The 71,520-nt window shown below is 40.9% G+C and overlaps 3 protein-coding genes across 5 annotated transcripts; 2 read left to right on the top strand and 1 right to left on the bottom strand.

Annotated features, from left to right (window-relative positions):
- Nucleotides 1-10,148: 10,148 nt before the first annotated feature.
- On the bottom strand, nucleotides 10,149-14,523 carry MRPL32 (mitochondrial ribosomal protein L32). The gene is made up of 3 exons (XM_003982630.5): nucleotides 14,349-14,523; nucleotides 12,793-12,974; nucleotides 10,149-10,709 (listed from the first exon to the last, which is right to left on the bottom strand). The coding sequence occupies exons 1-3, from the start codon at nucleotides 14,476-14,478 to the stop codon at nucleotides 10,455-10,457; spliced, it is 567 nt and encodes a 188-aa protein (XP_003982679.2). The 5' UTR covers nucleotides 14,479-14,523; the 3' UTR covers nucleotides 10,149-10,454.
- A 96-nt stretch (nucleotides 14,524-14,619) lies between these two features.
- PSMA2 (proteasome 20S subunit alpha 2) lies at nucleotides 14,620-25,251 on the top strand. The gene is made up of 8 exons (XM_003982631.4): nucleotides 14,620-14,759; nucleotides 18,425-18,501; nucleotides 19,485-19,617; nucleotides 21,068-21,190; nucleotides 21,945-22,026; nucleotides 23,717-23,790; nucleotides 24,825-24,882; nucleotides 24,970-25,251. Exons 1-8 carry the CDS (start codon nucleotides 14,719-14,721, stop codon nucleotides 25,084-25,086), a joined length of 705 nt encoding a protein of 234 aa, XP_003982680.1. The 5' UTR covers nucleotides 14,620-14,718; the 3' UTR covers nucleotides 25,087-25,251.
- A 4,933-nt stretch (nucleotides 25,252-30,184) lies between these two features.
- Nucleotides 30,185-33,491, top strand: CA2H7orf25 (chromosome A2 C7orf25 homolog). Of its 3 annotated transcripts, XM_045052196.1 has the most exons (3): nucleotides 30,187-30,323; nucleotides 30,745-30,842; nucleotides 31,307-33,491. In XM_045052196.1, the coding sequence occupies exon 3, from the start codon at nucleotides 31,328-31,330 to the stop codon at nucleotides 32,591-32,593; it is 1,266 nt and encodes a 421-aa protein (XP_044908131.1). In that variant the 5' UTR covers nucleotides 30,187-30,323; nucleotides 30,745-30,842; nucleotides 31,307-31,327; the 3' UTR covers nucleotides 32,594-33,491. The 3 variants fall into 3 exon arrangements, with proteins under 3 accessions (XP_006929156.1, XP_044908131.1, XP_023105964.1); XM_006929094.5 differs by lacking the exon at nucleotides 30,745-30,842 and having other exon boundaries at nucleotides 30,185-30,323; XM_023250196.2 differs by lacking the exon at nucleotides 30,187-30,323 and having other exon boundaries at nucleotides 30,589-30,842.
- The last annotated feature ends 38,029 nt before the right edge of the window (nucleotides 33,492-71,520 follow it).

Consider the following 71,520-nt stretch of genomic DNA (forward strand, 5'->3'; position numbering starts at 1 on the left):
ATCCAGGCCTATCTCAAGAAATAAGAAAAATCCCTAATACAAACTCTAACAGCACACCTAAAGAAACTAGAAGCAGAACAACAAAGAAACCCCAAGGGCAGTAGAAGAAGAGAAATAATAAAGATCCGAGCAGAAATAAACAATATAGAATCCAAAAAAACAGAACAGATCAATGAAACTAAGAGTTCGTTTTTTGAAAAAATTAAACAAAATGATAAACCCCTATCCAGACTTCTCAGAAAGAAAACAGAGGACCCAAATAGATAAAATCACAAATGCAAATGGATTTATCAAAACCAATCCCTCAGAAATACAAGCAATTATCAGAGAATACTATGAAAAATTATATGCCAACAAACTGGACAAGCTGGAAGCAATGGACAAATTCCGAAACACCCATACAATACCAAAACTCAAATGGGAAGAAATAGGAAATATGAACAGATCCATAAGTAGTGAAGAAATTGAATCAGTTGTCAAAAATCTCCCAACAAATAAGAGTCCTGGGCCAGATGGCTTCCCAGGGAAATTCTATCAGACATTTAAAGCAGAGTTAATACCTATCCTTCTCAAGCTGTTCCAAAAAATAGAAATGGAAGGAAAACTTCTGGACTCATTCTATGAAGCCAGCATTACCTTGATTCCCAAGCCAGAAAGAGACCTCATTAGAAAGAAGAATTACAGGTCAATGTCCCTGATGAACATGCATGCAAAAATTCTCCACAAGATACTAGCAAATCAAATTCTACAGCATATAAAAAGAATTATCCACAATGATCAAGTGGGATTTATTCCTGGCCTGCAGAACTGGTTCAATATTTGCAAATCAATGTGATACATCACATTAATAAAAGAAAGGATAAGAACAATGTGATCCTGTCAATACATGCAGAAAAAAACATCTGACAAAATTCAGCATCCTTTTTTAATACAAACCCTCAAGAAAGTCAGGAAAGAAGGAACATATCTAAACATCATGAAAGCCATATATGAGAAGCCCACAGGTAATATCATCCTTAATGGGAAAAAAATGAGAGCTTTCCTCCTGAGATCAGGAACATGACAGGGATGTCCACTCTCACTGCTGTTGTTTAACATAGTGTTGGAAGTCCTGGCATCAGCAATCAGACAAGAAAATGAAATAAAAGGCATCAAAATTGGCAAAGAGGAAGTCAACCTTTCACTTTTCACAGATGACATGATACTCTACATGGAAAATCCAAAAGACCCCACCAAAAGTCTGCTAGAACTGATACATGAATTCAGCAAAGTCACAGGGTACAAAATCAGTGTACAGAAATTGGTTGCATTTCTATACACCAATAATGAAGCAACAGAAAAAGAAATCAAGAAATTGATCCCACTTATAATTGCACCAAGAACCATAAAACACCTAGGAACAAACCTAACAAAAGATATACAAGATCTGTATGTTGAAAACTACAGAAAACTTATGAGGGAAATTGAAGAAGACACAAAGAAATGGAAAAACATTCCATGCTCATGGATTAGAAGAATAAATATTGTTAAAATGTCAATAATACCCAAAGCAATGTACACATTCAATGCAATCCCAATCAAAATTGCACCAGCATTCTTCTCAAACTTAGAACAAACAATCCTAAAATCTGTATGGAACCCCAAATAGCCAAGTGAAAAAGAAAACGAAAGCAGGAGGCATCACAATCCCAGATTTTAGCCTCTATTACAAAGCTGTAATCATCAAGACAGTATGGTACTGGCATAAAAACAGACACATAGACCAATGGAATAGAATAGAGAACCCAGAATTGGACCCACAAATGTATGGCCAACTAATCTTTGACAAAGCAGGAGAGTATCCAATGGAATAAAATCAGTCTCTTTAGCAAATGGTGCTGGGAGAATTGGACAGCAACATGAAGAAGAATGAAATTAAACCACTTTCTTAGACCATACACAAAAAAAAACTCAAAATGGATGAAAGATCTAAATGTGAGACAGGAAACCATCAAAACCCTAGAGGAGAAAGCAGGCAACAATCTCTTTGACCTCAGATGCAGTAATTTCTGGCTCGACACATCTCCAAAGGCAGGGAATTAAAAGCAAAAATGAACTATTGGGACCTCATCAAGATGAAAAGCTTCTGCACTACAAAGGAAACAACAAAACTAAAAGGCAACCAATGGAATGGGAAAAGATATTTGCAAATGACATATCAGTTAAAGGATCAGTATCCAAAATCTATAAAGAACTTAACGAAACTCAACACCTGAAAAACAAATAATCCAGTGAAGAAATGGGCAGAAGACATGAATAGAAACTTTTCCAAAGAAGACATCCGGATGGCCGATAGAAACATGAAAAGATGCTCAATGTCACTCATCATCAGGGAAATACAAATCAAAACCACACTGAGATACCACTTCACACTGGTCAGATTGGCTAAAATTAACAGCTCAGTAAACAACAGATGCTCCACAACAGTGGAGAAAAGGGAACCCTCTTCCACTGTTGGTGGGAATGCAAACTGGTGCAGTTGCTCTGGAAAACAGTGTGGCGGTTCCTCAAAAAATTAAAAAGAAAACAACCTTACAACCCAGCAATAGCACTACTAGGAATTTATCCAAAGGATACAGGGCACATGTACCCCAATGTTTAAGCAGCACTTTCAACAATAGCCAAATTATGGAAAGAGCCTAAATGACCATCAACTGATGAATGGATAAAGAAGATGTGGTTTATATATACAATGGAATACTACTTGGCAATGAGAAAGAATGAAATCATGCCATTTGCAGCAACGTGGATGGAACTGGAAGGTATTATGCTGAGTGAAATGTCAGAGGACAGATATCACGTTTTCACTCATATGTGGATATTGAGAAACTTAACAGAAGACCATGGGGAAGGGAAGGGGGAAAAGAGTTACAAATAGAGAGGGAGGGAGGCAAACCATAAGAGACTCTTGAATACAGAGAACAATCTGAGGGTTGATGGCGGGGGGGTGGGGGAGAGGGGAAAATGGATGATGGGCATTGAGGAGGGCACTTGTTGGGATGAGCACTCGGTGTTGTATGTAAGCGATGAACCATGGGAATCTATCCCAAAAGCCAAGAGAACACTTTACATACTGTATGTTAGTCAATTTGATAATAAATTATATTTAAAAAAATAAACATTAAAAAGAAAAAAAAAACAATTTAGAACATTAGAAAAATTTGAAAAAAAAAAAAAAAAGAATATTTTAAAAGTCAAGTATGGCTGGGATTATGGTCCAAATAGATAGTCCTAGACCCATCCCTAACATTCACTAGCTTTGTGATCTTGGTTAAATCTAGGGTTAAATTTCCTGAGCTCCAAAATGAAGCCATTGGACTAAATCATTTTCTTTCAAGCTCTAACAACCTATTCTACTATAAATATCTATATACCATCTGGGAGGCTCGCCAACATCTGTTCTATAGAATTAAAAAGTACAGCTTTACGATTAGCATGTGCCAACACCAAAGATGCAATGAGGCACATGGGAGAGCCCAGGCTAGCTTCAGATACCAGCTCCCTTCCAGAAGCTCCGGGATGTGGGCAAGTTTCTGTCATGTTCACCATCTATAAACCCCAAGGCAGTCTACCATAGTAACAAAGTCACTAGGATTTGGGATTTAGAATCGGTTTAATCTCAATTCTTAGCCTCTTTGCTGGTTTGACAATGGCAAGGCTTTGCTGTGTGCCAAAGTCTACCTCACGGTGTTGCTTAGTTTCTGTTGTGAGGCTCCATTCTACCAGGTGACAGACACAACCGCCAATTCAAGGTCAACAGATCCTGCTTTGCCTCACCACACATATATCTGGAGAGTCATCCTTGGTTCCTGTCTATAAGACCCTGTCAGGACCAGACATTCCATGGTTCTTCACCTCTCAGTGATACTGCAAAAGGCACTGCCTGCCTAAAAACACCACACAGACACTTGTTCCCTGGAGTCTTTCTGCCTCCCCAAGGCTATACCCGCCCTCCCCCTCCCCCCAAGAAAAAACAAAAACAAAAACAAAAAACTCCAGGCCTCCTTCCAGAGTTAGAATTTGACTGGGGACTGGGTGTGGTGGGCAGGACACAGAAAACTTCCTCAGACTCCTGCCTTCTTGTTCTCTGGCCCAGGGCTTTTTCATCTGGTCCCTCGGGCAGGGAAGCTAACCTACTACATAAATGTGTGCCTTCCCCAATCATTTTCCTTAATTCTTTGCTTTTTCCCCTAACGGCCAAGATTTTGAAGTCTTTTTTTTTTTTCTTTCTCTCTCTTTCTGCCTTTCCTTCCTTGAGAAAGTAAATAAGGTGTTCTAGTTCCCTGATTCAGATAAAGGCCAAAAGATACAGGAAGTATCACAGAAAAAAAACATTAAATTTTTACAGCATATATTGCTTTATAGCATATATTTAAATAGTAGTGTATATAAAACACTCAGCACTGTGCCTCATGCATTATACACACTCAGCTGTAATTATTAACGACTCTACAATATTATTTTAAAGGTTATTTATAACATGCAAAATGCCTGACATGTTGAGTAAACATCACTCACATTGAAGAAAAATGATTTTGAGCTTATTATAAAGACTAGTATTGGTTTTTGAATGAGGACATTAACTGGAAATAATAATTTTTTAAAAGCTTTGAGAATTTGTCTTTCCTGTTGCTCATTTGTACCTCCTATAAACCATATCCTGTGCTAACTCCAAGTGTACAATTCGATGTCCCTGGCCTCCATGTTCTGGAAAATAGTATCAGCAGAAATAACCATTAAGCTTCCCAAATGATACATGACTTACAACACCAGCCATTAAATCATCAATAGAATAGAAGACTGAATAGAAGTATTTGCTTTACCTAAATCTAATGGCAGGAAAATGGGAAAAGCAAAATTATAGATTGGGCTGTGGTGAGCACAGATTCAGAGACCTAGGTGTCTTAGGCATATTCCAGAAAAGTATGAAGATGAATCAGCCTTCTCAGATTTCCTCCAGCTTCTGGGACCACTTTAGTAAATACTGATGTCTGATCACTATTTATTCCATGCCTGATGGAGGTGGAAGTTTCTCTGGCTAACTAGCAGGACACAGTCTCTCCACTGACAGTGGTTTGGGTCAAGGGCATCGAGGTGGCCCTTGCAATGAATGTGTGGGATCTTAATTAAGGCTGGAAAATAAGATTGGGATAAATATAGAAAAATACCATGTTGCCATGTGGAAAGACTATACCAAATCCATTAAAGTTTAGGGTTAACATCTCAAGCAAAATCTCAATGAATACAGAACTAGACTCTGTCTGTCCTTCATCATTTCATCAAGTCTCCTCTTTTACTGGATTAATTCCCATAAGCATAAACACATGTCTGAGCTGTAAGTTCATAGCGCACGTTGTGTGCTACACCGGCCTCTTCCTTCCCTGTCTTCCTCCAGCTTTCCCCTCATCTCTCTACTCCCTTGCAGAGGAAGACTTTTGGAAAGAACTCTCTAGGAACACTGCTTCCCTCCTCAGTCTGTCTACTCTTCAGCCCACTTCAATCTGGCTCCGGCCGCAAACATTCAAAGATAGCAGTTTTGCCAGGTCACAAATGAGATTTGTCCTGATCGCTGGGCCCCCTTCGATCCTCACCCCAGCCGCACTTGACAGAATAGGGAACTCCCTCTTCCTGACATGCTCTCCTCTCTTGGAATCCGTGGCTGAACAGGGATCCTGATTTCCTCCTCCGTTTAGGGTTCTTTCCTCTCTCTCTTGAGTACTTGTTCTGGATAATCTCATTCGTTTCCATGGCTTTAAATGTATGGCTTTGGTAGAATCAGAAAAAAATGTCCCCTGCATTGCAGGACCTGACAGGATATTATTTCTCTGGAGAAGAGACAGTGCAGTTCACCTGCTGCCCCCTAGTGAGGCAGCTCGGGATGCCTGGTACGTTGTGGCACTTCCAGGGTTTGGTTTCAAGGCTGAGAACTGTCAAGCTGTTTCAGAGCTTGAGAAACAGGGTCCAGGAGACCAGATTATGCTGATCGCCTAGCTTTCTTCCCGTCCTGGCTCCAACCTGCCTCCCTAACACTCTCTAGCCACTTACCAAACATTGAGAAGGGGTAAGGCAAAGGAGGTCAATGGGACAGGAGAGGTGCAGGGTGACACAAGAGCATGGCCATTACAGGAAGTGTTTCCAGTAAGGTAAAAAGAGCCTCTGGTGCCAGAATACGCTCTCTGTTGCCCTCTGCTGTAGACAGGAGTGAAGACAGCAGCTGGAAGAGACACCATTCCATTAGAAAGGCACAAGTTAAAACGCTATGCACCAATATAGGCCACAGGATGACACTGCTCCTTGTGAGCTGCACCCAAAGGCAGAGCATCTATTTTGGTGTGCGTGCCAGGAAAAGAAACACTAATCATAGATGGTAGAGTTCCTAAACACAGTTTTAGAAATTCTGAGGGACTAATCCTGTCCCTGAAACATAACAACTGCATATGGGAGGGTGGGGGCTCAGATAGAAGAGTTCTCCAGTTAGAAGAGTGTTAAAGTGACCCATTCCCCTACCAGGAATGGCTGAAATCCCTCTATTTTTCGTATATATAAAAAGAGATCTTGAATTTGAAAGTCATGCCTGACAAATTATGAAGAATGATTCACATTTTTAAAAGATTTATTACAATTTCTTTAAGTGAGGGTCATCCACAGTACACCTAAATCTCCTAACTCAGTTTATCCACAAAAGGAATATATTTACGTAATGCAAAAGTCCTCACGTATGTATCCTCACGTTTCATCCGAGTTAACATTTTGAATAAAGGAATTTGAAGAGAGGAGAGCCATGGCTTGCCCAGTTTTCAAAGGATTCTGGCTGCTGTGTTGGGGACAGACTATAGGAGACCAAGTGGTAACAGGGACACCAGTGAGAGGGATACTTTGGTATTCTAGACAAGATGATAGGGGCTTTGATTGGGATGGCAGGTGGTGGTGAGAGGTCAGATTCTAAGTATATTTTTAAATGTAGAACCAGTGGGATTTGTGGATTTGCTCCGATTGAATATGAGAGGAAGACACGGGTAGATGGCCAATTTAAGGATGACTGGGGTGGGTTGTGGGACTGAGCAACCAGAATGGAGTTGCCATCAGCTGGGATGAAAAAGGTCTAGGGAGTAGCAGAAAGTAGACTGGGAGAGAAGGGATTCTGAACTGGAGATAGGGAGTTGAAGACATCTTCTAGACATTCGACTGGAGATGTCATGTAGAAGAGTGTAGAAGACTCTTGCAGTTGAGCATGGGTCTGCAGTTCAAGGGCGAGGCCCATGCCAGAAACACCACACTGGAAGGTGTCAACATGTAGTTAAGGCCATTGACTGGATGAGATCACCAAGGAGGGAGGCTTGGGCACTAGAAGGTGAAAGGGCTAGGGACAAGAGGTGCAATCAGTAAGGGAGTCTGAAGGACGCTGAGGTCGGACAGGCAGTGAGGCCAAGTGAACGCAGTGGGAGAGGAGTGAAGCCTGCTGAGAAGGTGGTCAACTAGCGGCTGCAGATGGTTGACTTCAACAATCTGAGGGATGGGCGGCACACTACACTGCGGTAGGAGGCAGGCATGAAGACTTGGACGGACTGTGAAGATGAGGGAGGGTTTAACCAGGAGCCTGGTTCTGACCAGGGTAGTGATACAATCAGACATGGGTTTTAGAAAGCATCTAGTGGCAGTGTGACATTTAGAAGCATAGACACCAGGCGGTGTGGTAGAAGGCATAGTGGGAGAGAAATGGTTCTCAACTTTTGCTTACATACTTTGCATTGTTTCATTAGCCAGAATGACGTGTCACTTCTGTAATTTAAAAACTACTGAAGAAAATTAGAAATATGAGAAGACTAGAAACTAATAATTGGGAAGCACATGGTAACAACAGCTCAGGAAGGAGGACAGGGTCAGAATGAGGACACTGGCAGGGAGATGGAATGAAGTCAGACACCTGATTTTCAGAATCCACTAGGACTTGGTTAATCTGCTAGGACCAGGTTAAACACGAGTCAGGAAGGAGGAGGGGAGCGCCTCAAGCTCAGAGGGGGCATGCACCTCCGCCCCAGCCTCTCCCAACCACAACTTGAACCCTTGTGGAGTTCTTCTCCAAGAGTGCCTAGCAAAATGTCTCAGCGTCTTGAGGGCAGGGGACAAGTAGGGAAGGAGTTCATTTCTAATGTTCAGAACATTAACACATCAGGTACATGAATAATTTAATTCAAGCTCATGATGCCCTTTTTCTTCTAATACTAAAAACTGGAAGAATGAACTAATAAAATGTACTACAGATAACTTTGAGGGGGCTTCTTAAAAAAAATGGTAATCTTTTATGACACCATTTCCTAACATAAACATCTGGTTTTGACATCAAATCTGGGGATCTATTTTATAACATCCATGAATGTTTATCTATCCGTGAATAGCAAAGTGACCTGCCCACATATGCTCACCAGGTCTGTGTGTGGAGCTGCTAAATCAAGGACAGCACGTTACCTAGGGGCACACTACACAACCTGTTGTCCACGGGGAGGCTGAGTAGGCGGTGGGAAGATTCAGGCATGTACTTCACTGGCCTCAGCTTTCATGAATCACCTATTCCACCTTAAGTTTGACACACAGCACTTCTAAAGCTTATCAACATTAAGAAATAATGATCTGCAGATGACTGCCTTCATATGATTACCCACATAATTAATTCTTCCAGAATCTTAATTTCATGCTTGGATAGAGTCAAAAGTTACTTACTGGGATTCCAATACTTTGGAAGTTTTAAGGATTTGCTTTTACTAAATTGTACCACAACGCAGTACTGGTCTATACTGTACCTCATGACATTGGTTCATTTCCTTCTAGGAATACTAACATGGATTACTACATCACAGAATCCTCACTATGAAATCCCATGGGAGAAACAGCCCTCAGGTTTGAGTATGAAGAATGTGGTATATTTCTGGATCATGTGTCTTACCTTGTGAAGGTTTACCCTCGTAGGTTCTTTCCAGCAAAAAGTTCCTAGTTGAATTCCCTGCCTACTTCCAAAAAATATTCAGGCTACAGTGGCATGCATTTAAATGTATCTCTAGGTTTTATATTATTTTGCCTACTAATTTTCCATTTAATTGTAATTCCCTTATTTATCTGTGTGTTTTTGTGTTTTAATAAGTTTTCTCACTTTTTCTTTTTTTTGATGAGGCAGGAGACACATAAAATAGCCAACTTCAGGTTCAGGATAGACACAAGAATGGGGCACGAAGAGGGAAATTTGAAATGAATTATGTTAAAAATGCCATTGCTACAAAGAGATAAAGTGAAAAATAAAAGGACATTCTAGAAGAAAAACACAAAAGACAACATTCTTAGTACATTTTCTGCGGACTAGTGAATTTACTCACATCTGTTAAAAATCTCTTCCAGGGGTGCCTGGGTGGCTCAAGCCACGGTCCGTGAGTTTGAGCCCCGTGTCAGGCTCTGTGCTGACAGCTCAGAGCCTGGAGCTTGCTTCGGATTCTGTGTCTCCCTTTCTCTGCCCCTTGACTGCTTGTACTCTGTCTCTCTCTCTCTCAAAAATAAAATAAAAACATAAAAAATAAAAATAAAAAAAAATCTCTTTCAAAACTATAAAGTACAAATCTCATGAGCTATCCAATAAATTCTGAACGTCATTTTGATTTAATGTAAAATATGAAGAGCTTTCTATCTAAATTAACATAATATACCCATATAAAGTGAGTTCCACCAAAGGAAATTCTAATTTGCTAAAACAAAACCGAACAAACCTTCTCTTACTGCCACTACCACCATTTGAAGAAACAATATCCAGAATTCAAATTAACCTATTTTCAGGTGTTACTTAACTAAAAGTATCTGTGTATTTTTGTGTAAGACAAATCACTAGAAAACAAAACCAGAACCAGAACACATACTTTTTTTTTGTTTGTTTGTTTATTTTGAGAGAATGAGACTGAGCAGAGGAGGGGCCAAGAGCGAGGGAGACAGAATCCCAAGCAGGCCCCTTGATGTTACCACAGAGTCTGATGTGGGGCCCGCCCTCATGAACCCGAGATCATGACCTGAGCTGAAATCCAGAGTCAGACACTTAACCGACCGAGCCACCCAGGCACCTCCAAAACATGTGATCTTTGCTAAGAATTTTACATTGTTTATTTTTCTGTACTGGAAATGTTAGGTTTACTCAAAACCTTACAGTGTAACAGAAACGCACATATTAATCCATTGTGCCTCTGCATAAACAAGCATTTTCAGAGTTTACTCCTGGTATATTCTTCAAATTAACCCACATAAAAGTAACTGCTTTGAGAGAATGTTTTAAACTATACTGGTGATTTTAAAACAAGCGTAAAATCAACATGAAAACAAAGCATCTTCCTCTCTTCCAGGACAAGTGTTTTATATGAAGTTATCTTCCTCGAATACCTTTGGTCTTAATGCTGGGTGAACCAGGACGGTCGCTTCCTGTCTCGTTCAATGATTCTCTTACCCTGATCTTGTTCAGATGGTGCCTCTCCTGTGTACAGCACCACAGTCTCCACGGGAGGAGCCTTGAACGGTCCCCCTTCTTGTTTCCCTATCTGTCTTCTGATTTCTGCCGTCTCCTTGCACACCTTCTCATAGCAATAGCCACAAAGGACGTGCTTCAGTTTCAGGTGACCACATTCAGGACACACGTCAATATTGTTCTTTAAAAAATCAAACAAAAAAACAACAAAATCCTGTTTTAACAAGAAGCATAATAATGCACATCAATCACGGACAGGAATGACGCTCACACTTGAACTTTCTTGGACTGTTCACGTTGCATAAGGTCATGCACCATGTAGTTCAACCTCACTTTAATAAGGAAACAGAGGACAAATGAATTTCAATTAATAGAAAAAGCGGGACTAGAACTCAGGTTTACCAAGTATGAACTTGGTACCTTTTTCTTAACCATACAGGCATTATTATGTAAAATGAACTCTATTACCCCACCTTCAAATACTAAACATCTAATAAGGAGTCCTTCAACACAATGGGGAGATCCATATGGCCGGCATCTAATGTAGCCAAGGGATATGGAACTCATTTTTTCTTTCAATTTACTGTGGGGAAAACAAGGCGACAAACATTAAAATTGGCTTCCCCTATTTATCGGTGTACCCTAAATTCCTGTATGAAACATATGGTATAATAGTATATGTATCATATATGGTATAATAGTTGGCATATGGTATAATTTTTCTTTTTAAGAATGAAGACTGATTGTAATCCTTAACATAAAACTCTCTTGTTATGCTACAATTTGAAAGTAATTTAATGAGTTTTTATACATGTCTGCCCTACTTTCATAAGGCATTTATAACCTCTATAGAAATCTCTTCAACAATGTTCTAAAGGTAGATTTGAAATAGAAAAGAAAAATTGTAAATAGGAGCATCAAAGAAATTCCAACCACTTCATGAGATTAACATATAAATGTTTGTGAGGCAAGGACAAAAACAACTTCATTTTTTGAAAGGAGCAAAGAACCCTGCAAATGACTTGCCTCGCCAATTTCTCATTTTCCTCATGACACTGGACTGCATGTCTAACCAGAGGTACAGGAGCTATACGTGAAGTCAGTGCTCTCTTCCTGACCACAACAGCAGCATAATGTACCGTGTGTGGCAGAAAACAATTTAGTGAGGAAAATGAATACACAGGGTGATATCCTTTTCCCTCAAAATAAAATCATGTCGCAGACTGGTATAGGCTCTCATTCTGAAAATCTTTGGTTCTCTCAACCAAATTGTATAAATTATTGTTGCTTTAATTAAGGACATACTTTTCAGCTCTAGACTTTAAGTCCAGTTCCAAATGTGACTCAGTAATACTTTTTGGCTTCAGTTCTAAGGGTGTGGTTTAATACTGAATGTGGAAGTTTATGCAAGTCGATTCTCTGTTCTTGAGTTTCACCTGTACTGAGCTGCTGCAGAATGTTATGGAGAACCACTCAGATGATGGCTGGTAAAGCCTTAAGTGAACAAATCAAAGGTAGTAAACACTCTAATTTCTGTCTACTAGATTAATGAAGAGTGTATCTACGGGGGCAGGGAGCGGGTGTGGAGACCTGGAATTGTCTGAGGACAGGAACACACCAGAAAGTTTCAAGAGAAGAATGTGAGTTCAACAATCAGACTGCCTAGGCTCAAATCCTGGCTCTATCACTTGACAGTTTGTGACTACAGTCAAATTCTTTTTGCAGTAATGTCTTCATCCTAAAAATGAGCAAAGCTATATTTACTTTGGAGGGCTGTTGTGAGGATTCGATGAGATAATTCACATAAAGCACTTATATCCATCGTAGGTATTTAACAGATATTAGCCATTTTTATTACCTACCTAAGGATTTTCCTTCACAGCATTTTAATGATCACAGTGAAGAAGAGAATAAATACATAAGGGCTAGTAAAACACAGGACCCAATATATCTACTGCTTCTGACTTTAATTTTAGGTTCTGCCCTAATTAAGATGTTTACCCACATATAATTCCAAATCACCAGCTCCTAACAAAAGTCACACAGGTTCTTCACAACCCAGTCCTCTGCCCAGATTCCAAACTCTCAACTGTGGTCCTAATATTTAGGCTATAGGACAAATGACATACATACATACATAGCGAGAGGCCAGAGCAAAGTACACATAAGCTCTAAGGATGATTTACTGATAGGCCATATAAGTACCAGAAGACATGCAGTGGTGGATATGAGAGAAAGCAAACCCACAAAAATCAGTGTATTACCTTAACTTTAATAAGCTTCTGAGGGTTTCTTCTCCTACAGCGGTTAACTTCAATGCTGCGTCTGTTTTTAGGAGCTGCCATCCAAAAAATACTATCCAAAAGGCTGGAGATCTCCTTACTTCCATTGGTATCATTTGCTGGTTCTGTAAATACTGCTGGACCTTGGACCGCTAATGCTGGTCCTATAAAAACAAAACATGGAAATGCAGAATGGATTTCTAGCTTCAAAATGACTGTTTACAGGTATCATTCTCCTTAACAACCAACAGTGATGTCAACAGCCCTATATAAAGTTTAGAATATTACATTCAATAGGCATTTAACAGAAACCTTGGCTATTAAAATACACTAAAACTTATACACAATTTTAAAGAACACAAACACAATTTTTTTTAGAGGCACCTGCTGAAATGAATCTGTGAAATTCTACCCAGACTTCTCACCTTTTGAAATACAGAACCCACGGGTTTGGTAAACATGAATAAATCACTCAAACTCCACATGCTACTTGGTAGGCAGTTCCTATTTACTTTACAAGTCAATCTAAGCTTGAGATTCCCAAAATGTACTTCCAACCTTCACTCAGGTAACTGTCTATTGCCACCCTGCCCCCCACCCTTTTTTTATATTCCAATTGAGTTAGCTCCTTTGTCATATAACCTGGTAGGCCCTTTACATCACTTCTTCATAATATTTATTATCCGTTCTCTAAAGAACTCACCACTCTATATAATATTTACTTATATGACTATCAACTATCAGGTTTTGTTTTCCTAAATGGCTGATCAAGTCAAAAAGACTCCTTTATCCTTTTCCTGCTGTTCCTCAGACCTGGAATACTTCTTTTGGTTTTAGGAGCTCTTAAAAATATACAAAGCTAACATTTAACAACCGGTATTCCTTTTCAGTATATCTATAGAAGTATTGTTAGGCATAGCTCAGTGGTTAACAGCTCGGCCCGTGTGACCTTGAGGCCCTACGAGCCTACTTCTTCCGTTGAAAAGCAGTGGTACCTAAGGGGATGGTGTGGAGATTTCCTAGGAAGCACATGTAGGCTTTGGCATATCGGGGACTCTCGGTTCAGACTCCCGGGGTATTATAAGTTCGTAATACCTTAGAATTAAGGATAGATGTAAATGCCAAAGCAATGAAATTTTAACCTTCAAGATACTTCTAACTGAAATTAGTTCCCAGGGAACACACCGATATCAACAGTATTCAACTGCCGAGCTCAAGCACCACAAAGGAGGGCAAATCGCTTCAGGGGTTGAGAGGCTGATAAGGAAACAGGATCTAGATAGCAGCGCCCCTGATCTAAGATGGGCTTCGGTTACATTGCTTGTGCGAAAAGGACACAGAACGTTTTCTGTTTTTCAGGGCGAAGGGAAGCAAAACCAGCTGTTTTTAGTTTCTAAGTAAGGAATTAACCCGGACAACGTCCCCACCGGCGGCAGCGGATCAAAGCGCGGGACGAGGGCGAAATATGAGCAGCGTTCACCACGATGCTTGGGGTCCTCTCATCTAATCGCTCCTCCACGGCGGCATAGCTTACGTACCCCACGGGGAACTGGGAAAGCCTCGCCAGCTCTGCCAAAGTTTCCGTTGCAGTCGTTCCCAACAGTTCTGGAGGAGTCCCCGGGCTGCCGGCCACGGAGGAACCACTAGGACCAGCATGGCCGACGCCATCTTCCTCGCCTGAAGACCACTCCCACCTGGCTATTGGCTCCCGGCCCCATCTCGAGCATGCGCACAGATGCAGAGTCTGACAAACCTGGCTACTGGAACTACAACGCCCAGCAGGTCCCTGGAACGTCTCTGACTCTCCTCCAATCAGAGAGAGAGAAAGGAAGGAGCGGGGAGGGGAAATGAAAAGAAACCGGCGCCAGTGCGCATGTGTGCGGATGTGCTTTGGCACTCCAGGCAAAGATGGCGGAGCGCGGTTACAGCTTTTCGCTGACTACATTCAGGTATGGAAGGGGCACCGAAAGCCCTCCGCGTAGTCGAGGTTGCAGGAACTCCCCGGCTTCTAGTTTTTTTTCCGGCCTAGTCTTTGGCTTAATGCTTCCGGGGGGCACAGTAGGAAATAGGGATGGAAACGCGAGTTTGCAAAGTCATTTGCTTGGCTCGCCCGCGGCCTGAAAACCCCGATGCCGGGAAGCCGCGGGAACGCGGTTTTGGGGATCCAGGGCGACCTTGGGGCTGAGGGAGGGTAAGGCCTTCAGTCAGGGATTTGCTTTCTCTTTGGAAACTAGAGAATAAGGCAGTTTTGGATTAGCTGTCTCCGGGTGTCCCGTTCGGAACTCGGGATTTCCTTCCTGACCCACCACGTAGGCCTGATTGGGGAGCTTCTGGAGCTTAGAATCTTGGTCAAATCTCTGAGGTCCCCTTTTCTCTTCTGAAAACCTCACCGTTACAGTTTGGTCTGAGTCTTAGTCTCCCTTTGGTACTTAGAAACCTCTTCCCGCTTTCGGTTTCTTCCATGCCCCTGTTAGAAGTTTAAGGACTAAAAAGGAAAGCGCGAATCTCTCTGTGTCACTTAGTGTTTGTGGGCCCCAAACTACTAGACTACATTTACATTTGGGGGGGGGGGAGGGGAATGTCTTTACTTTGCAAAAGATTGTAGGCTTTTCTGTTTTAGAACAAAGGATTAAAATAATACGTATACTTTTCAATATTGCTCACAATGTAAGAAACCGTCAGCGCAGCGAAGGGTTTAATAAATCGACCGGGTAATGATTCAGTTTTACCATTTTTCTTACGGATCGGTAATCTCCCATTTAGTTGAAATGTAGTTGTATCTGGCAACTGAAGGCAAGCAGGATCCAACTTGTTGAGTACTTTATGTGTGGGTGCAACTTAACCTACTCCATTTCTTCCTCCTATCATGTGAGATAAACGTTATCTCAATATCTTACAGATGAACCAACCACAGGTTGGTCAAATTAAGTTACTTGTCCAAGGTCTTAGATGAGTAGCTGAGGTCACATTCAAACTGGGTTCTTTCTGATGACAAAATTAATACATTTCCTATTACTGTTAGATGTCTTTTTAAAATAGTAAAATAGTAATATACTAAAAAAGTAAAGTACTTCCCAAGTGTAAAGTTCACAGTTTTCAGTGATAAATGAGAGTGTTTTAACCTTTGAATGAAATGAAATTTTGTAAATCAAAGGTCTTATATACAATGATAGAGAACAATATTTGCTAAATAGTCACTGTTCATATTTGTGAACAAAGCAAACTTGGTTCTGTATCTTTAAGAGAGTGTAATCCTTTCTTTAGAATAACTGGAGCTGAAACAATCAAATATCATCAGGAGCTAAATCCTTCTGTAATAATGTCTTTAGTAAAATAAACTTTTTTTAACATAATGGTTCAACTCTGTTTTAGATTTTAAAAATGTGTTTCTCGTCTGTTGTAATTAGAATCAAACTCTTAATGATGGAAGTGATGAGGCTGTGTTAAAGGATGAAAAAGTGTTCATGTGAATTACATTCAGTTGAGGATATTGACAGTAAATGAATAAACAAATTGGTGTCTACTAATACATTCTGAAAAATGTTTTACTCAGGAATTTTATTAAAAGAGCCTAAAAGAAGCAGCATAACTGTAGATTGGATAGTCAGGAAAAGCCAGTGCTTCAGGGTGATTTTTGAGACAAGAAGGTGAAAAAGAGCAAACTATTTGAAGATTTAGGGGTAGAGAGGCTTATGGGCAGAGGAAAGAGGATAAATGAAAGTCCTGAAGTTGGAAAGAGCTTGAACTCTTACAGGAATTGATAATAAGTGTGCTAGAGTATAGTGAGCAAAGAGTTAGTGTGGGTAGGGCCAATCTTGAAGAGCCTGGCAGGCCAGAAGAAGTTTGTATTTTAAGTGAACCAGGAAGTTATATTTAAGTGACAGGTGACCTGGTACAAAGGTAACTGACTGGTGGGATAAAAGTAAGGGTGGGAAAGAGGAAAACTAGTTAGAAGGCTGTATCGGTTATCCCAGGTAGAGGTGCTGGGGCTTTGGAATGGGCTAGTTGTGTGACTGAATACACAGATGGTTGATTGCTCAGTGAGCTCACAGATGGGCGAGCTTTCATACAGGAAGATGTAACAGTAGATGTTCATGCAGGTGATTGTGGAGAACAGTGAAAAGGTAAGTTTAAGTTTATCTGAGCCTTTAAAATGTTTCCAAGTGTATTTGAGCTCGATGTTGAGCAATAATTGAAAGCCAGATGGACCTAGTGGGTCATATGATTATTGAAATAGTGACTAACAACTACAGCCTAATTTTAAAAATTGAAATACCTATTAATGTTATTCCACTCAAGTTAACTGCTTTTGTCACTTAAGAGTCTTTAAACTGTCACACTTAGGCTTATCCCTTAAATAGGTCTCCTTGTGTCTCTGTCAGCTAAATGATGCGGACTCCTGGTACTAGGTTGTACGTTAGGATACTGACCAAACAGAGCTTAGACTTTGTTGAGGAAGGCTAACATTGTATGAGTAATTTAAGCATGATGAATCTTAGCCAGAGAGGAAGTATGGGGCACCATAGGCATGAGTGTGTGGGATTCAGCCTAGTCCCTGTGGCCAGGACAGCTTCTTTAAGGACATGAATGACATTTCTACTGAAGACTGAAGGATGACCAGGAGGAAGGAGTTCACCAGACAAGGGTGAAATGCATTGCAGACAGAGGGGGTTAGCTTGTCGAAGGGGTTTTTGAATTCTAAGAGTAGTCTGTGTGTCTGGAACAAAGCTGAGGCTTGGGTGACATGAGAGTATCCATAATTTTATGAAGATAAATGACCTTCTGAAACTCAAGTTTTATTTTCACTAGTAGACTAGAGACACGGACCAAGCTATGTCATTCTGGACAAACTACTTTCACTCAAAAACTTTTTAACTGTGAAATCAGGTTAGTTTACGATGATTTTAACTCAACAACTGGTTTGAAATAAAGTATGATCTTAAAAGCCAGGTTAGAGCTAGAATCTGGCTACCAAACCCATGAAATCAGGTATGTTAGGTATCACCAGCTCACAGCTTCTAGAAATAGCTTATATAGAAGATACTTTGTTGTGGCTGATAACTAGGTCTTACATCTTAGGCCATGCCTACTTTCTAAAATGTGGAACTCCACCGATATGAAATCTATGCTGTTATTTGGTATTTAACAGACATATACATGTTCTTAATAACACTATTTGGTATTTACTTGCTGCTGATTTTGTGCCAGGAACAAAAGGCATCCCTTTATTTAATCTTCACAACAAACTTCTAAAATGGCTGTAGTACTATTATCCCCATTTTATGGATGTGAAAACTGAGACACAGCAGGATTAAGTAACTTGCCTGAAGTCACAAGGTTGGTGAGTGATAAAAGGCAACAGTAATAATGATGGTGCTTAAAGAGTCAGACAAGAAGGAGGGGGGGAAAAAGGAAAGTTAAGTGCTTTACTATGTATATGTACAAATTGCCCGGTATCCTCAATTTCTGTACAGCTTTATAATGTGAAAGCCCAGCTATTCCTTGGTATTTGGTTAATGGATTTGACTTCTATATCTGCCCTCTCCTAGAGATATTCCTATTATACATATTTGAAAATATGTGAATTTAGCAAATACCTTTGTTTCTTTTTAAGCCCATCTGGTAAACTTGTCCAGATTGAATATGCTTTGGCTGCTGTAGCTGGAGGAGCCCCTTCAGTGGGAATTAAAGGTAATTAAATGTTTCATTCATTTCACATGCCTGTTAATAGTTATCCTAAAATGCTTTTGGAATTAATTAGTGATTAATATAAATAAATAGGGCAGCATAATTTTTAATAGTTCTTTCTGTTGATTTACAGTATTTTGAAGTTTAAAGAAAAGTAATAAGCCAATGAGTACAAGAAGATGATTAATTTTTTTTTCAAAATAAATATAGCTCCTTTATCTTTTAGTTGTAATAACCCACAAGTAGTCCTTCCCATTGAGAAAAACTGAGCATTCTTTTGTTTTTCCACTGATAATAGTCACTATTCTGTGGCAGTTTTTATCCTTTCTATAATTTAGAAAAATTTAATTATAAAACTTCATCTAAAGATACCCTTTTTTAAAAAAAAAGCCTGTATCATTGATTTTAAATTTCAAATTACAAGAACAATAGCCAAGTAAGCAGAATTCTAAAAGGTACAGACTCTTTGGACTCTTTGGTGTTCTGGAATATTGGGTAATGCATTTACCTATAGGGATTCCTTAGCATAATAGAGATGACCAATGAGGGAAAAATGGATTTACCATTTTTAAAACATTTTTTTTGATTATTTATTTTTGAGAGAGAGAGAGAGAGAGAGAGAGAGAGAGAGAGAGAGAGAGAGAGAGAATGAATAAGCAGGGGAGGGGCAGAGAGAAAGGGAGACACAGAATCCAGAGCAGGCTCCAGGCTCTGAGCTGTCAGCACTGAGCCGGGCAGGGGGGTGAGTCCCATGAACCCTAAGATCATGACCTGAGCCGAAATCAAGAGTCAGATGTTTAATTGACTGAGCCACCCAGATGCCCTGAATTTATCATTTCTTAGGTGATTTTAATACAGAAAAAGTTTTATAAATAAGAAATAAAGGAATTTGGGTAAAATGCATCCATAATTAGAAAACTGTTGAAGCAGAATCTTTAAGTGACTAAACATTTAGCACTTTTTTTTTTTTGTTTTTTTTTTTTAAGCTGCAAATGGTGTGGTATTGGCAACCGAGAAGAAACAGAAATCCATTCTGTATGATGAGCGAAGTGTACACAAAGTGGAACCAATCACCAAGCATATAGGCTTGGTGTATAGTGGCATGGGCCCAGATTACAGGTACTTTGTACTATTTGTTTTTCCTCACTGTTTTATGAGCTGCTTATACACTTTGAGGAGAAAAATCAAGGGATGTTTTTCCTTTAATCTCCCAACTCTTCATTTTTGTGCTTTGCTTAGCAACAGCAGCATCACGGGCAGCTGAATTTAGTCTGTCTGCATGGAATAGACCAAGGGCTGCTTTAAGGATAACTCAATGCCACTGCATTCTAAAAGAGGAGATCCAGTAATTCTCTTATCTGTTTAGTGGTTTTTCCCCTCTGATCACACCCCTTTTTTTTCCATCCAAGGGCTGGGCTTCAGAGGATTTGCTGTTCTCTCATGTATTTTAAAAACCAAAGCAATACAAGTTATAGTAAACTATATTTAAAAAAAAAAGTTACAAGGCAGCAAAAGAAAACATTACCATCCCATTCAGAGTTATCCCCATTATATTTTTGTTCTTAGCAAAGGGACAAAATTCTCAAGGCCCCTGAAACATCAGGGTACCAGCAAGTTGAAAGAGATTGGCAACTTTGTATGTTTGCCACTTAACGAGTAAAGCAAAGGAAGTAAAGAAAGTAAAGAAAGAAAAAACAATTAACTTCATTCCTGATTTTGGGGGAACAAGACAGAGCCCAAGTTTCACTTTCATGAGTTGGAAAAAGCCACAGTTGCTGGAATGTGGTCAAGCCTCACTACAGTGGATCCCGTTGCCACTGTGTAGAAGGGATGCTGCAGTGCACTGATGGGGTAAAGTGTGAGGACAGGACAGCGGAAGACAGACTGAGTATTACACTGGGGGTGATGGTTCACATGAGTAGTTTAGGAGCAGGTAAAAGTACATCTATTTGTCTTGCTAATTTGATTATTATATAGAATATTCTTATTATTTAATACATTTGTTATTTTTTATGTTCTAAGTAGTTTCTTGCTGTTCCTTAATCTCTTAAGGGTACTCTTTGAAGTGCAGAGTAGCAAAAAGATTGAAGTAGAGTGAGAAAGATATGCCCCAAATTTTGTGTGTGTGTGTGTGTGTGTGTGTGTGTGCGCGCGCGAGTGAGTGATCGTGTGGGCATTTATGTGTGTTGGCTTGACTAAGATCCAAAGACAGGGTGACTGCCCTCAGGAAAGGGGGCACAATCTTGAAGAAGCCATGGAGGGAGATGAGGCTCCCATTGTGTATGCTAAATCTGTTAGTACCGAGCTGACTGGTACCCCTTGTCCCTAATTTTCTTCCTTTTGCCTTGTCCTTGTCTCGTCTCCTGTGGCTCAGCTCCTCTGTGTGGCTCTGTTTTCGTGTAAGATAACTGTAACCAGATGTAAGAGCAAGACTGGCTTTGAGCTGATCGTTACTATTCCATAGAAGCATGTAAGACTTGTGCTGTAGGTATATGCCTGTAGAAGAAGAGTCGTTAAGGAGCCGAGTGTCAAGATTTTCATGAAGTCTTATTTCTTCCTTGTTTGTTAGAGTGCTTGTGCACAGAGCTCGAAAACTAGCTCAGCAGTACTATCTCGTGTACCAAGAACCCATTCCCACAGCTCAGTTGGTACAGAGAGTAGCTTCTGTGATGCAAGAATATACTCAGTCAGGGTAAGTTGATTTTATTACTTGAAATGCATCAAGAATTAGAAAAAAGAAAACATTTTAGAAGAGTAGGTGTATTTAAAAAGAGGACTTACTATTCCTGTATTTATTGAACAAGTAGAGAAAATTACAATGATGAATATTTCTGATCTTAGTTGGAGCTGGAATATTTTTTAAGGAAGAGATTGGAGTGTTTTCTTGCTGTTGATGTACTAGCAAAATGCGGCTTCTCAATAAAGCCCTTTTGCCAGTGACTGAAACACTTCCCTATGGGCAGGCAGTTATTTCTGCTTCCAAATTTATCTTTCCAACTATAAATGATTATAAGCACATAATGAAAGCAATAGCTGTTGGACACATCCATATTCATTGTAATTCTCTTGAATCTGGGTATACACGTGGATGAGATAGTATAAAAGTACTTGCTAACGTGTAAAGCTAGTGGAAAAAAAACTGCATTTGTTGAAAGTTGTCCTTTGTTAAGACACAAAATGTTACTCCATACTTATTAACTCCAAAATTTGTGTCACTCCATTTACCAAAATGATTTGACTAGTGTTCCTTAGTACCATAAAGAGAATTCGTTTTTGAATTGATTTGTTCAGAAAGATACTAAATACTGTTTAAGGAACTTAAAAGTCTAATTCATTTTACCTGATGATTTGCTTTGTTAAGACTTGAAAGTGTTAATAAATTCCTACCTTAGGTTGATTTTAACACCATGAAGATGCCAAATAATTTTTGTTTCTCCTTTCTTTAGTGGTGTTCGGCCATTTGGAGTTTCTTTACTAATTTGTGGTTGGAATGAGGGGCGACCGTATTTATTTCAGTCAGATCCATCTGTAAGTATTATCAGATATACCGGAGGGATTAAAGTACCCTTTGAACAGCTAATAAAAACAAAAACCATAAAAAGTTTAAAATTTAGCAGTATTTTCTTTTTTTCTTTTTCATTTGGGCTTTAGAACATATGGAGTAGTGCACTTGTACATTTAAAATGTTGGTAATTCAGTCTTCTGATTGAAGAGGGTACATTAGGTCTGCGCTCTCTGTTCTTCTTCCTTTTCGTATTCATTAAGTTCACACAGTGGAATGATTTCTTGAAATAGTTATCAAATCTCTTTAAATCTGTGGAGTTTTATTACTTTGAGAAATATTCCGATGAAAGATTTGGGTCTAGAAGACAGTGCTGCACTCCTTGCCATCTGTTTAATCCTGGGGCCGACTTGGAGTATGACTCTAATTACACACACAGACATGACTCTTGAAGACAGTGTTGTGCAAAGTGGATGAGTCCATCTACTCTAAAGCAGGAGATCGGCATCTGAGTTAGAAGGCATTCAGAGGGGCTACTAGTGCTCTGCAACTGTGTGAGGAAGTTTCTTCCACAAGTTTCTTCCTTGTCTGAGGAAAGCCGGAAGAAAAAACAAGTATTCTGGGAGTTCTGACAGTGTCTGTTACCCCATCTCTGAGCCTCTGAAACTAAATGACATGCCCTCTTAGCTTTCTTCCCAGTGGGTAGCAGAAGCCATCATCACTGGAATCCAGGTTTCATCTTTTGCCCTTTTCTTCCCTGCTTTATTTCAAAGGCAGTTATTTCTTTTAAAGAATGTTTGGTGTATTTCTTTCAGTATTTTTCTTAATGTGTGTGCATATGTATTTTTTTCAACAGATGAGGCCATGTTATATACAACATATTGCTGCTTTCATTAAACATTAGATTACAAAATATCAAAATTTCAAAATATTAAAAAAATTTTTTTTTAAGTTTTATTTATTTATTTTTGAGAGAGACAGAGACAGTGTGAGTAAAGACAGGGAGAAAGAGAACCCCAAGCAGGCTCCGCACTGTCAGCATAGAGCCTGACACGGGGCTTGGACTCATGAAACCATGAGGTCATGATCTGAGCTGAAACTGAGAGTTGGACATTCAACTGACTGAGCCATCCAGGTGCCCCAAAACTTCAAGATATTTTTAATGAAATACTGTCTCTTTTTACTTTGTTCAGCAGTGATGATAAAGACTTGGTCACCATTTTTCTCACGTGTGTGTGTGTGTGTGTGTGTGTGTGTGTGTGTGTGTGTATGTGTATACATATATATACACATATATATACATATATGTATGATTCTAGAGTCCTTCAATCCTAATATGCTGAAATATTACTTTTGATTATTTTTTGTAAGTGAACCTGTAGCCTTTAACTGACTTTTTCACATAAATTGTAACCATAAATCACACATATGCAAAGTGTACAATTTGATGAGTTTTGATGGATGTAAATAGCTGAGAAAGCTGTCACCACGATCAAATTACTGAACTTCTCCATAATCTCCAGAGGTATCTTTGTTCCTCTTTGTTGTTTAGCTCTCTAATCTTTTTAGAAAGTAGCCTCTCTTGTGACATACTTCATTATATTCCAAATATTCTGTGAACTGTTAGAGACAAATTTATAGACCTAAAAAAGAAACGGCAGAGTGATATAACTAGATTAATGATTTAAAATGTGTTTCCCTTCTCTTCCTGATTAGGGAGCTTACTTTGCATGGAAAGCCACAGCAATGGGAAAGAACTACGTGAATGGGAAGACTTTCCTAGAGAAAAGGTAGGCTTACTGAAACTCAATTTCTTAGAATCTCACTTTATGGTTCTCAGTGTTTTTAAACAATTAGTATCCTGAATCTAAACACATTTATTACTTTATATTCAAACACTCATTTGTTTAGCCTAGTTACAAATAAAGTAAAAACTTCTCTTCACCCTGGCTCCCTAGTCTTCAGTATATTAAGTGGTAATATTATTTATTTCTTAAGAACTTTTATTTCTGCATTCTTTGGGTTTTTTCCTAAATTTAATTGTTTTTATTTTTTACTTCATTTTTCCTCCTACAATCTCAAAGAAAAAATAGTTGGAATTGGAGTAAAAAATTGGGGTGGAAAATTTAAGTGACGTAAGTGATAACCGTTTACCTTATGACAGTTACAGAAAAAAATGGTGAAGCTGAGTTCCTGGTATTGGCAGTAGATTGTTGTATGTGCTGGATGAAAAGTATGGTACCGTGTAAAAATCTGCTGTCACTGCTCTTATTTCCAGCTATCTTCTCAGCATTGGTCCACCGAAAAATGTCCTACACGCATTTTGAACGGCAACAATTTATAATTAACTCTATATAACCAGCAGATGAACCTTTCAGTACATTTTTCACATAATGTTAAAAGATTATGAAAAATTTTAGACATGGGATTAATCAGTAAACAAATAATTTTAAGATCTTTCCTAAAGCACTTTCCTTTTCCTTTTACGTATTAATAGTCTTTAAACATTTCACATGAAGTTAAAACTTACAAGAACAAACAAAAGAAATTTTAGCAAAGGTCTGATTTCTTTATTTAAAAAAATTATGTTGCCACCACATTTTGATTATATTAAAATATTTATACTGCTGTTAGGATTACAAGCATCAATTTATTATTGGGGGACAGCTATCACAATGAGTGGACTAAAAGAATTAATCTGTAGCTTAGTATTTTTAGGAGCGTTTTAGATTTTGAGAAATTCTCGTTGCCGCTGTCATGTTTAAGTAACCATAAATAATGTAAGTTCTGCTATAAATCATTGCCTTTTCAAAAAATTCTTTAGATATAACGAAGACCTGGAACTTGAAGATGCCATTCACACAGCCATATTAACTCTAAAGGTTAGCACAATTTCTAACAATGGGATTTATAATGAGTTTATAATTAAGTGCTTGGAAAACTGACCTTTTGCCCTTCCTCTTCAATAGGAAAGCTTTGAAGGGCAGATGACAGAAGACAACATAGAGGTTGGAATCTGCAATGAAGCCGGATTCAGGAGGCTTACTCCGACTGAAGTTAAGGATTACTTGGCTGCAATAGCATAATAATGAAGTGACTGAAAAATCCGGAATTTCAAATAATCCCTCTACTTAAACATGTTTAAAGTATGTTTTGTTTTGCAGACTTTTTGCATACTTATTTCTACATGGTTTAATGGACAGATGTTTTTAAAATGACACTTATAAATCATAATAAACTGTTAAATCCAACTTCAGCTTTTTAGGAGTTAGTAAAATTTTAAAATAGTTATCTCCTGCTTTTTATCACAGTTGACTTCCGGAAACTACATTGCAGAGCAGAATGGTGACACACTCTTTAATCTTCATGCAATTTTGGTTAAGTCAAATCTTGTTAACCTCTTTACTATCAGATGTTGTCCATGTTTCAGGAAAGCAAAATGCTGATTTTGGTAAACACTGCTTTTAGAGCTGGGAGAATCTGCAGGCTTTCATGGATTCATGAGACAAGATGGGAAGCATGGGTGCTTTGTAGGCACCATTAGGTGTGGATCAGTGAAACTGTAGCACACTGAGATTGCACTGGAGCTGTGAAGAGTGCCAGGCCAAAGAGTCTCCTATAGGAGATACATGATGCAAGTGGATAAAAATGATGTACTGGTTCCTATTGGTTTCTCCATCACAAGTAGGTAAATGTATTTAAAAGGAGTCCCTTAGATTCTACTAGACTTTTTAAACTCGAGGATAAACGTGAGTATGGAAATAAAATCCTAATACTTAAACATCAAAACTATGGCTTAAGGGTCTCCCTTATTCATGTTATCTCAGTGTAATCAGAACCTTGGCTTTAAATTAAGGCCCATACAAACAGGCAAATAACGCGAACTCTGTTTTCATCAGATGTGTAGACATTTGCTTAGTTTTTTTGTTTTTTAAAGCATCTTAGGATGAGAGAAATCATCATTAGTTTGGCTCACAGAACAGAGGTTATGAACATCATTCTTACCAACAAAGATACAGTATGTAGTTCTATGATTTAAATGTGGCTCAAAAGATCTTGATTAAGATTTAGCTGAGTGTAGGAGAAAAGAGTCTTACCTTGGACAGTTTGGTCAGGATTCCCAGTTCTGCTCCCACAATCACGACAGCACCATATCTTAGCATAGGCAGTGGCAGGATTATTATGAAAGATGGAAGATGGCAACTTGATATCCAACATCAAGATGTTGGTCTTGAAGGCCTTATCTAATCATCTGTCCTCATGTCATGGGCTCTTGGTATATTGCACACTGGAAAGAGAACATAGTGGTAAAAAGGAATGGGTTTGGGGTCAGGTCTTAACTCTCATTTACAGGCTAAGTGACTGTACAGGTAATTATCTCAGAGGGTTTTCTAAGGACAGAATTTGATGATGCCAATGAAAGGCCTGGCAGGGTTGACGGTCAAGTACTCTAAGGTTTAGCTGCCTTTGATTTGCGTAAGCCCTCTATCCAATATTCAAAAACTAGAGGAATGCCAAAATCCTACAAATCAAAGAAGGGAAACATAAGGCAGGCATATTAGGGACAAAAGGAAAATGTGTGTAAGATTCCTAATGGGGGCTAACAGAGTAAGTCCGCAGAATAAAGGGAGGAAAAACTCACTGAAGCAGATTTATGTCCATATTCTGTTCTTGCCTCTTGCCCCGCTAAATGCAAAGCCTAGTTCAACTGAAGCTGCCTAGAACACTTTTACCTTTGTTCTCAGTTTATTCTTTTCATTAATCTTAAAATTAAGCAATTCCTTTTCGTCTCAGTTCTTGGGGAACTCAGTTCTTTGGTCTTATGACCCACTGCATCCCAGAATGCCCCACAACCCTTCAGTCATCTCTAGCTTGTGGAGTTGAGCTGCTTTTAATCCACTTACGTGTCACAGTGCTCCTCATGTGCACAGCCCCCCTCCATTCTCAGTTCATTTTGTATCTTCCCAGTCTTAAAAAGTTTGCCTCCACTTGTGCTGTCCTTCCTCTTTTCTAGTTCCTCACTGAAGTTGGCAGGATAATTAGTTATGAACCATGGAAATGTTTAAAATTCACATGTGGGGGCAGGAGGGAGTTGGAAAGGCGAGATAAGGATGAGGGGCAATACTGACCTTTATAGTTCTCGAGCACCGGTTCACTGGGCACTGACTGGATGATAAGGAGGATCAAAAGAGCTTTCACATGTTCAGGGACTGAAACCGCCAACTCAACCCTTAACCCCACCTCTGTCACATAACTCCACGTGAGCGACAGCTTCCTAAGCATGAGCATATTTAAAAAGTTCGATAATTCTAACACTTCATCAAATGCTGTGCCCCTGCGTTTCACCACTTTGAACTTTTTTAGGTTTTCCAGCAGGTACTGTCCTCCATATTTCATACAGTAGGCTTATCCAGTTATCTCCGGATTCCTGAAGTTGAGCCACTATATAAACTTTATATCCTGCAAGATGGGAATTCAGAACTCTCCCTCCCTTCTCTCTGCCTCAGTTTAATTAGATCATAATATTCAGTTTAAAAGTTTCTGTTGGGGCGCCTGGGTGGCACAGTCGGTTGAGCGTCCGACTTCAGCCAGGTCACAATCTCGCGGTCCGTGAGTTCGAGCCCCGCGTCAGGCTCTGGGCTGATGGCTCAGAGCCTGGAGCCTGCTTCCGATTCTGTGTCTCCCTCTCTCTCTGCCCCTTCCCCATTCATGCTCTGTCTCTGTCCCAAAAATAAATAAACGTTGAAAAAAAAAATTAAAAAAAAAAAGATTTCTGGTATGGCTATGGAAGTATGCTGTTACCCCGTTTCCTAAATAATCTTCCTGCAGGTAATACTGCTTCACTTCTTTGTGTTCTGTGTAGCCATCACCAACTCCCAGATTCCTGTGACAGGATCGTAAAACCTGCATACTGTTTTCCTCAGTATATCGTGTCAAGTGACCTTAACGGTTCTCTCCTCAGTCCTCCAATCCCCCACCCTGGTTCCCCAACACCTCCAGAAGTTTCTGTCTTGGAACCTTCTGTCTTTCTGCCCTAATCCAGCCAGTTGCAGGTTTGAAACTATGTTCTCTCTCCATTGGCTGTTATAACTTTTTTCTCCTTTGCAGTTCTTAGGACTTTTATCTGCAGCATTTTGAAATTTCACAATGACATGTCTGTCTTTGGGTTTCTTAACTCAGGAGGCCTTTTCACTGTAGAAACTAAGATCTTTCAGTTTTGGTAAATTTCATAGTGTTTGAGAAACATTTTTTGCTAAAGTTTTCACCTGTCTTTATTGTGCATTCTAGTACAGTTTTACCCATTCTTCCTACTCTTTCATTGATATTTTAACATTGGCGATACCATTTTTAATTTTGAAAAACTCATTCTTGGGGCGCCTGGGTAACTTAGTTGGTTAAGTCTCCGACTTGTGCTTAGGTCACGATCTCATGGTTTGGTTCATGAGTCCTGCACTGGGTTCTCTGTTTTCAGTGCGGAGCCCCCTTCTGATCCTCAGTCTCCCTCTCTCTGCCCTTCCCCCACTCACGTGCATGCTCTTTCTCGAAAATAAACATTAAAAAAAAAAAAGAAAACTCATTCTTTGTCACCTTTCCCTTAAAAAAGTCCTCGTGTTTCATGAATGGAACACCTTTTATCTGAGGATGCTAGTTATAGAATACTTTTCAAAGCCATTTGTTCTGCTTTATGTTTACTTCAAATTCCAAACAGAAGAATGTTTGGAAGCACTGTGTTTGCGAGCCCTGCACCTACTTACTCAGGGATCCTGCTATAGGCCATTTTCTGTGGTCTTTGATTTGCTCGGCTTCTCCAGAGAAAAATAGGGAGAGGAGCAACTGCATCCTGGGAGGGGCAGAAGAGGGACTAACAGTATTTCACATTCCATAGGAGACTGTCACTTCATAATGTGTCTCGAATCCCTCTGACTCCCTGCCTTCGACATGGTAAACTCTAGTTTTCTACCCAGGGAAGGGTGGCTAGCTGTCCAGCTTGCACTGCACCTGAGAGAGCATTTGGCTGTTCTCACAGACTGAAGCCGTGACCATTTTCAGTCCTGCCTCACTGCTCTCCTCCCTTCTGTCTTCCAGGCACCTGCAGTTCCAAAACCGTTTTGGGCTCTGCTCTGTCAGTCACTTGCTGTAGACACTTTCTCCACTGTGCTCACTGCTCCATTTACAGAGAGGCTGCCTGGGTTAAACAACCTCTTTGTGGTGGACTATCTGTAAAATATATTTACCTTTCAGTTTGCGAAGAGGATCAAATAAGTTAATATGTGAAAAGTACTTAGAGTAACACCTGCCATATAATAAGCATTGAATGGATGTTATTATTGCTCTTGGCCTTCCAAAAATGTGTTGACATATCTCATGTGCAGTCTCATTTCTTGTTCTTTTTATTTTCTTGGGTCTGTTGCTTTTTCTTTCCTAAGACTGCCATTCAAGTAAGGCTTGGGGAAGGAGCAGGCACACATGGGATTAATATTAACTTGAAGCCCATTTTAATTTTTTAAAATTAGCTTTATCAAAAGTCCTAACCTTTTGGTTGACTTTGGACACTCTTGTTAGCCTAAGTTCCTCCCTCAGAAGCCATCCGATTATTTGTCCTCTTCAGAAAGGCAGCATATCTCTGATACCACACTTTCAATGGAGAGCCCAGGATGATGCAGTAGAAAGTGCTTTGGCTTGGAATCCGGACTCCCAGTTCCGGCACTTACCAGCTGTGACACCTTTGACAAGCTTCCTGCCTGTCTCCTCATATTAAAATGAGCTGAAAATCTTTCTGGAACCACCGCTTCCTGTCACTTGGTAGGGGTTTGAGCTTGACAGCAGGAGTGGGGTACTTGGGCACAACTGGGAGTTTTCTCCACCAAAATGCACGACTCCCACCCCAGGGAAAGTCCAACCGAGCCTAAGACCTAGGGTGCGGGGTCGGCCTCCTAGACTGAGTGGCCGACGACCCACTGGGAATGATGCCCAGCCCCGCAAGCTTCGCCTCCGCTCCTTTCCTGGGCCCAAGTGGCCGCGAACCCCCGGTGCCTCCCTGCTCAGTGCGTGCGAGAAGCCGGGTGCCCTCAACAAACATGGCCGCCGCGTTAGCGTCAGCCACGCTGGGTAGATCGCGCTGCCGCCTGGGACTCGCGGGCTCGGCGTCACCCGGCGCGGGGCCACGTGACGCGAGAGGCTGCCGAGGCGGCGGCGCTCGCGCGGGCTGAGCAGCCGCGGCGGCTAGAGTGGGGTGGGGTCCGCCAGACGAGGTTTCCCGGCGGGTCCCGGCCTCGCGCACGCACGTGCCCGCTTGCTCGCGCTCCCGGTCCTGGCGCTGCCGGTGAGGAGCCGGGGAAGCAGAGGGAGGGAACGGGGCGCCCCTACCGAGGCCGGGAGGGGGCTGGGCCGGCCGGCCTGGCGGGGGAGGGGGCCGGCTCCCGGCCGCCGCGTCCTCCCCTCTGCCCCCTCCGTCCCCGCTCTGGCCTCCACGCCCGGCGCCGGTTTCGGGGGCTATTTGAGCCCGAGTCTGCGTGGCGGGGTCCTGCTGTGCGGGCGGACCCGTTAGGGTTCCAGGGCCCAATGCCCACCCCCACCCCCCCCCCCCCGGCCCCGGAAGGCTCCGCAGACCTTCAGGTCGTCACGGGCTGCACTCGTGGGGTCTAGTTAATCTTCGGCTTGTCCTTCCTTCCTGGTGTGAGCGGGAGCCGAGTTGGTGGGTCCCGTAGCTCTTTTAAAATATACTGTGTTGACGTCAAATGCAGGAACGGGGCAGTCTTGATTCCTCGGCGGGTGTACCGTGTGCCCGTGGCATAGCACGAGGCAGTCACGTCAAGGAGAGCGACTCACGAAGGAGGAAAAGGTTAGAAAGGCTTACAGTATGGGTTTGGACAATTTGCTATAACCGGCTAGTCATTTTTAATCTAGTCACGTTCTCTACACTTTCCCAGCCTTTTATAAAATTGCTCTCCCACCAAACAGCAAAGCTGCTGCTGAGCGAATCCCTTATGTAGTAGATTGCTGAACAACTGCACTTTATCCTGACCTGGGACGTGCGGAATACTACCTTTAAACTGAAAAAAAACAAAGGTCTAAAAAGTGTGTCGAACCCGGCATACCGAAGGAAGAGTTCAGAAATACAGGTATCATCCTTAGTTGTCAGAGGAGGGAGTCACTCCCAAATCAGTCATGCCCAAGTCCAGGTTCACAGACTCAGACTCCATAAGCTTTGTTGCTAGATTGAATTTATGTAGTCCTCAGTGAAGAATTGATTGCCATGATTTTTGAGGATTATTTCAATTTGCCTTGTCTTGTTTCTTTTCATAGGAAAGGAATAATGCCGTCAGCATGTCCGCACACTCCATGCTCTGTGAACGAATCGCCATAGCCAAGGAACTGATCAAGAGAGCGGAATCACTTTCTCGATCAAGGAAAGGTGGTATAGAAGGTGGTGCAAAGCTGTGCAGCAAATTGAAGGCAGAATTAAAATTCCTACAGAAAGTAGAAGCTGGGAAAGTAGCTATTAAGGAATCCCATTTACAGAGCACTAATCTAACACACCTAAGAGCCATTGTGGAATCAGCAGAAAACTTGGAAGAAGTTGTTAGTGTTCTTCATGTCTTTGGTTACACAGATACCTTGGGAGAAAAGCAGACCCTTGTGGTGGATGTAGTTGCAAACGGTGGTCATACGTGGGTGAAAGCCATTGGCCGCAAGGCTGAAGCTCTACACAACATTTGGCTGGGCAGGGGCCAGTATGGTGACAAGAGCATCATTGAGCAGGCTGAAGACTTCCTCCAGGCCAGTCACCAGCAGCCAGTGCAGTATAGCAATCCTCACATCATCTTTGCATTTTACAACAGTGTCTCCAGCCCCATGGCGGAGAAGCTCCAAGAAATGGGCATATCCGTGCGAGGAGACATAGTAGCGGTTAACTCTCTGTTAGATCACCCTGAAGAGCTCCAACCAAGCGAGAGTGAGTCCGATGACGAAGGCCCTGAACTTTTGCAAGTGACCAGAGTAGACCGAGAAAATATACTAGCAAGTGTTGCGTTTCCAACAGAAATTAAGGTTGATGTGTGCAAAAGGGTAAATCTGGACATTACTACTTTAATCACATACGTATCTGCCCTCAGCTATGGAGGCTGCCACTTTATCTTCAAAGAAAAAGTGCTCACAGAACAGGCCGAGCAAGAGAGGAAAGAGCAGGTGTTACCACAGCTGGAGGCGTTTATGAAGGACAAAGAGTTGTTTGCTTGTGAATCTGCTGTCAAGGACTTTCAGTCTATTCTAGATACCTTAGGAGGACCTGGGGAGAGAGAGAGGGCCACTATGCTAATTAAACAAATTAATGTGGTGCCAGACCAGCCTTCTGAGCGTGCCTTGAGACTAGTGGCCAGTTCAAAAATCAATAGCCGCTCATTAACAATTTTTGGGACGGGAGACACTCTAAAAGCCATCACAATGACTGCCAATAGTGGTTTTGTCAGAGCTGCCAACAACCAGGGTGTTAAATTTAGTGTGTTTATCCACCAGCCCAGAGCGCTTACTGAGAGCAAAGAGGCCCTGGCCACCCCCTTACCAAAAGACGACACAACTGACAGTGAACACTAATGATATCCTTTAAATATTGTCATGGAAGTAAGTTACTTATACCAAAGGCTGGGTCTTCCCATCTTAAATGGGGAAGAAAAAAGGTCTATAGTACACACAACATTTAGAACTCTTAAACCAGTAGAGTTGATTGTGTGTGTCATCTATAAAATATATAACCTCCTACAGCAGTAGCAAAAGCACAAGAGACAACCTTATTTATCAGACTGTCTACATGATAGCAGTTAAGAACAGAAATACATCTATATTAAAGCTTTTAGCTGTGTTGTGGTACTTTTGTTTGATTGAGTAGGGCAACAGCCCCCTAGTGGTCATCAGCATTTCATGGAATATGGCTACACTGCATCTTGCATTAAATATCTGGAGAAAACTCTTGAAGCTTGTTTTTCATTATGGTGATTGATCAGTTGATGTGGGTTGAGGCTGGGAAGTAATAGTTTATGATTAGTTTTAGATTGTAAAGTTATGGCCATTATCAATGAAAAGGAACTTCCTTGGTTGCTATGTGTCAGGCATACTCTGGTGGTTAAGGAGTACATTAATGTAGAGGAAAATAAAGTGAATACTGGTCATGGGAGTCCCATGAGCCTATGGATACACCTTTGTGAAAAGAAAGGTAAGCAGCAGTCCCACTCCTGTAAAGCTGGGACATTTAAGGCAAAATCGTAATTTGAATAAATGGTAAAAGAATTAAGCATTTAAATCACATTTTACTTTAAAGTACAAATAGTTCCCATAGTGCAAGTATTTGACTTATAAATACTGCCTTTACTGTTTCTTTTGCAAGTGGCAAGTAACAACTGCATTACTTCACTCTTGTGAAATTGTGGTAGGGGAGATTCCATACTTGTTGCACGACACAATTTGTAATTAAAAATAAATTTTTATGTCCACATTGCCCTAGGTGCTTCATTTACAGCAAAGCAAAACAAAATTAGCAAAGTAGATAGGCACTGACAGCATTTTAAAAAATGGGACATTACACCTTGGCGCTTAAGTGTTAATGCAAGCTAAGCGTAGGAAATGGTATTAGAACACATTGCCACAGCCTAACCTCTTTCTGTTGCGCCAACTTTACTGTTCTGTGAGAAGGGAAACTCAACTTCTAGCCACAGTGTTTGTTGGGGGCAGGGGGGTAGAATTTGGTTATAGGATGTCCGTGAACACTGAGATGAAATGAAAAAGTAAACTCGGGGGTGTTTCTCTTGGGAGAGATTCCATTATTAACTAGGAACACATTTCCTAGGGGAAAAGGCTGGGATTGGGGTTCGCATTTAGTGGGGAGAGGTGGATTTAACTTGTATTGCAACTGAAATTGTGTAGTGTTAGAAATTGGGCTTAGGCCTTTTCAAGCACTTATTAAGGTACTGAAGTGCTTGGTACTATTAAGTACCGAGCATTATTATAATAGTTTGGTCTAAAAAAAATGAATTATTGGTCTTTGCACTAAGGAATTCTTATTCTGAAATGGAGCTGAACAACTGAAGTGCGATTAACTTACTGAGTGTTGTCACGAGTCAGGCACAGTATGAAGGGCTGAGCTTTCAAGGAGTAGCAGGAAGAAGGTAGATTTTTATTCCTTTCTGCTATGAGTTGGCACCAAAAAACTTGAATCTTTGCCAGCCACGATGTGTACAACCACAGCACTCTTTGAAGAAATTGATTTCTGAAGTGGCCATGCCTGTGCTTCTCCCATGATCATTAACCTTTTCTAGACATCGAGTTGTTAACAATTCCCAACAATCTAGTCAATAATGCAAGCACTTGATATAGACACGTGGTGGGGCACTGGATCCTAAAATATAAAGAAGTGCCTTCTCTAGAAAGACATACATGCACACTCCACCTATATATATCCTAGACCTGTTACAGCCGACCAAAGGAAAAAAAAATTAGCAAAGGTAAAAATTTAAAAGAATGAGAAAAGAGAATGTTGTTAAATAGCAGTTAAAAACTGTCAAGTCCAAGGAATCCTATGGTTATAAAGGAAATGAGATGTCCAAAATGTTATGAAGAGTGGATATACATAATGTAAAAACTATGGCTACGACCAAGAATTAAACGCAGTGGGGGAAAGTAAAAGCGTGTTAAGGCCTCATCTTCTTTAGAAGGGAGTCAACAGCAACTTTGTCATTTTTGCCATTGAAAAATAGAACAATATAACTTGAGGTGTCAAACAGGAAATGTGACTGATGGTGTAAGTTAAACCAAGCTGACTCGCTTTCAAATGAGGGGTGAGGATGGAGAATAAATCTAGTCCATATAGGTAAAGACAAGCCAGAAGAACTCTCAAGGGAGCAGAAAAACCAGAAAGCATAAAATAAGACATGTAAGACCAAGAAGGATATAAAATAGCTGGGGAGAAGATAAATTAGTATAGGGAAATACACTGTATTTGTATATTGTCTGGATAAATTTGGAAATCTCAATGAAATAGAATTGAAGAAATAGAAGACCTAACTAACCAATAGCCATTGAAAAAATTACAGAGTTATTAAATAATGACCCAAAAAATGTCCAGGTCCAGTTAGCTTCATTAGATAAGTTTTTGCTTACTTTTAAATATCAAATAATGCTCTTGTTTGAAAAGTAACGTGGATGGGGCGCCTGGGTGGCGCAGTAGGTTAAGCGTCCGACTTCAGCCAGGTCACGATCTCGCGGTCCGTGAGTTCGAGCCCTGCGTCAGGCTCTGGGCTGATGGCTCAGAGCCTGGAACCTGTTTCCGATTCTGTGTCTCCCTCTCTCTCTGCCCCTCCCCCGTTCATGCTCTGTCTCTCTCTGTCCCAAAAATAAATAAACGTTGAAAAAAAAAATTAAAAAAAAAAAAAAAGAAAAGTAACGTGGAGCACAACACTATAAGCCACATGGAAAATACGCAACACGGTCACTGTGGTGTTCTCTTTACTGCCCCTCTCCTGTCTGAAGAGAGCTCTGGCCTGCTCTTGCTTGAGGGAAGGGCCTCTGTGGAGGGCTGGAGCCCTTTGGCTGTGTCGGAATTCATGTGACAGTAGGCTGGTCATCTCATGTCATTACTGTATCAGGAATGTTTTCAAATTCATTTTATCAAATATAAGCATAATTCTGATACTGAAACCTGACATTGTATCTCGAAAAAAAAAAAAAAAGCTACAGCCAAGTTTCAGTTTTAAGAATATATGCACAAACATCTCAGTTAAAATGGAGCCCAGGCAGAGAACACCTCACCCCGTGGGAATATTGTTTCCCAGAGGATGAAAGGCAGAGATGAGTCCCCAACCTTAATACTGGGGGTTTGGGGATTAAGCTCCATGCTGGGGTAGAATCAGAGACATAAGGCTCACTTGAGATGAGGTTATCCCCAAGACGCCCGTGTAAAGCCAGAACCTTTGAAAATCTGTGGCCCCATGAAAGAAGATAGTGCAAACATTGCCCAGGAAGGCAGCAAGGAAATTTGACTCTAGTGGCTCTGAGCAGAAGAAAATAAGTCAGATTTGGGCTTGATTTGCCCAGCCCATGCTGTACATGGGTTTAGAGTCCAAATTCTATTAGTAGCTTCCTGAGGATGTAAAATTAGTATAAAAGTTGTCTCAGGCAAGTACTATCCCTCAAGACACCTGACAGAAACGTATGTGGCATCATTCTGGGCTTGGGGACACTTCAGTTTCCCAAGTCTCACATAAGCGTCACAGAGTCCAATGGAAAAACCAAACTTGGCGTGGATGAGCTTTCAGTGTGACATCCTGAAAACATGAGGAAACCCACCATCAGTGAATCAGCAACACAAAGAGTTCCTCAGTATTGGGGTCTTTGATGTGTTCCACATGTATGTTCTGGGGACAAGAGGAATAATCCAGAATGGCAAATGGAGGCTAAAATACCATTTGCAACAAAACATTGGGTGCAGCTAAGTTGGAGGATGTGGTTTATATGTACAGAAAGAGAGCTGGGTTAGTTCAGGTAGGGTTTAGCTCAGTTAACAGATGCAACCTACCCAGTCACAGGTTGTGCTGGCATTGTGACCAGAGAGCTTGTCCCTTGCAGAGCTGCAGAGAACACCGCATCTGTGGGAAACTTGTTTCCAAGAGGGAAAAAGAGATGAGCCAAGCATCCCATGCTGTCCTCTCAGATTTAGTGATCACATAAATGGCTCTATATTCCCACAGTGGAACAAGGCTAGGAGTGTACTGGGGGGGCAGAGAGAACCCCCCCCCCCCCGCCCTTCCACCATCATGGAAATCACAATAGGAAAAAGACATTTCTGTCTCCACCCAAATAAAAGGGATTAAGGAACATAAGTGTGCAGGCAAACAGGGCTTCTAGAAATATAAAAACTCTCACTAAAATTAATAGTTGAGAAACAAACTTTTAAAAAGTTGATGAGACAAACCTAAAGAAAAAATTCTGAGTTGAAATATAGATCTTAATAAATTTCCCAGAATTCAACAAAAAAAGTTAAGTGTTGGAAAATGTGACCGGATGACTAAGAGGACACTTAGGAATATCCAACAAGAGTCACAGCAGATATAGGCTGGCACTCTGAGCCTGGCCCCAGTTCTCACTTCCTTTGCCTGCCAGTCCTGTAGAGGCTGCAAACCCTCATCCCCCCAGTCTTATCCATAAGTGCCCAAATTCCTTGCCAATGAGACAGAAGTGGGGTTCTGTTAGTGCTGCCTCCTCTTTGTGTCTTCCTCTTGGTTAGTGTGGGTGATGGTGAGGCTCACTTATGGGAAAATGATAGCTAAGAAGTGTAAAGGGGATGAGAAAATTGGGGAAGTCACCATTTTGTCATTCTGAATTAAATAATTTTATAAGGATGAGAGAAAGGCCAATGGAATCTTGTACACTTTGGTGCTGACCAACATGGTTCTTCCTTCAGGATTTGTTGCCGTGTAGAAAAATAAAACCTCAATTTATTTAAGCCACCTCGTCTTTTCAGTTACATGTAGTTGAAATATTTCTAACCGGCATTAAGGTCAGGCAGGATTTCCTTTCTTTTTAATGGCTAAATAATGTTTCATTATATATCAATATATATATCAGTGTATATATATATATATACACACATATATACATATATATGTATATATATGTATGTATGTATGTATATATGTACATATATATATATGTTCATTGCTCCATAGATGGACACTTAGATTGTTCCTATGTCTCGTCTCTTGTAAATAATCCTGCAGTGAACTTGGCGGTGCAGATATATTTGTGAGTTTGTTTCTTTCTGATAAATACCCAGAAGTGAAATTGCTCGATCACATGGCAGTTCTATTTTTAATTTTTTTGAGGAACCTCCATATTGTTTTCCATCATGGCTAAGCCAGTTTACATTCCTACCAACAGTACCCAAGGGTTCCCTTTTCTCCACATCCTTGCCAACACTTGTTATACTTGTCTTCTTGATGATAGCCATTGTAACAGGTGTGAGGTGATCTCATTGTAGTTTGATTTTCATTTTCCTGATGTGTACTGATGTTGAGCACTTTTTCCTGTACCTGTTGGCTATATGTGTATCTTCTTTGGAAAAATGTCTATTCAGTTCCTCTGCTTACTTTTTAAAATATTTATTTGTTTTTGAGAAAGACAGCATGAGCAGGGAAGGGACAGAAAGAGGGCAACAGAGGATACGAAGCAGGTTCCACACTGACAGCAGTGAGCCCGGTGAGTCGCTCACGAACTGCGAGATCACGACCTGAGCAAAGTCGGATGTTTAACCAATGGAGCCACCCAGGCCCTCTTCTGTTTATTTTTTAATTGGATTTATTTTTTCTGTTGAATTGTATGAGTTCCTTATATATTTTGGATGTTAACTCCTTACTAGAGATATGATTTGCAAATATTTTCTCCCCTTCTGTAGGTTACCTTTTCATTTTGTTGATGGTTTCCGTTGCTGTGTAGAGGGTTTAGTTTGATTTAGTCCCACTTGTTTAATTTTGCATTTGTCACCTTTACTTTTGGTGTCAAATCAAAAAATCATTACCAAGACCAAGGTCAATAAGCTTATTTCCTGTTTTCTTTTAGGAGTTTTGTGGTTTCAGGTCTTATGTTCAAGTCTTTAATTAATTCTAATTTGATTTTTGTGCATGGTGTAAGGTGGGGTCTAGTTTCATTAATATTTGCATGTGACTTTCTAGTTTCCCCAGCACCATTTATTGAAGAAACTATTCTTTGCCCATACATATTCTTTTGGCACCTTTGTCCTTAATTAATTGACCATAAATGCATGGGAGTATTTCTGGACTCTCTATTCTGTTCCATTGACTTATGTGTCTGTTTTTATGCCAATACCATAGTGTTTTGGTTACTCCTAGCTTTGTAATATGGTTTGAAATCAGGACGTGTGATGGCTCCAGCTTTGTCTTCTTCTCAAGATTGCTTTGGTTCTTTGGGGTCTTTTGTGGTTCTATACAAATTTTAAGATTGCTTTGTCTACTTCTGGGAAAAATACCATTAGAATTTTGATAAGGATTGCATTGAATCTGTAGATTGGTTTGGGTGATATGGACATTTTAACAATATTAATTCTAATCCTTGAGCATGGACTATCTTTCCATTTATGTCTCTCATCTTCAATCTCTTTCATCAATGTGTTATGGTTTTCAATGTACAGATCTTTCACCTCTTTGTTTAATTTTATTACTAGGGATTTCATTCTTTTGATACAATTATAAGTGAAATTGTTTTCTTAATTTCTTTTTCTGAAGATTTGTTTTTAATGTATCAAAATACAACAGATTTCTGTGTATTGATTTTGTATTCTGCAGCTTTACTGAATATTAATTTTAGTTCCAATAGTTTTGTGTCTGTGTGTGTGTGTGGACTCTTTAGGGATTTCTATCTATAATACATCATCTGCAGATAAGTTTTTTAGAAGCTTTACTTGTTTTTTATTTATTTGAATGCCTTTTATTTCTTTTTCTTGCCTGATTGTTATGGTGAGGACTTCTAATATTACGTTGAAGAAAAGTGGCAAGAGTCAACATCCTTTCCTTGTCTGTTCCTGATCTTAGAGGAAAAATTTGTAGCTTTGAGTAGGATGTTACTTGTGGGTTTGCCTTATATGGCCTGCATTATGGTGAGGTACATTCCCTCTAACCTCAGTTTTCTGAGAGTTTTTATCATGAATGAATGTTAAAATTTGTCAAATGCTTTTTCTGTGTCTATTGGGGTAATCATATGATTTTCATTCCGCATTTTGTTAATGTGGCATATCACACTGATTGATTTATGGATGTTAGACTATCTTTGCATGCCTAGAATAAATCCCACTTAATTAAGGCGTATAATCCTTTTAAACTGTTGAATTTGGTTTGCTAATATTTTGTTGAATATTTTTGCACCTATGTTTATCACAGATGTTGGCTTGTAATTTTCTTTCCTTGCAGTGTTTTTGTCTGGTTTTGGTATCAGGATCATGCTGACTTCATAAAATGAGTTTGGAAGTATTTCTTCCTCTTTAATTTTTGAAAGAGTATAGGGATTGGTATTAATCCTTTTTTAAATGTTTGATAAATGTCACCAATGAAACCATCTGGTCCTGGACTTTGTTGAAAGGTTTTTGATTACTAACTCAATCACCTTATTATTAATTGATCTGTTCAGATTTTCTATTTCTTCATGAATCAGTCTTGGTAGGTTTTACGTTTTAGAAATTTTCCATTTTTTGTAGATTGTTCAATTTGTTGGTGTATAATTGTTATAGTAGTCTTTATGATCATATGTATTTCTGTATTATCTGTTGTAATGCCTCCTCTTTCATTTCTAATTTTATTTTTTTGAGTCCTGTCATTTTTTTCATGGCAAGTCTAACTAAAGTATGTATATTTTATTTACCTTTTCAAAAACCCAGTTTAGTCTCATTATTCTTTTCATTTATTTTCATAATGATCTTTGTTATTTCCTTCTTTCCTAACTTGGGGCTTAGTTGGTTCTTCTTTGTCTAGTTCCTTGTGGTGTAAAGTTAGATTGTTAATTTCTGGTTTCACAATTCAAGGGTGATCTCTTCTGGTGCTGTAGATGCAGTTTCTTTAAAATTATTTTTTAAATACACTGTGCCACATATGTATGTGTGTGTATGTTTGTTCTGGGTCCCTATAATTCTTCAGTGTTAACACAGTTTAGTAGGGCTGTTATCATCAGCTTCTCCCTTCCTTCCTTTGTCATCAGATTCACTCTCCAAGGGATTCCACAGCCTTGCTTTCTTCCAAACTCAGTGCCTGCTCCATACTGCCATGTCTAGTAAGGAGTACTCTCCAAGTCTTTTCTTTTTGATTCTGGTGTTCCTAGCCCTCAGACCCTCCTGGTCTCAGATTGACTATGGAGATAGTTCCCACTTCTAGTGCTGTCCTCTACTTTTGGAAATGGAACATTTTTGTTTTCTCTCAGGTCTATTTTCCCCAGGAATCTTCCACATCTCTGCTTTTCCATGAAGTTTCTTCCAAATCTGTTGACTTTAGGTGTGCATTTCCCCATTTATTTGTAAAGTAGGAGTTTGTTTTCTTCTCTGTATTATAGTTATGCCATAGGAGTAGATTGTGGGTGTTTTATTTGCTCTCCTTTTTGTTCCATATGGTTTAGAGGAGAGCAGTAGTGAAGATGACTCTAGGTGTCTGTCATTAATTGTTTAATAGCTCCCATTGAATATATATATCATAATTTTCGTGAACTACTATACAATCTATTGATGGACTTTTAGGAATTTATAGGACTTTGCTATTATAAGCAGTTCTGAAAAAAAAAATCTATCCATCACTAGGGCTACCGTTGTATAATTTGTTGTCTAAACCAAGAAACTTGAAAATACAAGAAGATGCTAAGACAACAGGGCTAGCTTCTTGAACCAGCTGTCCTGGGAAAATTGGACACTCTACCTTACACAACACATAAATTCCTAACAATAGAATTAAAATATTAAGTGTTATGTGCCTATACCAATTTATTGCCAGATTGCCCTCCAATAAATTGAACCAATTTACAGTTACAGAAATGGTTTGTGAAGGCATCTTTAACCCATATACTTAGGAATACTGAGTATCATACAAACTTTAGAAAATTTTAACAAGTATATAAAAAAGATTTCATTATCTAAAAGAACATGTATTTAATTGTGAGTCAGGTTGTTGGTAGGTTTATTTGACATTTATGTTTCCCTTGCTCTGAATCACTTTATATATATTTTTAAATTAAAAAAAAATGTTTATTTATTTTTTAGAGAGAGAGTGTGAGTGGGGGAAAGGCAGAGAGAGAGGGAGACACAGAATTTGAAGCAGGCTCCAGGCTCTGAGCTGTCAGCACAGAGCCACAGAACCCGACATAGGGCTTGAACCCACAAAGCGTGAGATCATGAGCTGAGCCAAAGTTGGTTGCTTAACAGACTGAGCTACCCAGGTGGCCCTGAATTACTTTATATCTTTTGGAGCATTCCTATTATGTTTTTCTATTTCTTTACTGATTTATAGGTGCTCTTTGTATAAGAAGGAAATTATATTTTTTATGTGTTACATATTGGTAAAATCTAGTTTGTGTGTGTGTGTGACTAAGAAAATGCTGTTATGTTTATCAAACCCCATTGCCCTTTTTGTCCTGAGCACACAGCTGAACCACATTTATCAGCCTCCTCTGATAAATGGGCTGACTTTTATCAGATGGGACCATGGAATATGGGTAGAAGTGAAATACACTACTTCCAGGTTTGGCTTTAAACCTTCTTGCATAATCCTTCACACTCTTTTTCTCTTTTGTGGCCAGATACAAGAGAATTAGTAAAAGACTTGGAGCCTGTGGGTTGGTGGAGGTATCAAATAAAGGGAACTGGGTTAATGGTGTCTATGGTGTTAAAAAAGAAACAACAGGCCCGAAAAGGAGTCACCTGTGCCAAGCCCCATGTCAGCAAACCAAGACCTAATACCTAACATAACTTCAGTTTCAACCTTTTCCAGGATATACCCTTTAACCAATGAACCTGTAATTACCCATTCAGCACTAGTGAGATAATCCTCACCAAATACAGCCCTTCCATTCCCCTTAGAAGGATGACCTTGCCTAAAACAATGCATTTTTTTTTTTGCTAATAATTTCCTTTTTCTGCCCCTTTCTGCCTTTAAACACCCTTCCCTTTGTACAGCTCAGCAAAGCTCTTTCCTATTGCTAGATGGGATGCTTGCCAATTCATGAATCCTTGAATAAAACCAATTTGATCTTTACATTTACTCGGGTGAATTTTTTTTTTATTTTTTAATATTGGTGAGCAAAGTCTACCTACATGAGCAGAGTCTAACACTGTCGATAATCCACTGATAAATATACGCTTTGCCTTAATTAATGGTATTTCTCTTGTCTTGGAGATGTTTTGCATTTCATACAATCAAATTATTAGTCTCTCTTTCTTCCTGGATTCTGCATCAGTCTTGAAAAGGCTTTCTGAAAGTTCTCTTGTCAGATTGCCAGTTTCCATTTCCGCAAATAATATATGGCAGTGCTTAGCTCCCTATGGCCTTACCAGGATTGGACTTTTTATATTTTTTCAGTTGGAAAAAAAAAAAAAAGAAAGAAAGAAAGAAAGAAAGAAAGAAAGAAAGAAAGAAAGAAAAGAAATCTCACTTATTTGGTTACTAGTGAGTCTAAGACTATATATGTTTAATGATCATTGTATTTCTGTCATAATTTGCTTGTTAGTATCTTCTCTCTCTCAACTGAGATGTTTTACTTTTCATTGATTTATAACATCTGTTTATACAAATTAAGGATTGTATCAGTTATCTATCTAATATGACAAGCTATCCCACAATTTAGTGGCTTAACATAATCACCGTTTTGTTGCACCTCATGATTTTGTCGGTTAGGAATTCAAGCAGGACTTCCTGTGTGATTCTTCTGCTCTGAGTGGCATTGGCTGGCATTGTCACTTGGTGGTACTTAACTGGAAGTTCGCATGACCTAGAGGTTCCACAGTGGCTCTGCTCACATGGCTGTCACCTTGGCAGGGATGACTGGGAGGCTGTGCTCAGCTGGTCCCTCTCCCTCCTCATGTGGTCTCTCCAGCAGCCTCTTGCATCAGTCAACTGCTCCAGGAGCACAACCGGTAGTGCTTCCTCTGTGCAGCCAATAGAAAGATTCCAAGTGCCCAGAAGCTAGCCAGGCATAAAAGAAGGCCAGCGCCAGGGCTCGGGGCTCAGCCTTTGGAGGTGACTGTGCTGGGCTGGCACCGGTGTGAAATAAGCAGTCTTTTCTGATTCCCCAAGGGCATGCCGCTTGTCTTTTCCTGGGAGCCGAGTATTTGCTGTAACACCAGAAGACAGGAAGGGAAAGCATGCAGTCTCTTAAGACCCAGCTGGGTCCAGAAATCAGTACAGCGTCTTCCCTACTCTAGTGGTTAAAGCAGGCCAGGGGCTCACTTCAGTGGGAGGGGACATAGGGCCCAGCACTTGATGGAAAGCCTATTATAGAATTTGTGACCATTTTTAATCCACCATGAGGATTCAAACCTTTCCCTGTTAAATACATTGCATATTCCTGATTTTTGTTTTAGTCTTTCAATGTTAGGGTTTTTTTTTTTTTTTTTGTTACACAGATGTGTTGAATTTTTATGTATTAAACTATGTTGGCTTTTATTCTTCATTATGGCTTCTGGATTGTGTCAAGTTGAGAAAGGCATTCTTCATCCAAAATTACTTTTAAAAATAAAATTCCCCTATACATCTTTCTGGTGTCTATATGGTTTGATTTCAGCGTGCGTATGTTCACTATGTATGTAACGTACACATGAAGTCAGAACCTTTAAAATATTTTCCAAAATAAAATGAGTATCAGTCTTTTAGTTCTTTTTATTTAATTGTATTCTTGCTCCATGAACAAAATCTATTTTGGGCTTCCATATTATACTAATAAAATAACATTTTATATGTACCGCAACATAATTTTGAAGACCAGTCCAATATAAATGAGCTCTTCTCATAGATGCTTAAAGTTGATATTCTGCTAAACTGTTGAAAACTATTTAAAGAGCATTTCCACTGGGTCTGACAGAATTGTGCTTCCATTTTTTCTTCATAACTGGACTCCATGCAGCTTTTTGGGGTATTATCTTCACCCTTCATTGCAGTTTGAAAGGAATTCCTTGGATGTGATCTTTTCTCTCTTCCCAGAGTTTTGGCTGACTGTTTGGATCATCCTGACAAGAAAGCAATACAGATAGGACTATATGAGGTTTTCCACCTTGGATGTAGGATTAGCCCAGGAGATAAACATTTTTCCCACAAAACAGTTCATTTTAAGAAAGAGTTTTTGCATCTCCAACCAGGCATATGTAAACAGAAGACTCATACAGAATGCCTACAGATCCAAACTAAAATTAATTTCAAATTGCATATTTTTGTTCTTTTCTTCTTTTGATGGACAACTGCATCTACCAGTGAACTGCAGAGTAAAAACAACACACACCCACAATGCAGACATGCACTTATGCACATGCACACGTGTATGTGTATATGATGCGGTGTTTTCTCCCTTTAAATAAAAAAGCAAAACGAAACTTTTCTACAAAACTGTCTTCAAAAACTTTCTGCAAGAGAAAATAATTGTCCATCATTAAGAATTAAGGGTGGAATTCGTTTTGAGTGGTGAGTGTGTGTGTGTGTGTGTGTGTGTGTGTGTGTGTGTGTGTGTAGGGGGCAGTCAAGGTGGCCAGAGGGTTGTGGTTCCTAATCTCTAGCTCAGAAGAAAAAAGCAGAGAGCTTTTGAGGACTCTTTTCCTAGGATATTTGGCAGAGGATGAAAAAGGAATTCTTAGCCAGTTGGAGCCCCTTAGAAGTTGAAGATGGCGATAATAACTACATATTATTAACAATAACAATACAGTGATAAGAAAAATGTCATCTCAGGGCCTAATTTAGTTACTTATAAAACAGAGGGAACTACATAAATTGTCTTTAAATTCAATTCTAGCTCCATGGTTTCCAGTTTTTCTTTTATTCCCCCCCCCCCCAAAAATGAGTATAGAGCTGGTTTAATGATCTTACATTAATCTCTGAGGATGAACTAGTCATCTAGGAGCCCCTCTGGTGTGAAAGACAGTTCCCAGTGTGAGGAATGCAAAGACAGATGAAGTCTCGGTTCTGGTCCTCATGGAGATTTATGTATATACTAATAATTATAGTCTCAGGATTCACATGCAAGACACCGATTAGCCTTAGTATGTAATTTATAAATCCAGGCTAAATGAATTACTATCAGTTTGGCCATAAAGTCAGGATACTTAAAAATCAGTTTGCTATTTGAACATATTTCCCTATCTCTGGTGCAATGAAGGAGGCTGGGAATAAAAAGGACTTCGGGGATCATGTTTGCCCAGCCCAGCTCTGAGGTGAAAACAGAGTTCAGGAGAAACGAAGAGAAACAGAACCAGAATTCCGGTTTGCTAATTACCAGCTCTTCCCACTGGGGGGCAGCACCGCGGAATGGTCAGACCTTGGAAATCCAGCCGACTCTGGTTTGATTCCTCAGTTCGCACTCTGCGTGGGCCTTGGGCCAAGGACTTAACCTCACCGAGCTGTGGTTTCCTTGTCTGTAGAATAAGAATAGTATTTATTTTATAGGACTGTTTTGAGGCTTTAAATGAAATAAGATACTGTATGCATAGCGTTTAAAGCAAAATCTGGCACAATGACAGGCCTAGTAACCATCAATTGTTATTTAGTTATCATACTTCCTATACCTTTTTATATGTAATTGCTCTGAATTTGTGCTAATTACAGGTGGTTGGAACCCTACTCGGCCTGTGGAAGACCTTGTGAAACTTGACATTGGCACTCCATGACCACGCACGTCCTAGAGCAGGGTCCTAACAAGTTTTAATGAGGGCTATTTTAATTTTCTGTGATGAAGAGAATACTGGCTCGGGATACCTTTTCTGTGTGTCTTTTGTGGATTTGGGGGTACAGGGGTATGGAATGCGGGGAAGGATGGGGCCTTTGTGGGCAGGTAAATTCTATGTGGAGAGAAGTTTAAATGCTGATGTCAAACTATTCAAAGACTCCAAGATACACAAAATAGATCTTTTTGCCCAGATTCAAGACTTCATTTACACGTGTGCTGCTTGCTACCTGTCCAACCACTTCTGAGTTTTACCTCTACCCACCACTCTCCAGGAGCCTTCTGGCAGGCAGTGGTGGGGAAGACTCTGCAGCCCCTTCTCAGCCGTGCACACTGACGCCACCCAGAGGAAGGATGGAGAACTACGGAGGCATCAAGTTCTTAAGGTCAACTTCAGTTCTGGTTCTAGTAAAAGCTCTAGGCTTTGTTTATCATTTTTCCTTCTCAACTTATAAACTGCCTTAAATCTATTTTTTAATCAAAGTGGTGATACAAGTCATATCAGCTCCTACTAAATATTTTTGTGATTTTAATACCCGTCAATCTATTATTTAAAGACACGTATGACACAAAGAGTGAATCACACAGTGTCACCAGCAGAGCATTTTTAGATGTGATGTGTGATTCTGTGTTCCGTATTTTACCATGAACATTACAAAGGGAATGAAAATATTTGTCAAATAGGCTTATTTGGGATGGAGAGAGCCGTCTCACCGTATTTATATTCTTTGTGTCATTTCCCGACTTTGTCATCAGTTCTATTTGCTCCATTATTAAATACCACCATCTGGTGAGATTCTAGCCCTCTTGGCCTTTCTTCTGTTGAAGATTCTTGTGATCTTAGTCTATAAAAGCAAAACAAATGGATAACGTGTGAGTTGGGACCAGAAAGTAAATTTAGTTCTGTCTGCTTAAAAGGGTGCTTGTGCATTCTTGGCTGTGCCCCATTCTCTTTTGATTTTGCACAATGTGTATTGAACTGAGGGGACTTACTCTTCATGCATAATTTTTAAAATAGAGAACATTGTTTCAAAAGAAAAAAAGATGTGACAGTAGGAGAAGGTTACAATCCTGAAGAAAATCCTGCTGGAAGAAAATCAAATGGGAGATGCTAATAGATCCTATTCATTTCTGAATTCCTGAACACGGAGTCAGGCTATGGCTTACTACCACAGAGGGGTTGTTTTTATTTCCACATTTATCCAGGGTGATAGGATGGGAGCCAAGCAGAGTGGTGGATTATAAAAGTGTAGAAGTGGAGGGCTTGGCATCTGACTCTTGCTTTCAGCCCACATCATGATCTCGTGGTTCACGAGATCAAGCCCCATGTGGGGTTCCAGAGCTGACAGCACGGAGCCTGCTTGGGATTCTCTCTCCACCCCCCTGTCCCGCCCCCCCCAACATGCGTTGTCTCTTTGTCTCAAAATAAATAAATAAACTTTAAAAGGTGCATGAGTGAAGAGGGAAAACCCACAAAAATGGGCTAATTGAAACAAAAGCAAAATTCAAACTGGAAAGTCAACCAAGAGTCTCTGTGTAAAGTCAGGGAGCAGAGTGTCCTTACAGGCAGCGGAATCCCCAAGCAGGTCTGTTGTTGGTGCCACTGGACTCTGAGCGATTGTCACCCAAGTCAGTAAGGTGGCTCGTATCTGGCTCCTAGATTGGCTTTTGACTGGTCTCCTCAGTAGACGTGGCATGTATTCTGTCTGCTGTTGCTTTGTTTTCCACTGGCTCTGTAATCACAGACTCGTCATCCATTGAGCCTTGGCTAGGTGGAATCTTTATTTCTTCTGTGAGCATTGGACTTATGGTCTCAGGTGGCAAAGTTTAAGATAAATCTGAGGAATAACAACAATGACAACAACTGTAAGGACAGCTAATGAAATGTGGCTCTGTATTAGACTGTTTTCTTCACTCTGCTGAGTTTATCCTATTTTTAAATCAAGGCAATTAGATAATAGAAAGGGGACAATGACAAACTATTTTAGGAAAAAATTGCTTTCCCTTCAAAATCATGCTTGCGTCACAACGGTCCAGGTAATGTGAGCTCTCCTCCACTCTCTTTTGCAAGGATTGTTCTTGGCCTCTAACTGTTGATACAAGTGATCAGATCACTAGGTCTGGAAAGTAATGAACTTACCAAATTTGCACCTTCTAAGGCATTTTATATGTTAAATCAGGTAATGTCTTTTTTTATAAAATCTTTGTATTTGAATGTCTCCAAGGAAGGGAAATAATCTTTTCTATATAAGAAATCAATAGAAATATACAACAATCAACCCAATACAGTTAATTTCCCAAATAATTTCCCTTAACATCCTTGCTTTTCCTGGTTCAAATCTATTCAGACAGTGGTTAGGTGACTGGAGTGTTCTAAGCTTAGCCATTGATGGGACTGTTCGAATCCAGCAACATGGAGAATAAACTTTTCATTCGAGAGGGAACAAAGCTATATTATCTTATTAGTGAACTCCTAAACCAAAAAAGTATAGAACAATAAAATGTTTGTGACTTCAGGGACGCCTGGGTGGCTCAGTTGGTTAAGCATCCGACTTTGGCTCAGGTCATGATCTTGAGGTTTGTGAGTTGGAGCCCAGTGTCGGGCTGGAGCTCAGAGCCTGACAGCTCAGAGCCTGGAGCCTGCTTTGGATTCTGTGTCTCCCTCTCTGTCTGTCCCACCCCCACTCACGCTCTTTCTCTCTCAAAATAAATTAAAAAAATTTTTTTAATTAAAAATTTTTTTTCGACTACAAATTGACAAAACAAAATACAAGCCAGTAAAGAGAAATAAAGGTAATATCTACTTTGCCCCTGTTAAACCCGAAAAGTTCAAAGATGCTTCAACATTTGTGCAAGGTTTTGAAAGTGTGAGTAGTAGAAGGAAACTGAGGCATGTTGGCAGCTAGTTGAGTCAAATTAGTCATATTTAGAGACCCTTGTTCTTTGTTATCAGTTTCTCCACCCATTTTGAAATGTTGCTGCAAACATGAATACACTTTGTAAGTAAAAGTGCAGATTCCTCCAGTCCCATCACCACAGAAAAATCTGGAAGTTTCAGTGCGCTTCCATTCAGAAGGGCCCAAGCATGAGGTATGAAGGTGTAAGAGGAGAGGAGAGCAGGCATTATGGCAGTTATGGAAGAGGCCAGGAGGTGGGGCTGGCCAGACGTCAGGGCATCCTGGCGGGTCCTATTGTTGGAGGCTGGTGGAGGCTGATGAGGGAGGCTGACCTTCCGGAAAGTCGTCACCAGCTTGTTGAGGAATGGACCTGTCTTGGCATTTCGCCTCTGCATCTGGGAGCTGGGGGGCCTCTGCCTCGGGTGTAGGACCCATGATAGGTGGGACAAGATTCAAATATAGCAAGACACCCAGTTTTAAACTCTGTGTTTGTTCCTGTAACTTATGGAATCACCACAACGTTGCCTTCAGCTTTTAACCTTTGGTAATGGCCACAGTACCACAGTCTGGATTTCAGCTAACATTTTGAAACGTAAAGAAAAATTACTTGCAAGTGACACAGACAGAAATAATTTCATCCCACAGTCTTCTTTCCCAAGACTTCCCTGGGGGTGGCTCCTCAGGGAGGTGTCAGTGGAAAAGAGGGACTGTCCCCTTAGGTCTACCACCTGCAGACTCTCCCCCATTGCTTCTGCACATCTTAAACTCGAGAAAGAGGTGTCACATATGACGAGCCTGCATTGCTCATCTCAGGAAGGTGCGGTCTACATACAGGTCCAAAGGCAGATGTGGGACAGAGGTCCTCCCCAGAATGGAGAAGCACGTGTTACCCTATTACAGGTCCAGGACAGACAATCGATAAAATTATGGTCACACCAGGGACTGAGAGCAGGTTGTTGAATAGAAGCATCTGATTTTACGCGTGAGTGTTGCAGAGGAGACAGTAATTGTTATCATGCAATTTAATATTGATTGCAATAAGTAGTTATAACTAAGTCTAATTAATAATACCCCGACCATTTAAATTTATCTGAAATTCTAAGGTGCTCATGTGGCGTTTATTGCACTGTGGAGGGGGGTGAAAACAGGTTTGCAAAGCAAATTAATAATGTTTCGGAAAGGGAAGAAAACTAACAGGATGTGCTGGGCACGTTGCCAGGCACTGATCTGTCTCATTTACTCCTGACTAAAGCTCTTGGAATTATTCCCCTCATCCGATTTTGACAGATGACCAAACTGACGCTCAGAGAGGCAACTCACTTGCCCAACAGTGAGTGGAGCCCGAAGCCCAGGCCTCCTAAGTACAAAGCCTGTGTCTCTAATATTTTAAGACGTAAGGGCAGCCGCGGATTTCCTGTCACCGAGAAACCACTCTAACCGTGGTCTCCACTTGATAACACAGGAGGTGCTCTTTATAATAGTTTAGAATATGATTGAGGGGCGCCTGGGTGGCTCAGCCGGTTAAGCATCTGACTTGGTCTCAGGTAATAATCTTGCGGTTGATGGATTTGAGCCCCGCGTGGGAGTCTGTGCTGACAGCTCAGAACCTGGAGCCTCCTTCAGATTCTGTGTCTCCCTCTCTCTGCCCCTCCCCTGCTCATGCTCATGCTCTGTCTCTGTCTCTCAAAAAATAAACGTTAAAAAAAAAATTTAAATATGGTTGAAAGAAAGCTAAGATGTCTGGCAGCCCAAAGTCAGCTAGAGGGTGAAAGCACTACATCTGTTTAAGGACTCGAACATAAAGTCATCTGTTCTGAAAATACGAGCCTCACTAAAGGGTTCACTAAAGGAAAGAAAAAATAAAATTCAAATTCAGTTTTGGGAGCAACCGAACTCAGGTGCTGGGCCCAGCCATCATTAAGGCCACCAAAGGTGGGCAAGAAGGATGGCTGCCTGAGTTACCAGGCCCAGCAGCTAATAATTAACACTGCGTTCCAATCACAATGTCTGTGACTTCCGGTCAGCCCAGGCAGTGATTAATCACCCACCTTTCCCTCCATCTTTCCTTGGTGGCGCACGTTGGGGGGGTGGGGGGGACCGCCTCCAAATGCATCCCTGGGGGACTGTGTCCCTCACACAAAGGTGTGAGGGAGATAGATGACATGGATCTTTTGAGCTCTCCCTCCTTTCCCGCTGCTTCTCTATGTTGGATATTTCTTCTCAGATCTAGTTAATCATTTCTCCTGCCTCAGTACCATTTCTGAGGCCACCTGGGGCCCTTTCCAGTGCTCAGAGCATTTTCTCATCTTCAACAGGGCGGCCTTCCCAGGACCTGGGCTCCCCCTTTTGTGTACCTCGCCCCTGTGCCCTTCCTGGGTCCTTGTTGGACTTGTTGCCTCTGTCACTTGAGTGACCCAATGGCCCAGGCTCAGAGGAACACCGTGCTTTAAGAAGCACAGGCCAATAGGCAGAAGTCATGAGTGAGGACATTGGGGGAGTTCAGTGTTTCAACCCCGGAAGCACTTTGAATGCCTCCTTAGGACCCTTCCCATTTTACGCCTTCCCCCTCCCGCAAACTATAGAGTTTTTCATTCTCCATGCACCACCCTCATCCTCCTCTTCCACCCTTTCTCCACACCTATCCTCCATTCTTCCTCAGCCTCAGACCCCCCACCCTCTTTCTCTATGTACTTTTCCTCTTTGTGGGACCTTCCGCAGGAACTGGTCTTGTGGGGTGGACCTTCCCCTGTTAGCCGAGAGGCATCTGGTGAGAATAGGTGCAGTGCTGGATAAGCTCATGGAATGGGGACCAGAGGCTGACAAGCACAAGACTCTCTGAGGCAGGCAAGAGTTGGGCCAACCGTGAACATCCCCTCCCCCCCACCGGTTAATGGATTCATTAACAAAGGCCTCTTGGGTGAACCTTGGTCACTGCAGGGCTGGGGACCCGAGGTGTGGGGCACACGGCCTCGCCCCCTCTGTACCTACGTACAGGGCCAAGCCTTTTCTGGCATAAGTGGTTATTGGGCAGCCTTTCTCTACTAGTTTCATTTGTGTGGGCAGATCTGTGCTTTTGATCAAAATAACCTATTTCCAGTATCCATCCATAGAGCACCTAAAGTAAAGCCAACGCCAAAGTCTTTCTGTCTCCTTTTTTGTTCTGATTACAAAAGCTTAAAAACGGAAGCTTCCCAGAAATACGTAAAATAAGATCTTGAAAGGTTTTTGTCAACCATTTGGTTACACTTCCATCCAGGCACGTTCATCTCATGTGCTACATTATCCTTATAAGCGAGGGGAATGCTATAGATATCGCTTAGGAATTCACTTCCCTCCAAGCCCCCAATTAAAATGCAGTTCATTAAAATTACAATTAAAATCTTGGGCATTAATCACATCAGTTCCAAAAACCCGTCTTCAGCTATCCCAGGGCAAAGGGCCAATTTTTGCCCAAAAAATTTTTTGTTTTGTTTCTATAGAAATGTACCTTTTCTCTTTCTAGAGCATGTTCCTGCATTACATTAATAGACTAGTTTTTGGAGGAACTCACCCTTGTGTGATGCTAACTGAAGACACTGTGTATCTCTTTTCTCTCTAAGATAAAGAGGCCTGAAAGAAGGATAAAATAAACACCTTTCTAAAGAAAGGCTTTCCCTAGAACCAAGGCAGCATATTTCTGAAACTTTTATTAGTTTTCTTTCCTTGAAATTTCAGGATGCCATTAAGGATCTAGAAACATGGTGGTCCAGCCTTAAAGTAGCAATATATTTTCCATAAAATTTACGGATATCAATCAATAGACATTAGACAGGAAGCTAAAAGCCCAGCCTCTCTGCTGTGAAACAGACAGGAAAGGAGATTCATGAGAATTCTAAACTGAGAAAAGAATCATCGTCTTATCAAAATAATTTCGGGTTTCTTTGCTGAAACTTTTGTGATCTATTCCATTCCTTGTTTCTGTCCCTTAGCCCGTGAGATTGTTACTGACTTGCTGGTTCTGTCGGAGAAACCTCCAAGGGGCCTGAAGACAGGCAATGTGAAATGGCTCACCAATTAGCCATCTGGGTTAGATAGTCAGGAAATGTGAGTGAGGGCATTTGGTTTATGAGCATTTTATTTTGCCTTCGAACATCCCCTACAAGGTCTCAGTTATCCGCAGGCGGGCAGGGGGGTTGTCTTGCTCTGTAGACATAATAGCAACCTTTTAACCTTTTGATTGGAGACGTCCCTGCTCTGACCAGCCCGGTGGCTCAGATGAAAGGTTTCGCATTTCTCTTCAGTCTACGAGAAGAGAAGAAGGTCCCATCCTGCACCTGGGAAAATACACACAACCTACATCCCGGAGCGTCCTGCTAACAGCTTTCTTATCACAATATTTTAGTAAGGTGTCTGAGGAACCAGGCACAGCAGCTACAGATGTCACCTACAAGTGAACCGGAGGCTCTCACCGCAACCCACGGCCCCTCAGGCTCCCTCCCGTCTGAGTCATGGACGGGAGCTGGGCCAGACGTCTGAGCGGCCTCTTTAAGAACTTCACCAGGAAGCCTACTGGCTACTGTCTGTCCTCGTTGTCCCACACACCGTGGCCCTGCTCTAACGCATCACTGGTCTTAATGGGGACTGCTTTGGAAAATGCTATCACCTGGTTCTTTCAACTGCCCTTTGCCTTGGGAAAGGAGACAAACAAATGTCCCTCCTAGGGCACCTTCCCTTTCCCCATTCTCTCCTTTGCATCCATGTCTCGTGTGTCACATGACACTGTTACCCTCTAAGGCTCTTCTTTTTAGGTGCTCTGAAGCATCCCCAAAGCTCCTTGACGGTACCTACCGTCTGCCCTCCAGGACTGTGCGCTTTCCCCTAGAATTGGCTCACTTCTCAGCAAGAGGTACACAAAAAGCCAGCCACACCAGAGGTTATGGATGGTGCCCTTTGACAGGCGTGGGGCCCTCATGGCCATGTGCTGAGGTGCTCAGTACTGTCGAACCCAGTCTCCAGGTGAGGAAGCTGAGGCTCTGGGCTGCTGAGTCACCAGCCCACAGTGACAGGGTTCTTCTCACACTGTCGGGGCGAAAAGACCAGTTCTCCTAATTCCTGTTCACTTCCGTTCCTGCTGTCCACAAATACAGCTTTGCTGGAGACTGATATAACCAGGCAAGATGGGCACAGTTGAGAAATATATTTTCTTTTTCAACTTTTCACTTACATTCTAGTTAGTTAACATATAGTGTAATAATGGTTTCAGGAGTAGAATTTAGCGATTCATCTCTTACGTGCAACACCCAGTGCTCATCCCAAGAGGTGCCCTCCTTTTTTTTTTTTTAATTTTTTTTTCAGCGTTTTTATTTATTTTTGGGACAGAGAGAGACAGAGCATGAACAGGGGAGGGGCAGAGAGAGAGGGAGACACAGAATCGGAAACAGGCTCCAGGCTCCAGGCTCCGAGCCATCAGCCCAGAGCCTGACGCGGGGCTCGAACTCACGGACCGCGAGATCGTGACCTGGCTGAAGTCGGACGCTTAACCGACTGCGCCACCCAGGCGCCCCAGGAGGTGCCCTCCTTAATGCCCATCACCCTTCTGGCCCACCCCCCCAGCCACCTCCTTCCATCCATCAACCCTTAGTTTGTTCTCTATCGTAAAGTGTCTCTTATGGTTTGTTTCCCTGCCTCTCTCTCTCTCTCTTTCTCTTTTCTCCCTTCCCCATATGTTTATCTGTTTTGTTTCTTAAATTCCACTTTTGAATGAAATCCTATGGTATCTGTTTTTCTCTGACTGACTTGCTTCACTTAGCATAATACACTCTAATTCCATCCACATCGTTGCAAATGGCAAGGTTTCATTCCCTTTGATGGCTGAGTGATACTCCGTTGTCTATATAAACCACATCTTCTTTATCCGTTCATCAGTCAATGGACATTTAAAGTGTTCTCTCCATAGTTTGGCTATTGTTGATAGTGCTGCTATAAACATTGGGGTGCATATGTCCCTTTGAATCTGTATTTTTGTATCCTTTGGATAAACACCTAACAGTGCAGTCCCTAGGTTGTAGGGTAGTTCTATTTTTAACTTTTTAAGGAAACTCCATGCTGTTTTCCAGAGTGCACCAGTTTGCATTCCCATCAATAGTGTAAGAGGGTTCCCCTTTCTCAGCATCCTCGCCAACATTCTGTTGTTTCCTGTGTTGTTTATTTTAGCCATTCTGACAGATGTGAGGTGGTATCTCATCATGGTTTTGATTTTGAGTTAAAAACACATTTATGCTTCAGAAATGATGAAAATATACATGTGTCTTTAAATCAGAAAATCCACCAAGAATGTAAGACTTCATGAAGTGAAATGATTTTCTATTACTTGAGATATATATCCAGACAAGGGTTTGTTTTTCTAAGAATTAGCTAGATTTTGTTTCTACCACAGATAATCCTGAAAAGATAATTTTTCTTTAGTCTCTTAATTATAGGTTTCTACCACTCTGACAATTTCCAAATTTCTGTCATATGTTTTCAAAAATTTTTTAAGTCTACTTATTTTGAGAGAGAAAGCAAGCACAAGTGGGGGAGGGGCAGAGAGGGAGAGAGAGAATTCTAAGCAGGCTCCATGCCATAGGCACAGAGCCCAATGCAAGGCTCAAATTCACTAACTGTGAGATCATGACTTGAGCTGAAATCAAGAGTCGGATGCTTAATTGACTGAGACACCCAGGCACCGCTATAGTCATATTTTAAAGCGTTGTAATAGGTATTCTTGTTTTTGAAAATCCAAATTTGGAAGATTGACTCAAAAGTACCCTTGTTTCACTTGTGTTAGCCAAGTTTCATAGTTAATAGGAATTAACATATTAAAATATAGAATTATGTTTATTTTTATTTTTCCAATTCTAAAAGTAGTATTTGTTAGGAGAAGAAATTTGAGAACTATAGAAAGTAGAAAGGATTTAAAAATATCCCATAATTCTAGTATCATTGTTAAAATTTTAGTAGTTTCTGTCAGTCTTTTTGTCTTTTGTCTTTTAATATTGTATATGTATTAAAATCTATATTGTATGTAATATATTATATGTAATTTCTTATATGTAAATTTCACAGATATGAACATCACTGTGCCTATATATATCCTATATATATATATATATACATATATATGGTAATTTGTACATTTGTAGTAGTAACATTAATAAAAATTACCCAAATGTTATTATAAAATATATATAGTAAAGACAGTTGATTTTTAAAATAAGGAATAGGGTTTAAATGATGGAGCTTGTCTTCAGATGTAACTAATTACACTGACAGACTAAAATAGCTATATTTAATATATGCTGGAAGACAGTTTTACTTAGTATGAAGTATAAATATACACATCCCAGAACTTAAGGTGGAATTTAAATAGTGTCTATTTACAAAACATTGTGTTACAAAAGGTCATTTGTAGATTGTGCTGGGAGGTGGGGCTTGGGAGCCAGAGGATACCTTCCCTGAAGAAGGGCTGGTCCTTCCATGTCCATGGTCTGGTTAAGGGTCGTGGGCTGGGCTGGGCGGGATCGGCAGGTGAAAGTGAGCAGCAGGCAGATGGGGAGAATAGAATGGATGTCCAGGGAGGGCTTTCTCTGTGGGCGCTTCTCTCTTCTTTTGCCTTCCTCCTCCCCTTCTCCATCTCCTCCAGGCCACTCCTGGGGGCACTGAAGTGGTGGGAGTCGGGGAAGGGAAACAATGGGGGGTTCCCTTCCCTTTCTTTCACTGTCTTCTCTCTCCTTTTTCCTTTTTTCCTACCAGGTCTGCCTTCAGGAGACTAGGAGTGCCGGGCCCCCAGACCCAGGGATGGTGGGTAAAGAAGAGTAATAAGTAGGATGAGGGTGGGCTTGGGTCTGTATAGGGTAGCAGGGTGTGGCACAGGGAGGAGACTTTCTTTAGCTTCTGAGAGAGAAAGGAGTTATTTAAACAGTTGTATATCTTCAAACAGCCACTGATATGTAAGAGGATAAAGTGGTTTGTAGCAGACACTCTAAATGGATCACTTGATTCAAAATCCTGGTCACATCAGGCGGTAGCGAACATCCAGCTCTAGGTGGTGAAAAGAAAAAAGCTGAATTCTACAGAGTACAGGGCATTGAGATATTCTTTCGTTAAACTGAGGAAAAGTTAGAAAAGTTAACATACGGTGTTATATTAGTTTCAGATGTGCGATATTATGATTCAACAATTCTATACTTCGTCCTCATCATGATCGGTGTACTCTTAATCCCCTTCACCTATTTCACCCATTTCCCCCACCTACCTCCTCTCTTGTGACCGCCAGTTTGTTCTCTGTATTTAAGAATTTTTTTTGTGTGTTTGTTTCTTTTTTTTCTTTGCTCATTTGTTTTGTTTCTCAAATTCCACATGAGTGAAATCAGACGATATTTGTCTTTTTCTGACTGACTGACGTATTTCATTTAGCATAGTACCCTCTAGATCTATCCATGTTGTTACAAAAGGGATAACTCACTCTTTTTTATGACTGAGTAATAGCCCATTGTGTATATATACCACATCTTCTTTATCCATTCATCTTTCAATATCCATTATTGGAGGCTGGGTTGCTTTCGTATCTTGGTTATTGTAAAGAATGCTGCACTAAACATAGGGGTGCATAGATCTTTTCAAATTAGTGTTTTCATTTTCTTTGGGTAAATATCTAGTAGTGGAACTGCTGGATCGTATGGTAATTCTATTTTTAATTTTTTGAGGACCCTCCAGACTGTTTTCCATAGTGAGTGCACCATTTGCATTCCCACCAACAGTGCACAAAAGTTCCTTTTTCTCCACATCCTCATCAATACTTGTTTTTGTCTTTTTTATTTTAGCCATTCCAACAAGGGTAAGGTGTTAAGTTGTTGTGGTTTTGATTTGCATTTCCCTGATGATGTTGAGCATCTTTTCATGTGTCTGTTGGCCATCTGGGTGTCTTCCTTGGAGAAATGTCTGTTCATGTCCTCTGCCCATTCTTTTTTTTTTTACGTTTATTTATTTATTTATTTATTTTGAGACAGAGAGAGCATGAACGGGGGAGGGGCAGAGAGAGAGGGAGACACAGAATCGGAAACAGGCTCCAGGCTCTGAGCCATCGGCCCAGAGCCCGACTCGGGGCTCGAACTCACCGACCGCGAGATCGTGACCTGAGCTGAAGTCGGATGCTCAACTGACTGAGCCACCCAGGCGTCCCTCCTCTGCCCATTCTAATGAGATTATTTTATTTTTTTGGTGTTGACTTGTACAAGTAAGTTCTTTATATATTTTGGATACTAACCCCATATTGATATATAATTTTCAAATATCCTTTACCATTCAGTAGGTTGCCTTTTCATTTTATTGATGATTTCCTTCGCTGTGCAGAAGCTTTTTATTCTGATGTAGTGCCAACAGTTTATTTTTGTTCTTTCCCTTGCTTCAAGGAGACACATGTAGAAAAATGTTGCAACAGCTGATGTCAAAGAAATGTCTGCTTATGTTGTCTTCTAGGAGCTTTATGGTTTCATGTCTCACATTTAGGTATTTAATCCACTTTTGAGTTTATTTTTGTGTATGGTGTGAGAAAGTGGTTGAGTTTCATTCTTTTGCATGTAGCTGTCCAGTTTTCCCAGCATGATTTGCTGAGGAGACTGTCTTTTCCCCATTGTATATTCTTACCTCCTTTGTCATAGATTAGTTGACCATATAAGTGTGAGTTTATTTCTGGTCTCTCTCTGGTCTCAGTTCTGTTTTATTGATCTGTGTGCCTATTTGTGTGCCAGTACCATACTGCTCTGATTATTATATTTTTGTAGTATATGTTGAAATCAGGGATTGTGATACCTCCAGCTTTGTTCTTTTTTCTCTGGATTATTTTCTCTAGATTATATCTCTAGATTATTTCTCTAGATTATTATTATTCAGCATCTTCTGAATATTATATTTAATTATTTAATTATATTCTCTAGATTATTATTATTCAGGGTCTTCTGAATATTATATTTAATTATATTTAATTATTTAATATAATATATATTCTATATATTATATTATATTTCTCTAGATTATTATTATTCAGGGTCTTCTGTGGTTCCATACAAATTTTACTCTTATTCTATTTCTGTGATAAATACTGTTGGGGGGATTGAGATTTTCTTATTCAAATAGTTGAGAGCAAATTGGCATGTTCACCAGTTTGGAAGAAAGTGACTCAGTCCATACATATTGACTTGGGAAAATTTAACATTGGTTCTTTTTCAATGGTTCTTAGATTTCCAACCTGTGCATCATTTTCTTTTAAGAGATTCTGGTGTGTGTCACCTCCTTATTCATAGATGCTCCCTGTTGCGTTTGGCCAGGTGACATCGAGTAATCAAATGGATCCAGGTTAAGTCTCCAACGCCATTCAGGGCTCAGGTTGTCAACCCTTCAGTTGTGTTACCAGCCATCAGAAAAAAATTATAGTGGTATCGTTGGGGGGAAAAGTTATACAAAACATTATATTATTTCCAGATTATCTTGAGAGCGGAAGGAAGGCAGGGAACAAGTGATGATGTGGCAAAGCAGTAAAAATTACAGAGCTTTTGGGGAAGAGGTTCACTTGCAAAGTTGAATTGGGACAGACATAGAAAATGTGAAAATAATCAAAATCAGGCATAAACAGCCAATAACTCTTTATTAAGTGCCTACAATATGTTTAATACTGTTCCAAAGATATGATATAAAGTGTGAAGAAACTGTCCTAACTAAATCTTTCTAAATGATTTGGTTGGTTTCACAGTGTGAGGAAGAAAAAAGGCCTGGCATCTTTATGGAGTCTCAACCCTGAGGCAAGCAGATTTTGTTCTTGGCTGGGAACCGGGAGTGCGTAAGTGAAGTTCGGAAACAGTAAGACCTTGAGAAAACCCTGGCAACTGCATGAAGAGATGGGCTGTCCCTGATGCTAGTGGAGGAGGCAGCCTGGCCCGAGGGAGCAGTTGCCACAGCAAACCATTAAGTTTGGGTCTCAACCTCCTAAGTCTGTAAATTTAGTCTCATCCGCGTCAGGGGCCAGAGCAAGGGCAGAATTGCCAAAACAAAACTCCTGGGAAAATGATGACAGCCAGGGATGCTCATGCGTGAGTCCTTCTGGAAGACTGTGACTATCGAGCAGGCCAGAATGTTCGCATCAGCTGATCACATGGTATCAGGGAGGTGATGACACCCACATACCCAAGTTCCCCTGGAAGCGACCTGGCAGCAAGGACACGCTAGTTAAGCGGACACTTGCAACAGCTCATGCTACTCCCCAAGGGGCACAGGAGACAATCCTGACATGGCGACTTGATTTTCTACTTTTCATCCCTTTAGTTCATACTGCCTTTCTCTATGATCCCATACCTCAAATCTTTGCAGTCAGATGTGTTTTGGATTTCGGACTATTTTGGATTTTAAGAAAAAAACATTATAACATGTATTGCGTATCCCCTAGTAGCATCTGGAGCAGCACTCTGTGCAAAAACCACATTAACATTTCAGCAGTGAAATACACACACACACACACACCCACACACACACCCACACACACGTGAATAGTCACATTAAATTAAATGGGATATGTAAAGAATATAAATCTTTTCTCCTCAAGCCAGCCCAGGTTTTGTGGCTACCTGAGATTGTTTCTATGCAGCTTTAAGGGCTTTATGGGTCTCAGAATTTCAGATAAGGGCCTGTGGACCAGAGTTACTGTTTATGTGCCTTTTGAATCCTGGACCTATTTCTTATCAATAATGAACTCATGTAGTGCAATTTGAAGCCTTGGAGCAAAGGGCCACCCTGTAGCAGTCACTCCATTTCAGTGACAGTAGATGTCATCTGTGCATCTTGAATCCCACCCACTTCCTGGCCATCGACCATGCCTGCAGAACCTCAACCCAAGTCTTTCTGGGTAGGTTAGCCAGGCAGGAACTCAGGAACCAGAAGCAGGGGGTGGAGACATAGTCTCAGAAAAGGAGACAACGGAACTAACATTAGACCCCTACCACATGCCAGAGGCTTTTCAGAGGCCGAGTCACTAAACAAGGACAGCAGTGACGCGCAGGGGTGCATCTCCACTCTCGCCAGAGAAACAGGATCAGAGAGCCTGAATGTAATTCTATCGCATAGCGGTGAGGTTCAAGCATTTTGGTGTCTAATATCCCTACCCTTGCTTCCCTCCTCCCTCTCTTCCCTTCCTTGCAAGTGCAAATACAGAGTTGTGTATTAACTATACTCCTCAATTCATTCTCATCCGTGGTCCATGTGGGACCAATTTCTTGCATCAGCTCTCAATATCTTCCATCAGCTCTCTGGATGATTCTGATGTACTAGAGAGTTTGGGAACCAAGTGTTATAGGGTGGGAAGGAGAGAAACACATTAGAATGGTACACCTTGGGTGTTTTTCATGCAAATATTTGAAAATATTAATGTTGCAGCTGCTTCTTGATAACAAATATATCCTTCCCACGTAACTACTTTGGTGCTCTTATATGTCCTTGTACTCTGTCTCTTGTGCTCTGGTGTGGGTATGAGTTTCTAGAAAATATAGACAAACCTGTGCTATAAAGATCTTGTTTTGGTTCCTACTGTTTCCACTCAGTACTCTTTCCATCAACTATCCACTCTGCTTTATTCACCTTTAGGTTATTGCTTCTAATTGCATCTGTCATATTTATTTATCTATTCTTCTGTAACGGACCTCTAGATTGCCTCCAACTTCCCATGACTTCAGATAACTCTGGGATGAAAATCCTGGTGTGCACCAGGACCTACACATGAGAGTTTCTTGGGGTGCGTCCCAGGGAGTGGGATTTCTGGGTCCCGGGGAAGGACCTTACTTAAACTCCAGACTGACTGTTCCCCTTTACGGTCCCTAGTCACACCTACCTACGTTCTCAACAATCTCATTTTCTCTTCATTGTATCCTGCCATCTTCTGGAATAATGTGGAAACCCCCTTTCTAGAATGGAGCTCAAGGCTATCTTTTGATCCCGTCAGATTAGGGTCAGGATTAGATCCTGGAGCCACCTGAGTCTGTAGGTGGGGCCTTAGCTGAAGGAGGCCAGGTGCTTGAGGCAGTTTTCTCAGATTACAGTCCAGGGATCCCTCTTTCACCTGGGGCTGTCCTAAGCTACTAAAGGAGACTCTCTGTTCACCCGTCTTCACCTTCCCAGGGATCCTGCTCTGCATCCAAACTCAGGAACCACAGGGTTAGGCCAAGTTTTGAAAGAACGTTAATGGAAATAGTTAATCTGATGGGTGGGGCATTGAGCCACTAATTTACATTCTTCATCATCACCATCGCCATCACGACCATCATGACCACCTCGTCATCATCATCATCACATCATTATTATTGTCAGCATCAGCACTACTAAGAACAAAAATGTTACCGACCTTCTTTATTATGGTCCTATTTAATTCTTATGAGAAGCCTATGCCTGAGGATCACTCTCACGTTGGAGATGCAGACTCCTGACCAAGGGTATAAAAGTCTCAAACATACAACTAATACACCAGGCTCCTGGGACCCCAGAAGCTGCCTCTTATTCCCTTGGTTCTACCTTTAATGAGCTCCTTCCAAAGTGGAGGTTTATGTGCCTAAGGAGGTCTATTGGGGTGTGCCCTTGACCCCAAGCTGTGATTCATCCACTGTGGGGAGTAAAGGAGGTAAGATTGGGCAGAGGGACTACTTAAAATTTGGTATAATCACAGCTGAGGCATGGGGAGCCTTGGAGCAAGGACAGCCCTTCAGAATTGCCCTGTATGGGGCAATAAGTCCTGGCCTCTATACGCCTCCTTGAGTCATTGGGGCTGAGTTGCCCCTCCTTAGGAGCGTCCCTCTGGACAAGGAGGCTTCCCTTGGCCCAGAGCAATTTGAAGAAGGGGCTCATGTCAAAGAAAAGCCAGAGCTGGACAGTAGTTAAAGTAGTAAAAACAGATTTTATTCAGGACTATCACAATTAGGGAAAAGAGACCTCAGTTTAGAACTGGGCTGAATTCCGAATTATTGCACAGGCAAGTGGGGATTTATGGCCAAGGAACAGGGTGGGGGTCAATGGATGAAAAATTACTAAGAGGAAACATCAGAGGTTGGAGGGGATTCTGGCTAAAGGGGCCTAGCAGGATCTTGGCTGAAGGTAGGCTGGGGTGATCCATTCCTGGGGAATGGGGGAGGGTGAGGACCTAATCAGATGTGAAGGGTGGGGGGTTCTTGCTGAAGTCCACCGATGGACCTACGAGAAAGCTCAGGAACCTAACTAAAGTTTGGTCAAGCAAAGAATCTTGGGCTCCACAGACATTAGAGAAATGGTAAAGGCTTAGCTTTTGAACAGAATGATCATCTAGCCCAGTGCCCTCATTTTGCAGAAGAGGAAGTGGAGGCTGAAGGCAGCCATGAGCTCCCTGAGGCCTCATACAGAGAGGGAAGTCCCGGGTGTGTAGGGCTGTGGGAAGGGCACGCCTGGGGGGAGACAGGCCTGGCCTTGGGGTCCGCTCTGCTGTGTGTTCCTGCGGCGGGTCACGGCCCTCTCCATCACGAGCACTGAAACGGTATCCCTCTGGAGCCGCCCTGAGGATGGAGTCCAGAGCGGTTACTCCCTCTTTCCTGCTCTAATTCCCAGCGAACTGCAGAAAGTCAGTGCTATCAGAGAAAGTCAAATTTTTCACAGTGCTCACTTTTTAGGATTATCCTTTCGCCATTTGGACACATTAATAATTTGTTATAAAGTAGAACAAAATGTCTACAACCCTTTTTCCATGCCAGAATTTAGTGGCAATCACATAAAACATTTGCAAAAGCTGACACATAAGACCTTAAACACATAAAATGTCTAAACCTTTTAGGACGATTATTATTGAAATATTTTTTTATTGTTCTCCAACTAAGGAAACTTATTTCTTTGGAAAATTTGTTTTATTACTATTAGATGGGAGAGCTGGATTCACATTCAAGAATGTGTCAGGCCTGGGGGCATCTGGGTGGCTCAGCCGGTTGAGAGTCCGACTTTGGCTCAGGTCATGATCTCCAGGTTTGTGAGTTCAAGCCTCACGTCACGCCCTCTGCTATCAGTACAGAGCCTGCTTCATGATCTCTGCCCCCTCTCTCTGCCCCTCCCCTGCTTGCGCTCTCTCAAAAACAAAATAAAATATTAAAAAAAAAAAGTGTGTATCAGGCCTGGCAAAGAGTATGCTCTTAGATTTCTGGCTGTATCTGCGTGTAAGGACTGAAGGGGTCAGGAGGCTTGTGCCGCTTTTCCGTTTAAGGCATGGCTTGTTTTAACCTGTACTGGCCACATGGAGGAGCTTTAGGCCTTTTCTGCACAGCCCAGCCGCCCTTTGGATGTTAATGGTGCGGGCACCAGAGCCACAGCTACCTTTAGACCAAATGCATAATCCCTCTTCCGACAGGACCACCAAATCTGGTCATCCGAGGTGGCCTTGTCACTAAAAATTAGTGTCAATTTAAAGTTACGTAGGAAGATAAGGAAGACATTTCAGGATTCCCTTGTGGTAATGGTTTGTGTGGAACAGTTCATCTTTGTAGTTGAAGAAAGAATTAAATTGGCAAATAAGCTCAGGTTGCATATGTTCTATTTTACAGGATCAATACATATAATTTGTCCTTAAGTTTGGAAGGGTGAAAAGATTTTGGGAGGGTCTTCCAGCTTTGAATGCTTTTTATTATTGAAAATTTCAAATTATATATATATATATATATATATACACACACACACATACATATACACACATATATATAATACTATGGTGAACCTGATATGTCATTATATATATATATATATATATATATATATATATCATACACAATTGTAATTATTAATGTCTGGGCAATCTTGTTTGAATTATACTCTCTTCAATGTTATTTTCAACCAAACCCCAGACCAAACCTCCTAATTTTATCTGAATATTTCCTTATGAACCTCTAAAATATAATAATCAGAATACTATTATCCCACCCAAATAATTAACATTAATACCTTGGGGCACCTGAGTGCCTCAGTCGGTTGAGAGTCTGACTTCAGCTCAGGTCATAATCTCAAGGTTCGTGGGCTCAAGCCCCGCGTCAGGCTCTATGCTGACAGCTCAGAGCCTGGGGGCCTGCTTTGGATTCTGTGTCTCCCTCTCTCTCTGCCCATCCCTCACTCGTGCTCTGTCTCCCTCTCTCAAAAATAAATAAACATTAAATAACTTAGCATTAATACCTTAATATAACCAAATAACCAGTTCGTGTTCACAGTTTCCTGACTGTCTTATTAACTTTTTAATAGTTTGTTTTAATCACAAAGAAAATATAGTTCCTACATTGTGATATGTTGGTATTTCTCTTGTGTCTCTTATGATCTCTGTGTTCTTTTTGCTGTTGGAAAAACTGGGTCTTTCCTTCTGGAGGATTTTCCACAGTTTTGATTATGCTAATGGCTTGTGGTGGTGCTGCATCCCCTGTAATTCCTATAAATTGGGAGTTTAGACTTGGTAAGAGGCAGATTATCCGTCGGATCACTGCTTGGATTCGTTAATACTGAGAAGCTGCAAAATAGAGAGACTGTCATTCTTTTTCTGTTTATTAGCTGGGATAAAGAGACTTTGCCCCTCATCAACCACATGGATAGCTCAGGTTCAGATTATATAAAACAAGACAAGACAAATGGTTGAGGATTTCCCTTTTTTATTCACCAATGTTCTCAACAATGTGTTGATTCCCCAGCGCCCACTAAAGGTGACCAACAAGGTTTTTCTTATTGCATCATTGTGAGTTCACGGATTTGAATACATTTGATGGGTTCCAACACATTGCAGTTATTGTGTTATCTTTGCCAGGTGGGGGCTTATTCGTGTTGGCTTCTGAGCCCTGTTGTGTCAATCCCAGTAGTCACCAAGAGCTTTGTTGCTGTTTGGTAAGGCAAGATGTCCAAGGTCATCTTAGACTCCTGGACCCTTGGTGAGATGATATTTATAGACCACAAGCTGGGCGTGCCAGACATTTTATGAAGAGAAGCTGTTTTTCATTTCCTGAGAGTCATAAGGAGAGAAGGGGACCAGGCATCATCAACCCACTTGGGGATTTACTGGTAAGATCAAGTGGCGGTGTGCCATGTGGTGTCCTTCCATTTCTTTCTTTGCACAGCCAGCCAATGCCACTGAGACAGTGCAGTCAGCAAGGGACTGAGGGCTGCTGCTGGTCAGCTCTGCCCGAGACACTGGGTACACTTGTTTCCTCCTGGAATCCAAGGGAGACCAACTCAACTGCAGCTGGTAATGTGAGGGAAGGGGGAGGGGCATTGGGCTCACGAATACCCAATCCAGGTCACAGCCAGCCAGTCACTAGCTGTGTGCCATGGCCAAGTTATGTAAGCTCTCAGGGCCTCAGTCTCTTAATCTGTAAAATGGAATTAATGGCATCTGCCTAATACATTTTTTATGAGGCTTAAAATAGATGATTTTTTTGGGATGCCTGGGTGGCTCCGTCAGTTAAAGGTCTAGCTCTTGATTTCAGCTCAGGCCATACTCTCATGATTCATGAGTTCGAGCCCCGTGTTGACCTCTGCACTGAAAGCACAGAGCCTGTTTGGAATTCTCTCTTTCTCCCTCTCTCTCTGCCCTTCTCCCACTCATGCTCTGTCTCTCTCAAAATAAATAAACATTAAAAAAAGAGATGATCTTTTCTCACTTAATTAATTTAACCTATGAAGAGCCTAGCACAAGACTGGACACATTAATATAGGCTATTACTTCACATCCCCAAATAGTAAATTAGGAATGATTATTTTAACCCTAAATAGTAATTAAGTACCCTACTCTAAATTAAATCAAGCATAGTGTGGTTGTGAAAGCAAACAAACAATGAGGAAGAAGTCTGGAAAAGGAAGCGGGTGAGCTATTGGCTGGTCTGGTGTTAACCATTAGATTAAGGTCTAAAACATTTTCTGTCTTTAGATAAATTTGTTAAGGTAAGTACCTTCCCATTTCTCATCTTCCAAGAAAGTTGGTGGTAAACATATGTTACACCTTCAATTTATGAAGTCAGGCAGGAGTCCATTTCATAAACATTGAGCTAAAAAGGCCATGACCAGAGGGAAGGACACCAGTGTCTCTAGATTCTCTGACATGGCGCCATCTTTGTTCCTGTTTGGTGATCTGGGAAGTCACCTTCTTCCACCCCTGCTTCACCTCTGCCCGTGACAGTGATTCCTTACTTTCCAAAGTCGTATTTCTTGACCCTCTTTCTCACATTTAGAAAAATTCCCCAGAAGCTGGGATAAGACCATTGCCTAAGTAAAAATATCTATGTGAAATCAAGCCTGTCACCGGCACTCTTATGCATTTAGGGTAAAAAAAAAAAAAAAAAAAAAAATCACAGAAATGAATGCAGGTAGAAGTATTCTTATGTGTTGCATCATCAACATGCAGATAATATATTTTGAGGCTCACATATTGTAATATATGTATAACTGCCAGAAGTCCTTCCCTCGGGGTGCCTGGGTGACTCAGTTGGTTAAGCATCTGACTTCGGCTCAGGTTATGATCTCACAGTTCGCCGGTTCAAGCCCCACACTGAGCTCTGTGCTGACAGCATGGGACTTTCTTGGGATTCTCTCTCTCTCCCTCTTTCTCTGCCCCTTCCCCGACATGTGTGCATGCACGTCCGTGCTCTCTCTCTCTCAAAAATAAATAAATAAACTTAAAAAAAAGAAGCACTTCCATCAATGGCTGGGCCCCCACATATTGTACACACATCCTGCACACATAACTCATGTCACTGTATTCTTTGTTTAGTTGACTGAGGGCAAAGACAATTTTTTTAAAATGTTAAGTGCCTAGGCCAGTGGCTATTACACAAAAGCTCAGTGATACTTCTTTAATGGTGATCACTAAAGTCTGTTAAGATTCCTTCAAAAAAAACCTGTCATTTTATTAAAAAATTTTTTTTAATGTTTATTTATTTTGAGAGAAAGAGAGAACACATGTGCAAATGGGAGAGGGGCAGGAAGAGAGGGAGAGAGAGAATCCAAGGGAGGCTCCATGCTCTCATCACACAGCCCGATGCGGGGCTCAAACCCACGAACTGTGAGCCAACACCAAGAGTCAGACCCTCAACTGACTGAGCCACCCAGATGCCCTGTGGACTTGTTTTCGTTTTAAAGTACCATTCAAGTTGTGCAAAATTTAGAAAAATAGTGACAAGAAAAAAGACAAATGATCATCTCATCACCCATAAAACTAGTGTGAGCATTTTGCTCTCTCTCTACATGATGACATTTTAGAAAGAATAGTTTACACATTTTCTATATTGTAGTTTTTTTTTCATGTTTGTTTTTTATTTTTGAGAGAGAGAGACAGAGAGCGGGCATGAGAGGGGAGGCACAGAGAGAGGGGGACATGAAGGATCTGAAGCAGACTCCGCACTGGCAGTGCAGAGCCCAAAGCAGGGCTCGAACTCACCAACCACGAGATCACGACCTTAGCCGAAGTCAAATTCTCAACCAACTGAGCCACCTAGGTGCCCTTATATTGTATTTTTCTTAACCTAACGTGATGTCATAAGCATAATATATAATATATATATTATATGATATATCTTGTATTTAATTGTACAATTTTTAACATTTAGATTGTTATTTAGATTGTTATACTCTGATATAATAAATAGGACTTTAATAACTGTTGGTCCATAGAATTGTTCGATGAATTCTGAATTGTTTCTCTATTACAAAGTGAAAGATGTGGAATATGTATATTAAAGGATATGAATATTTTTATGGATTGTGACGCCTACTATTCACTTCTCAAAACATTATGTCCTCTTATAACCTTATCATACATATGTATGAATATATGTTTCATCACACCTTAATGAGATGTGGGCATTTCAAAAAGATGCCTTTTGTGATAATATCATGAGAAAACTGGAATTGTGTTTATTGTTGAGGGTAAGCTTATTTTCATGTTTGTTACTATTTGTGTTTCTTTAGGCGATATATAGAATTATGGATCTTGACCAGATCTTAGCAGTCATCTGCTCCAGTGTTCTTTAATTTATTTTTTATAAACAGTAGTATGCATTTTTCAAATGCAAGTTTATACACTGTAATCTCTAGAACAGATACATGTGTCTGGTTGGCGTGGGAAGGAGGGTCCCTTGAGCCCAATGACTCAACTTGCCCTCAGTCCATGAGACTGCTGTGCAAAACCCTAGCCTTCTGTGAACTAGAGTTTGCAAACCACCCATTTGCCTCTAGTGTGGTCTTAGCCCCTTGGCAGATATCCCTGCTGAATCCCTGCAGAGGTAATTTAGCGATGTGTGGAGCTACAGACTGTGTGTGATCTGGGAGAGAGCAAAGTGCTACGCTGACAGCCAAGGACGATCCACAAAAACCCCTGTGAATGTGTATGCAGGGGTGGGGAGAGTGCTGGGAATATTTCTGCTGAGAAGGTGTGACTTTCTCTAATTCTTTTACATTACCTAACAGTATACCTAACATTGGTATCTGAGCATCTATCTCACAAGCGAAACGATAAAGGGTGTAATGACTCACATTATAAAAGGACCATAGGGTCTCTTTATGTGGCATCTTCTCCGGAGCTTATTTGTAGATCATTAAATACTTAATAGAGGGATAAAGAAATAATTGATGTGTTCTGGGCCACTGGTGTTTAAGTGGCAATCAGATACAAAAACAAAGCAGATCTGAAGTTGCACTGATTTATGTGTCTGATTTGGAAATTTTGTCTTTTTACTGGCCAGGGAGCCAAAGAATGAAACCACGCAATTCGATATCTAGGTACTTGCCAATTAAAAGTTGTCTCTCCAATCTTGTGCTGGTTTTGCCTCCGCAGGGCATCTTCAGTGTGCCCACCTGTCTCCCGGGGATCTTGTTAAAATGCACATTCTGATTCAAAGTCTCTGGAGTGGGAGTAGGGTGTCTTCACTTCTAGAAAACTCCCAGTGCTGCCATTGCTGTGGTATTGTTTTGAATAGCAAGGATCTAGGGAACCTTTCAACAAATTAGTAAGACAGTCCAAATGTCTTTCATCTCTTCTCTTTTAGAACAGATGAGGACACGGGGTGCCTGGGTGGCTCTGTCAGTTAAGTGTCCGACTTCAGCTCAGGTCATGTACTCACGGTTTGTGAGTTTGAGCCTAGCGTCAGGCTCTGTGCTGACAGCTTGGAGCCTGGAGCCTGCTTCGGATTCTGTGTCTCTGTCTCTCTCTGTCCCTCCGCTGCTTGTGCTGTCCTTCTCTCTCTCTCTCTCTCTCTCTCTCTCTCTCTCTCTCTCTCTCTCTCAAAGTAAAGAAACACTAAAAAAATAATTAAAAAAAAAAAGAACAGATAAGGACCATTTTTTTCCCATACAGAGACTAGAATTCCAAAATTAGAATCACTCATTCAAATTAAACTATGCAACCAATCAATAAACTAAGTAAATACAGACATCCCAGGAAGTTTTCCTGCTCTCGTGCTCTCGTGCTCTTGGCCCAAGCCACTTCCATACTTGTTATCTCTTTACCTCGAGGTTGAATACAAGCAACTCACAGAGTTAAAGAGCCACTTAATGAGCAGATATTGAGCACATTATAGGGTTGTTGGGTTTCTCAACCTTGGCACTATTAGCATTTTGGACTGGATAAATCTTTGCTGTGGAGGGCCTTCTTGTAGGATGTTGAAGAGCCTGCCTGGCCTCTACTTACCAGATGGCAGTAATATTCCGACTGTACCTCTATCTCCCCAGCAGCGTGCTGGCTCCTGACAATCAAAAATGTCTCCAAGTGGGGCACCGGGGTGGCTCAGTCGGTTGAGCGTCTGGCTTCAGGGCATGATTTCGCGGTTCGTGAGTTCGAGCCCCGCATCGGGCTCCGTGCTCACAGCTTGGAGCCTGGAGCCTGCTTTGGATTCTGTGTCTCCCTCTCTCTCTTCTCCTCCCCTGCTTGCACTCTGTCTCTGTCTCTCTCTCTCTCTCAAAAATAAACATTAAAAAAATGTCTCCAAGTAAGAACAACTATCCCCTGGGGGACGGGGTATCACCCCCAGTTGAGAACCACTGCTCCATATTGTGCGTGGCTTAGGAAACAAATAGAGGAAACTTTTGAGTAGAGCAAGGAAGAAGGTGGTATTTTTTGCTTGCTGATTTTCAACACCGGCAAAGTCAGGGACT

Source organism: Felis catus, chromosome A2, assembly GCF_018350175.1.
Source record: "Felis catus isolate Fca126 chromosome A2, F.catus_Fca126_mat1.0, whole genome shotgun sequence".
NCBI classification, from domain to species: Eukaryota; Metazoa; Chordata; class Mammalia; order Carnivora; family Felidae; genus Felis; species Felis catus.

What these genes read in the sequence shown, in the direction of transcription:
- MRPL32 (XM_003982630.5), bottom strand. Translation starts at nt 14,478, where the DNA reads ATGGCGTCGGCCATGCTGGTCCTAGTGGTTCCTCCGTGGCCGGCAGCC. An exon ending in CTTTCCCAGTTCCCCGTGGG is followed by an intron (nt 12,975 to 14,348) that starts GTACGTAAGCTA and finishes TTGTTTTTATAG; the next exon opens with GACCAGCATTAGCGGTCCAA. An exon ending in AGAAGCTTATTAAAGTTAAG is followed by an intron (nt 10,710 to 12,792) that starts GTAATACACTGA and finishes GATTTTTTAAAG; the next exon opens with AACAATATTGACGTGTGTCC.
- PSMA2 (XM_003982631.4), top strand. Translation starts at nt 14,719, where the DNA reads ATGGCGGAGCGCGGTTACAGCTTTTCGCTGACTACATTCAG. An exon ending in TATTTCAGTCAGATCCATCT is followed by an intron (nt 22,027 to 23,716) that starts GTAAGTATTATC and finishes CTTCCTGATTAG; the next exon opens with GGAGCTTACTTTGCATGGAA. An exon ending in CAGCCATATTAACTCTAAAG is followed by an intron (nt 24,883 to 24,969) that starts GTTAGCACAATT and finishes CCTCTTCAATAG; the next exon opens with GAAAGCTTTGAAGGGCAGAT.
- CA2H7orf25 (XM_006929094.5), top strand. Translation starts at nt 31,328, where the DNA reads ATGTCCGCACACTCCATGCTCTGTGAACGAATCGCCATAGCCAAGGAA.